Here is a 72,089-nt window from a genome sequence, read left to right as displayed (position 1 = left end):
CTCCAGGAATTGCACCGGAGCTCCTCCAGGAATTTCTCCGGAAGTTCCTCCAGGAATTCCCCCAGTAGATCCTTAAAGAATTCCTGAGGAAGTCCCTCCAGAAATTCCTGCGGCAGGTCCTCCAGTGATTCCTACGGAAGTTCCTATAGGAATTTCTATGAAAGTTCCAGTTAGAATTTTCAGCGAAAGTTCCTTCAGAAATTCGAATAATTCAAGGAATTCCTGCTAAAGTTCTTCCAGGAATTGCTCTGAAAATTCGTTCAGGAATTTTTCAGAAAGTTCCTCTTGGAATTCCTCCGTAAGTTTCTGCAGGAGTTTCTTCGGAACTCCAAAAGGGTATCCTGGGGAGAATTTAGAATGGATTCCTGGGGGAATTCAGAATGAATTCCGGGGGGAATTCAGAATGAATTCCGGGGGGAATTCAGAATGAATTCCGGGGGGAATTCAGAATGAATTCTGGGGGGAATTCAGAATGAATTCCGGGGGGAATTCAGAATGAATTCCTGGGGGAATTCAGAATGAATTCCTGGGGGAATTCAGAATGAATTCCTGGGGGAATTCAGAATGAATTCCTGGGGGAATTCAGAATGAATTCTTGGGGCAATTCAGAATGAATTCCTGGAGGAAATCAGAATGAATTCCTGGGGGAATTCAGAATGAATTCCTGGGGGATTCAGAATGATTTTCTGGGGGAATTCAGAACGAATTCCTGGGAGAATTCAGATTGATTTTCCTGATGAATTCAGAATGAATTCTCGGGTGAATTCAGAATTAATTTCTGTGGGAATTCAGAATGAATTCCTGGGGAATTCAGGATGAATTCGTGGGGGTATTCAAATTAATTCCTGTGGGAATTCAAAATGAATTCTCGGGGAAATTCAGAATGATTTCCTGGGGGAAGTCAGAACGAATTCGTGGGGGAATTCAAAATGAATTCGTGGGGAATTTACAATGAATTCCTGGGGGATTTCAGAATGAATTTCCGGGGAAATTCAGAATGATTTCGTGGGGGAATTCAAAATGAATTCGTGGGGGAATTGAGAATGAATTCGTAGAGGATTTCAGCATGCATTCGTGGAGGAATTCAGAATGAATTCCTGGGTAAATTAAGAATGAATTCCTGGGTGAATTCAGAATGAATTCCGGGGAGAATTCAGAATTAATTTTAGGAATTCTTTTTGGAGCTCCTCTAGGATTCCTTACTGGAATTTCTACATAAATTATTTTTGGAGCTCCTTCAGAAATTACTCTTGTAGATCCTCCTATAGTTCTTCCAAATATTTCTCTTTTGATTTTTCAGGAGATTTTCCAGGGTTTCGTTGAGAAGTTTTTTCAGGATTTTCACTTGGAGTTCTTTCAGGAATTCTACCAAGATTTCCTCCAGAAATTTTTGGAAAAACTCAAGTCGCTTACAACTTTAAGTGACAAATGTGAGAAAAAAATCATTCGGCAGCGATAATTTATATTTGGAAAATTCAGGTTGGATTTCGAGGAGAAATTTCTGATGGAACCAAAGCCTGCCTGAACTCCTAAAGTTCGTAGGAACTCCAGTAGGAATTTCATGACACAATTGTAGAAGAACATCAGAGTGGAATTGTGCAGGAACTGCAGGAGAAATTGCTATGGGATTCTCATGAATGGAATCCTAGAGGATCTCAACGATGGGTTTCTGGAAGAACTCTAGAAGGTATTCAACGAGGATTCCTGAATTTCCGAATTCCTAAACTCCTAAACTCACAAATTCCTAAATTCCTGAATTCATAAATTCCTGAATCCCTAATTTCATAAATTGTAAAATTCCCAAATTTTTTAAATTTCTTAAATCGTGAATTCCCAAATTTCTAAATTCATGAATCACTAAATTCTTAAATCTCAAAGTTTCTTAGTTCTTAAATTCGTCGCCGCCTACACCCAGGATGTTAGGCAAGAAGATTCATGCCTCGATTGCATTGTGTGCTATTCAATAGTTGGTATCAATGCCTCCCATTCATATTCTGTCGCTTCATACTTGTTCATACCCTAGCAAACGGCTTTCAATCTGTTGATTTTCAACTAATAACTTTTGTTTATCGATAATCCCTCATACTAAATAAATCAATATAAATCCCTGAAAAATCCTGAATATTGAATTCCTTAATTCCATAATTTCATATATCGTCATTACTCTACCAGTTCAGATTGCAGTTTTCAGCCTGGCCAGCGCACTTGCGCCGCGATCCAACTTCGTTTCCCCCAGTGACCATAATCTTATCAACTGCATAAATCATCCTAATTCTAATCCAGTTTTTTCGGTATAAAAAAATATTTTTTTGTCTTACTCATTTTTCACAAACTGGATTTTTAGAAACACAGATAAAACTAACTTTTGATGAAACATAATCCCACCTTGAGGGAAGTTAAGGATGCCATCCAACAGCTAAAGACCAATAAAGCAGCTGGTAAGGATGGTATTGGAGCTGAGCTCATCAAGATGGCCCCGGAAAAGCTGGCCACTTGCCTGCACAAATTGATAGTCAGAATCTGGGATACTGAACAGCTACCGGAGGAGTGGAAGAAAAGGGTTATATGCCCCATCTACAAGAAAGGCGACAAGCTGGAGTGTGAGAACTTTCGAGCGATCACCATCCTTAATGCCGCCTACAAAGTTATATCCCAGATCTCTTCCGTCGTCTGTCACCATTAGTGAACGAGTTCGTAGGAAGTTATCAAGCCGGCTTCGTTGACGACCGCTCGACAACGGACCAGATCTTTACTGTGCGGCAAATCCTTCAAAAATGCCGTGAATACCAGGTCCCAACGCATCATCTGTTCGTTGATTTCAAGGCAGCATACGACAGTATAGACCGCGTAGAGCTATGGAAAATTATGGACGAGAACAGCTTCCCTGGGAAGCTTACCAGACTGACCAAAGCAACGGTGGATGGTGTGCAAAAATGTGTGAAGATTTCGGGCGAACACTCCAGTTCGTTGGAATCGCGCCGGGGACTAAGACAAGGTGATGGACTTTCGTGCCTGTTGTTCAACATTGCGCTAGAAGGTGTCATGCGGAGAGCCGGGAGTAACAGCCGGGGTACGATTTTCAACAGATCCAGTCAATTTATTTGTTTCGCGGATGACATGGACATTGTCGGCCGAACATTTGCAAAGGTGGCAGAACTGTACACCCGCCTGAAACGTGAAGCAACAAAAGTTGGACTGGTGGTGAATGCGTCAAAGACAAAGTACATGCTTGTGGGCGCAACCGAGCGCGACAAGGCCCGCCTGGGAAGCAGTGTTACGATAGACGGGGATACCTTCGATGTGGTCGAGGAATTCGTCTACCTCGGATCCTTGCTAACGGCTGATAACAATGTCAGTCGTGAAATACGAAGGCGCATCATCTGTGGAAGTCGGGCCTACTACGGGCTCCAGAAGAAACTGCGGTCAAAAAAGATTCGCCACCGCACCAAATGTGTCATGTACAAGAAGCTAATAAGACCGGTTATCCTCTACGGACATGAAACATAGACAATTCTCGAAGAGGACTTGCAAGCACTCGGAGTATTCGAGAGACGGGTGCTTAGGACCATCTTTGGCGGTGTGCAAGAAGACGGTGTGTGGCGGCGAAGAATGAACCATGAGCTCGCCCAACTCTACGGCGAACCCAGTATCCAGAAGGTAGCTAAAGCCGGAAGGGTACGATGGGCAGGGCATGTTGCAAGAATGCCGGACAGCAACCCTGCAAAGATGGTGTTCGCTTCCGATCCGGCAGGTACGAGACGACGTGGAGCGCAGCGAGCGAGAATGGGCAGACCAGGTGCAGAACGACTTGGCGAGCGTGGGGCGTATTCGAGGATGGAGAGATGCGGCCTCGAACCGTGTATTGTGGTGTCAAATTGTTGATTCAGTGTTATCTGTTTAGATGTAGACTAAATAAATGAATGATGAAACATAATGTTAACTTTCATTTGGCATAAAATATTTGATTGTCACTTACGAAATCCTGATATCCTACAGATTGTAACCGGAAATAATTATTTCAATTGGACTAAAACACCTGAGATATATCGGGGCAAAGTTGCCGTTCCACGCTTTTTGCAGGGGTTGGTACTTGCAGTGTTAATAATCAGTTATAAACGTTTTGCTTTGTTGGATACACTTTTATTTTGCTCAGAGAAGTCTACCCGGGGCTTAGGTGAAACAGTCAAGGAAACAGTTGAAACTCGATGGTCAATTGAAAAGAAGAACAAGTGTCAAAACAAGGGAAAAGAAGCAGCGTCTTTGCAGGTCTCGTCTCAGGTTGCAACCTAAGCCCCGGATGAGCACAATAAAAGTGTATCCAATTCACGAATTAGTAAATTAATTTTCATACGGATTTTATACCGGGAACAAAAACACGTTTATAGCTGATTATTAATAAGCTAAACGGATGATTTGGAATGGGTACTCGTTAAAATGAAAAAGTCTTCGTAAAACAAAATCATGCGCAATATTTTATTTGGGATACCAACACTTTCACACAAAAAGCTACTGTTCGTGACAGCACTTGACTGGCAGCAGCTGAAGTTACATTTTTTCCTCTTTGCAAGTGCCGTCCCAGGTTGCAACGAACCATGGACTTTGTACTGCCGTGCAGTGTTGGGAAAAATTCAAAATACATGGACCGTTAAAATCAAGCGTTAGACGATCCCCACCAGTGCGTAAATAAAGCCAAAATAGCAACCTCTATCATGAACAATTGATACTCTTGCATGTGTAAACAAAAATGGTCCCCAAATTGGTTTTTAACGCATTTAGGAGCAACATATTTTTTGACAAATAAGTGAAACGATGCGGTTTGGCATGAAAAACTCAGCCGAGATGCATTCTTTCTAATTCGCAAACAAGTTTGCTCACGTTGGAGGACTCTATGGTTGAAGCAAATTTGTTCGGTGATTTTTCACCGATTTTCCTTTGTTAAACTGTCAAATCCTTTGAAAATCTGGAAAATTATTCACCGAGCAGTTCTGCTATTGAGATTTCGGTGAAATTTCACATAAATCTGCGAATTGTTTTAAGTGTATACAGCTGCGAAGTCCCACGTCACCACGTTTGCGTACAACCCTATTGGAAAACACCCTTGCGTTCATGTCTCAGAAGTGATATTGGCATGGCTTCATTGGTACGGAATGAAAAGTTGGCTAGTGCCTCTCGCCAGTATCAATAAAACCATCGCCACCAGCTTTACAAGAGGTGACAATACGGATGAACTGAGAAGTTCGGTTCTGGAGCTTTCCGCAACCAGCTTCCGGATCTATGAAATCTGTTACCCCGACGTGTCGGCTTTGGAGTTGGTCCAAACATGGCCAGCCTAGACAGCCTAGTCGGCAATTGCAGCGTTTTACGGCAAGAAGCTGCTACTGTTTTCATCGTTACTACACACTCGGCAGGTGAACCTATCACCGGGAGTGAGACCCCCAAACGTCCTTGGATCCCCTGGGAATACTCTCAGGTATGGCTACGAGCATCTCGTTCGCATGGAACCTTGGCCACGGTGGGATCAAAGGATTAAAGCCGACGCGCTAGCTGGTTGAAGGTCAACGCTATTTTAGTCCCGTCCCGCTGCCTGACGTGACAAAGTATACTAAAAATATAGTCGCTCAAGACTGGGTTCTGCTTTGGAACACCAGAAGATCAACCTTCTTGAGGAAAGTAAAGGACTTGAAAAGCCTTTCCTTTGGAGCGATCTCACAAAAGGAGTATGTAATTATGTCTAGGTTCCGGACCGTTCGCACAGGGGTCTACCATAACTTCGGCGGAGGCCTTTTCCGATCCTACTGTGATCTTTGTGGGATCGAGAATAGAGTTGAGCATTTTATCTGTCGCTGTCCCGGATACGATCATCCCAGAGAGCTTTATGGCTTTCCGGAACGCGCTAGCAGATGATGAGGCTGTGATGGCAGCACTGTTTTGCTATCTGACGAACTGGATGGATAGATTTTCTTCATTCCTTCATTCCATTCTTGCGTAATGTAACCGTAATATGTTTGATACCCTGATAGCCTATTCAGATTACGCCATTAATGACATAATAATTGGCGTTTCAGGGTATATACGCTTTATGATGTCATTATTTACGTAATATTCCATACATTTTGCGCTGTCAAAAGATACCCGCTAAAAAGAGTCATACAGAATTTATTACGAACAATTATTACGAGAGAGCTTTCGTTCTAACTGGAATGCAGGGAGAAATTCAACAAAACAAAACTGACAAGCGTCACGCTCTCTTTGCCAGAGAGAAAATTCTCTCTGTTTTCATTTCGTTTCGTAGTTGACAGTCATGCTCTTTCTGTCGCAGCAGGGTCGAATGCATGTTAGATGGAAATCTTCTGAGCGCTGAAGAATAACTCTGATTGTGATGGTTTTGTGGAAAGCATTTTATATGATGAAAAATAATGATGATAATTATTTATTCTCCACTTATTCAACATGAATTGTTTAAAAAACAGATGCTCTCTAGAATTAACATGAAGTATTTAACCTAAACCTAGATTTAATAGAACAAATCGAATAAATTTTCAAAGTTCAAGGGCCAATGCGGAAGACAATTTAAAACGTAGGAATAATTGTAAAACGAATATATTTGATGAATAAACATGATTTCATAAATTGTTTCAATTCTGCTCCTTGAATGGCTCAATATACTTTGGATTTCAACATTTTTCACGTGGGACAACTGTACGATTTGAATGGGATGTATATATAAAGTAGAATAACCTTAAATAAAACATGGATTGGTAATGCATTAATTTATCCAAAATCCAGTTTAAATTATATCACATTCACACGATTCGATTTTGTTAGAAGCTGTATCATTGATTGTCGAGTAGAACGCAATGGTTCAGTTTCCATTTTTGAAAAAAAAATTAAATTGCTGAGTTGCCCTTCATACATGGAGATACTGGTGGAAATACATTTTAGTTCGATAATATTTCTTGAAAATTGGTCCAATCGTCCTTTTTTTATTTATTTGTGAGAATTCCCAAAACTATCTAAATTTTTCTATCAAATCTCCGTTCGATCATAGTACAGAATCAAAATACTTTTTAAACTTAAAAATAAATTGAGGAATAGTCTGATTCCCCGAAGAACGGCGCACCTAACTAATGAATGTAGCTTCGCTCATTATCCTTAATGAGAGCTTCAAATATTCTTCGAAAATCCCTTTTCATTTTTTTATTTTTTTTTCGTAGAAACTTTGTTCAGAAAAAAGTTCGATTGTCGCCACACAAATGCTTGACTTCGCAAATTAAATTTTAAAACTCTCCTTGAATTCAACCCTGTATTAGCGTGCAAATGAGGAAATATGGAAACGTCAAGATATATTATCTTGCTGCAGTCTGAACACCTCGTAATAATTGGATACCCTCTCATTTAACAAAGTCATAAATAGCCCAATCTGAATAGGCTATGAGAAGCAATGATAAATATCTCTCCACAAAACGATGTGGGGGAAATGACGGCTTTGGCAGGTTTTGTTCTATTATTGTCAGGGGGGTTTTTGATGACCAAATTTCATGAAAATTGGCCACAATATTCTTTGATATGCAAAGAATTTTTAGGCCAAATCTGAGTATAATTAGTATTGACAATAATAGAACAAAACCTGCCAAAGCCGTCATTCCCCTATTATCGCTGAACTATTAATTAACCTGCGTGATAGGCCAACGTTACATCCTGGGCTAACATTACCTCCCGTTACTCTAGAGATGAAGACATTCATAAAAAAGTAAGAAAACATGTAAAAAAAATAGGTAACCTGATTCCATAACCAATTCATTGCTACTTTTCGATAGAAAAAACTCTAAAAAAAGAAAAAAAAAGTCAAGCTTCTTTTTCTTTCTTTTATTTTAACATGCTGAATACAGATCTATGAGAAAACGAATAGCAACAGTTACTCTAATATAGAAAAAACAGGGAAAATATGAAGCAGACATTTGGATATATATGCAAAGAAACTAATCAGAAAACTTTGATGTCCCAAAGTCAGGAAGGCAGAAAAAAAAACTCAAAATTAAACAAAATCAAATTTTTCCACACCAATTCCACAATCATCATTCCGCCGCACTGCTTTTGAATAAAAACTGCCGAATCTTTTGATCATCAATCTCCAAGCTCAATAAGCAAAAGTAAGCAAAAGTTCATCACCAGATAAAGAAAACCAAAGTCACACGCAGTTATTGATTGCCACAGCCGTGACGCCCCAGCTGTCAGAATCCAATAAATGCTCTCCCGTTGTCGGTTTGTCGCTTTGCCATCCGTCAGCGGAATTTGGGAGTGATTTTCGCTTTCGAATGTCGAATTTATGCAAATTCTTCAACTTCACCACCTTCTTCTATGAATGATGAAAAAAATATTTCCATCAGTCGGTCATTCGAAATGGAAAATTAATTCAGCACCAATAGAATTTCTGAAAAGTATAAAACTGCTCCAAATCCCGTTAATCGAATCCCGTTGGCAAAAAACTGGTCTTCACGGTTCTGCGCTCGGGGATTGTCATTGAATCAAACATCGACTGGCGTCTATTCACAGTTATGATCGGACTATAATCCAAACTTGTTTTCGAACGGCAAGAACACCAACGCAATCGTACCCAAATTCCGCGCAGACTGACTGGAGGGTAAACAAGTTCGACGGAACCGTTTGAATAGAAATGGGTCCATTAGGGGAGCTGAAAGGATCATTGACCGGTATGGAACCGCCACCCACCCGATCCGTTCTTAGCGCATCTTCGCCCGCCCGACAAGAAGGAGGGACAGCATGCGGTGGATTGCTTTCTCCACGATATCCCACAAAGGCAAAATAGGATTCAGTGGTGATTGATGGTAAATTTATTTACCAAAATGATTAATGACAAGTTGAAGAAGCATTTTGTTTATTTCGGCAGAGAAAATGTCAATTCCATAATCAAATAATCATCCTTTTGAGTGCATCGCGAAGACATCTGTCACCGATGGGAGTAACTGACTCATATTTATGGCGAAGGAAAAAAAACTCTTCAACTTTCTTGATCTTTTGTATTACTGACACTTACTGGCCCATTGAATTTCAGTTGGGTTCAGAGTTGGTGTCGAAAGGGTCATCGTTTGTATGCGTGAATTTTGGATTATCAAAGCAGAAAACCCTTTTTTTTCTTCAATGAAAGATTTGAGATTCTGACATAAATACAGAATACAGAATCCTTTCAGCCCAGAATTAATTTGGAAATCCCCAATGTGCATCGCCGTAATCTACTGTACCATCTTGAACCAGGATCAACACTGGGATCGCCTCATTTATCTTCCATGGAAAACACAGTAGCGCAAAGCGAGAAAAAAATCTCATTTCACGCCGCAAGGTTGAAGTTAATTGAAATTTATTTACGCCCCCACCGAAGCTGACACTGCTGCTGCTGCTGCTGCTCGTGAAGTGGAACGTGGCTTCTGTTTTGCCGAAGTGCCGACTGCAACAGCAGCGTGGTGGCACCACCAATAGAACATGTAGCAATGCCATAAGAAGATCACGTGTTACGGAGCCAACCAGTCAGCAGCTTCCCGAGAGCAAACAGTTGGAAACACACATATTAGAAAATAAATTAGGTAGACAGCTTTTTATTACAATTTTATTTATATGTTTGTTCATTACGAAATGGTAACACCTCGAGGGACGTTGAGGGGAGGGCGGGATATCTGTTGCCAACCGAATAGTGAACAATCTGTATGGAAGCACTCCTCTTCGAGAACACTCAGTAGGATAGTAGTTCCAATGTGGTGGGTTCGAGGATGCGCTTACCAACACGGAGTTTCAGCTCTGGCAGTAGTGAGAAAAGTGCATCAGCTGGTTATCGGTTGAGGAAGTCTTGAAACAGCGTGGTACAGCTTTGATAAACACACAAAAACACCAAAGGCACATGTACTGTGCACATCCCTACATAGCAACATTTACGATGAAACATTGAACACTCGTTTTCAAATTGGCTTTACGCTGATGATGGGTCGCCGGTATAATAAATCATCGTGAGGTATGGATTTTTTTAGTTCTGAATGGTATATTGAAAATTGATAAAACACTGTGCTGCAATTTCACAGTACATGTTAAATTGCAAGCTGTATCTGATAAAAGGGCGAATGTTTTCGTTCTCGGGGTTCATCTTCTTCACTTGTCATTCACAGCCTTGAGTTCTCTGGGTCTCCTAGAACGATTTTACCACACGGGACATGGTCGAATTTTCGATTCCCAATTGTTTGGCCTCCCGCCTGAACTGGATTTTCACGAACACGCCCTTAATTATTTTTCGAAGCATTTTTTGCTTAAAAGCCATCTCAGTAACCACTTGACAGATTGTAAGAAAATTTTGCACACGTAAACATTATACTCTAAATTATTCTACTCAAGAATTCATCAATTTTTACCAAATGCAATAAAAAGTTATGCACAAAAGAAAATGTAGCATTTGTTTATCTCTACATGCGAATATGAATAACGAGGTCGTCAAGCTCCATGTCACAATAGGTCAAGGGACTAGACTAGTAAAGTCTAGCTCATTGACAACAGGTGTCCATCATAAACAGGAAGCATACGATAGATAGAACACACTGCAAAAAATGACGAACAACAACACTGCAAAAATGTCGAATATCAATTGAAATCGCAGCAAGCAAAAGTTGTCCAGTGTTCTCTTTTGTTTAAATTAATATTTCAAATCGTCTCATAGTATTATTTTTATGACTACTCAAAGGATTACGAGTACACAAGTAAACATATTTTATAATAAGTATTCTCTATAGAATCGTTACGCTATAAACTAATACTGCATCTATTTCAATCAGTACATTCATCTGTATTTTATAACTTATATTTGCCCCATCTTGTTCATTTCTCTTTCCAGGTTAGCATTAGACAGCGGTTAAGGTGACAATAGCCAGGAAGCTTAAGTAAGCACAGTGTTGTAAAATGTCATTTGCATTCGTTTGTATAATTTTCCCAGAACTTTTTCCAGAAGGTAGCTATCAATTCATGTTGTATGACGAACTTATAGCGGTTAAATGGGCCTACAATTTTGTCGAACGAGACTTTGCTGTAAATATGTAATCTGGGGCGTGGGAGGCAAAATGTCATTCAAATGACATTATGTCAAATGACACGTGACATTTTGGAGAGTTTTCACTCTCCATGTTATACTTAGAGCAATGTACCCTTGGACAAAAATATAGCCCTACTCAAGCGTTATGAGTACATTCAAAATTATGGAAGAAATTTTGCTTCTAAAGAAAGTTATGAACAAATTAGTCAAATGACATGCAGATGACATTTTACAAGCCTGAGTAAGCATAACAAAGAATTACATTAAAATATTTAATATGGTGCAAACAAAGAAAAATCAATAATTGAAAAAAAAAATAAACAATAACTGGGGCACGTGACCCACCGAATAAAATCTCGCGCTTAGTTTCATAGGGGCGTAACTGCATTGATCGATTTCTCTTAATCGATTTTATATTTTGTTAATTGTCACGGAAGTAACAATATTGAACGATATCCGATTTTTTAACGATTTTATTGGAGAACAGGGGGGTTAAAAAATTCCTAGAATGATAAATGCACATTCGATCAATTATATAATTCGGTTAGTTACATTCTTACGTACGTTTCGTGGGCTCAATTCGATTCACTTATCCTTGACCCGAATTCGTTCATAGGATTTAAGTTCAACGCTGTACCTGCATTAGTTATTAAGCATTAGGTTTATCTTAGTTTTAGTAGATCTAATTCGTTTACCTCGATAATAAGTAAATTCTATGGATGGCACAACTGCATAGGTTACGTTACGTAAATATAGGTTTGATAAGAAATCAATGTTATTTAGTGCGGCTTCCTTGTTGAGGTCCAAGTTCTTGTCAGAGGAATCACTGCCGTTCAATGCCTGCATGACTGTCGAAGAATTAGAGATCCAACTCCTCATTTTGAACCCTCCTTGTTGATGGATAAATAAGACATCTTTCGCTAGCTGTAAGGCCTCCGCTTCAGAGTTAACGCTGACTAGCATATTGTCCACATAGTGATTTTTGCGAACCGCCTCGGCTGCTGCCGAAAAATCTTCCGCGAAAAGATCTACATTTTCATTGATTACGAAATGAGCACTGCACGGAGAGCAAGTGGCGCCAAATGTCATGACCGTTGTAGGCGCTCAATGAAAGAAGGGATTTCCGAGTTTTTAATCGTTTAATCGACCGATAAAAACTTCATTTAGTTCTTTCAGGTTTTATTTCCAGGAAATTCTTACGTTAAAGTATCGGTTACGAGTTCTACTTTCATGAATCGATTACTGCCTGGTTCGGTCCAAAGCGTTGTTTGGTTACAGGAGGGGATTAAGAATTAGATAGAAACAATCGTGTGAAGTTAACCTATGCTTATAGTTCACTGAAACAACTTAACTTAATAAACTCATGAGCATCAAATTAGCACAATTTAGGGTATTATATCGCAATTTAAGTAATAATGAACTTCTTAGTAATTATGCAATTCCGTTTTACATTTCATCGCACATCTGACAGCCTTCTTAACCTCGCATGTCCGTTGGCGTTTACATTGACGTCTATTGATGAATAGGCGTGTTGCAAGGCACATCCTATAGACTAACGCAAAATGAACTCCCCCAAGAAATTATGACGTTTGAGCGGGTCGCATAATGAACGCAAAATGAACTTTTGTTCGAGAAAACGACCCGCTCAAATGTCAAAATCCGTCGGGTGAGTGAATTCGATGAACTCCTGCATAAGTCTATTGTGCTAGTAAGTGAGGCGCGCCGACCAAGGGGTCGTCACAACCGTCATAACATATTCATCTGGTTCAACCGCTTCCTTATCATCCTGGAACAGAAATCGCTGGCTTTGTTGGTCTTCTTCATTCATCTTCACCTGATGGAACATTTCTTCAATGTAAGGCAATCCGACGTTCACGAAACTTGTAAAGCACGAATGGCAGCGGTTCTAGTTTATCTGGTCCTTTTAGGAGTACGGAGTTGAGTGATGTCCCAGCTATAGTGGCAGCCGCATCCCAAACAATTCGCACTTTGCCGGGTTTGTTTGCGTTGAAGACTGGGAATATCGGAAGATACCAAGTACGATTATTGCGTTGATTTATCTCCTTGGATGTGAGCTTACGGATGTATCCCTTCCGCAAATAATCGGATATTTTCCTTTTCAGTATTTCTCCTAGTTCCGGTTCTCGTTCCATTCTTTTTAAAAGGCAATGCACACAAAAAAAAAATCGTTGGTAAAAACCAAAGAAACGTTAGTAAAATTAAGAAAATTAGTTAGTGATTTTCAGTAGAAAGTATTAGATTGTTAAATCTACAATTGCAAAAATGTTACTTCGGGGAATACTTTGAAAAGAGGATACTTCTCAAAATAACATTTTCCTCTCAAAACTAAATGTGTATTTTGCATTCAAAATAACATTTTCCTCTCGAAACTAAATACACTTAAAGTATCTCAACAGCAGAACTGTTCGGTGAATAATTTTACAGATTTTCGGTGGTTTTGACTGTTGAACAAAGGAAAAATCGCCGAAATTTTGATGAAATAATTACCGAACAAATCTGCTGTTGAGATTTCGGTGAATTGAAGCAAAATTCACCGAAATCTGTGAAATGATTTAAGTGTGAATGTGTTTTTTAACATAGGAATTACTTGTGATGCTCTCAAAATAACAAGGTCGTTTTCAAAACAACAATCAAACGCCAAATTTAATATATTTTCGAATGTTTATTTAGTAATATTTTACTCCAGGACAGCGCACTACATAACCGATATCGTGGCTCAGCGTATTGCCGTTTAATACATACATAACAATTAACCTGACTTTCATCAGCTAACGTTTTCGGTGGCGTTCATCAACATAATTCCGAATTGTGACGGGTTTTTTGCACCCTCCATTTTTTCAACCATGATGTCCAGTATGTCTCCTTTCTCCTTGATTCCAAAAATTCTCTTGATAACGACAGCGTGAGCGGGCAGGTGACCGTGAGTGATAGTTGATACAAGCATCGTCTAAAAACAAATTATCCGCATTAGTAACTCAACAAATCACATGAGAAATAAAAACTTACTTGCACTCCGACTCCGACTAGCACCTTTGACTTTTGCCGGTGATTCCGTTTTAAGCGCCTTCCAGGGACGGAAGAAGTGCTTCCAGATGCGGACGAAGAGGGTGCCACTTGACATGACGGTGGTATGGTGAAGCGGAAGTTCTGCGCCAGTCTCATCCGAATGGCACACAACGTTCCTACTTCGATCTACCGTGCAAACTCAAACTACGTATTATATATGTGCAAAATAGTGCGAAGAATGTTTGCAGTTTATGAAAATGTACAGCTTCTGTTCGATTCAAACCTCGGACACCGGTGGGGTTGGATTCATATTTCGGACACAAAGATTCAAACTTCGGACACCTGATTACACAGAACTAGGAAGAATAATTGAAAATAATTCGCACTGTACAGCTCAGACTGTCTTTTAATCATTTCGTCGCATTGTTTTTACATGTCTTATTAGAATGTTACTATACTAAAACAAGCTAAAACTATTAGTCCTTCAGATGCAGCTTGACGAAACATTTCGATGAAATATTTCATAAATTTTTCCATACGAATTGAAGCGTCCGAAGTTTGAGTGTGTCCGAAATTTGGTTATCCACGGTATACAAAGATGATACAAATTCTCTTTTGCAATTACTCTATTTTGCATAGATTTGCGCTTATTAAGCTTTAATTATTCGATTTTAAAATAAATTACCTGTATCTATCGAATGGTCAAATGTGAAAAAAAAATCTTGGTTTTTCAAACTTCCACTGACAGCTAATCGATGGCTGCCAGTTGCATTATGCTACCAGTGAAATCAGCAGTGATTCAGTTTGGTTGCAAATTTTCGAATACTATTCTAGTTTGAATATGAGCCAAAATAGAACAAACTCACATGCTTCCCCAGCAGTGTTCTATTCATGTTTGATTGATTTTCCATTAAATGAAATGATTATGTTGCTGCTGAGGAAGGCGCGGTAAATGCAAAGTGGATTGATCCGTACATAAAATGACGCATTCATGCACCAAAACAATTGAAAAATATTTGAATCTCGTGATTCATTCGTGGTTCAAATCTGCAAAAAATAGAACTGAGCGGTATAACAGTTTTAAGCTTTTGAATCTCGACTGTTATAAAAAATGAATCTTGAGCCACTGCTGGGAAAGTGCATGATTCAGATTCATATTCAAACTGACAGCCCCGAACGATTTGAATCACTGCTGATTTTACTCTAAGTGCTGCCGAAAATGTGAAATGTTTAAGTTTGTTTGATTGTTTTATAATTTTTGTTCTGAGAGCAATCACTGTAAAAATCAGAATTTCGAACTGAGAAAAAACTTTCAAAACAATCAACTTTGCATTTGATTTGAATGTTTCAGCTTTTAAAAATATCAAATTTTCCATAATTTTAAAATAAGATTGAAAAATGTTGGAATCCCAACTTTTTTTTTCTCTGTTTGGTGACGTCTAAGTGCCATGGCTTTATTGTTCGGTAAACGTACGTTGGCATATTTCCACAAGAGACTCGTAGTGTAGCGACCATTTTCAAGGAACGTGTTCGAACGTAGGATCTTCGAAGCACGCTCATTTTCAACCGATAATAATTCCTTCCCGGGTACCGTTATTCCAAGACTATCAAGGGAGAAGTAATTTCTAACTGCAACGTGCAGCTCGTCTTCCCCATTTGTGTGTGAACAAATGTGGAAGCTGAAGGGTGTCGATGATGCTTTGGGGTGATCGTCTAAACAGTTTGTTTACGGCGAGTGACTGGGCTGGCAGTTTCAAGTTCTTTACGGTAAAAACCTCTGAGAGTGCATATTTATGGTTCTCATTTTCTGTTCCGGATACTTGGAGTGAGACACGTTCAGCGGAATTTTCAAAACGACAGTGATCGGCAGTCCAACGAAGGCACAGGGGATGTTTTTCGCCGCGAAGATTCAAGTCTGTGGCCAAATCTTCTTCAAGTAGTGTTATGTGGGATCCGCCGTCGACAAACGCATAAGTATGTACTGCGTTCCCGTTGTGGTGGAGAACGACGGGAGTATACTGAAACAGTACTGACTTATCATTTATTCTTGTTACAATTTTGCTAGAAAAGTTGACGTTTGATGCGGAATTTTCGGTTTGATTCATAGCAGAGCTGTTGAAACTATCGTTGCGTTCGTTATGCAATAGGCGATGGTGTTTAAAGGTGCATCCATTTTTGCCACAGATGTCGTTGCACCTACATGGCCCTCGATGGGTGCCAAGGCAGGTTCAGCAGAGCTTATGGTCGCGCAAAGTGTTCCAACGATCGGAGTGGTTCAAATTCAAGAAGTCCGGACAATTTTCAATAGCACTGCATGTTCTTGACATAGAACACAGCTACCTCTTATTTGATGTGGCAGTCGGTTTTCTGAATGAACGTTCAGGAATCCGTCTTCTCTGTGACCGCCTCGACGTGGTCTCCCTTCACTAGAAACGACTGATCAGGTATCAGGTATCAGAAATATCGGCTCAGGCGGCACGTTCCCCTACTAATGGGAGATTTGTGCCTCGCCATACAACAAGCCTTATCATCATTTACCTGGGCGGAGAAAGGAAAAGGATGGATGGGATAGAAAGTATTAGAAGAAGTATGGTAAAGTGTGTGTGTGTGAATGTGTAATTATCAGAACAGAGTTGTCCTTGAATAAACCGTCAAGCGGAAAGTTTGGCAATCACGATGGATTGAAATTAATGGAACCCGCAGTTCAATAAATGAGTTGCAGTTAGCAACATGTAAAGGCCTCAATTAGAGACATTTAATAATTACGTTTCATAGAGCTACTTTTCGTAGACAAAGCAGATTTTTTCTGCAGAAGTACATCAGCGTGTACTTTATTGAACCCATAGTTCAAGCGAAAGTTTTGCTTGCGCAGAAGATTTAAAGAAGCATCGTCAATGCTACAGAACAACAACTTGTTATTTGCTGTTGTCTTCGTCTTAAACACTTTCCAGCGATCTGCCATGATAGACGGGTTTTGGAACTTAAGTCTTTTCAAGACATTTGCGTCCCGTAGACCTTCCTTAGAGTCCCAGGGAATATTCACACAGATTTTGTTCTGATGTGCAGCATAGGGTTCAATAGTAAACCTATATTCTCCAGCTTTTTCGTTGATGGCATTGAGCTTTTCAAGAAGTCACTTATAGCAAGGTTTGTTTTCCGGAGAAAGCCAGATCCCCTAAAAATAGGGGTGAACGAAGAACTTGGTAAAGAATAGAGGAACACATTCAGATCCCTCAATAGGGCGTCTTTCAACGCAGGCGTAAATTGACCTCTCTCAAGCCGCACTTGAAAACGCCATTGGTCAATACTGAGTGTTCCATCCGGAACAATAGAGCACGATTCAGAAGAAGGTTCGGTATTCATCGCTCCAATATCCGTTCCATTCGCGTTTTCAACAACACTATCTGCGGAATTAATCACATCACCAGAATCCAGTGCCGGCAAGCCTGTTTCCACGACACTACAGTCACCCGTTTTTGAAAACTGGGACTCGATATCCACAACCTTACCAGACAATGTAGTTTCGGTGCACTGTAACTGAACTCCAGGAGCGTTGTTGGAAGCCATTTTGAATTGGAAGGGAAAAAAATAGAATAAAAATCACGAATTCGCAAGGTCAAGATGTTCTCTTGATGAAAGCCACCAAAGCAAAGAAAGAGCCTAGAGCGCAAGAGTTAGTTTTCCCCAAAATAGACGAACTGTGTTATTGATGTATTTGTGTAATCACTCAAGCAATAGCACAGATATCTTCAAGTGTATGAGAATTGATCCTAGAAAGTATTACAATACGCATATGATAATAGGTTAACTTGTATTAAAGAATAATGCATGATTCGAGAACATGTCAATCGGTCCAGATGTGTTGGATAGATTTTGTGAAACTACAACAAACAATCAACTTGTTACCACTTTGGTAGTAGTGCTCTTCGATACACTAAATATGCCCAAACTTTGTTGGAAAAGCCAAAAGACGACCTTGTTGGCTGAACATCATGCATGTATGGTGACCAGGAGAATAATCTTCTATGCACATAAATAAAACATTTTAAAACTACAGTCGATCACTTCGACAATGAACCCTAGGCCCACATACTTGTATTTGAAACTAATTATGACATTAGGCTTACCTGCATTTCCTTCCACTACTTCAATACACATGTTTACAATCATGCGACTTATTCGTGAGGCAAGGGTAAAAACAATATCAATTGCTTATACATATGTACATATCGGATTAATATTGAACGCATATATAGACGTAATGAACCCGAAGGCACACAGGAAACATTCCAACATAGTGGAACGTTCATTATACGAGTATTCTCGTTTCTCGCACAAATTCTCTCGTGAGATCTATTTCATTTTGAAGCTTAATTCTATCACTCAAGCACATGGTAAACTACGTACAAGGTTATTGCGATACTTTACACAAGCAATACACTTAGCCTTGTTTGTATTGGAAAGACCAATATAACCAACACCGAAAGCAAATTCTAGAACTTCTGCCATGGTGAATCACATTTATAATAACATTATTATTACATTTTGAGCAGAAACTACTATACAATTTTATAAGTATCACTTTTTTGGAGTGCCTTAATTTACGGATTTCACGGGAAACATATCACAAATCACGATGTTTGATTACTAAAATCATCCTCTTTTCGGAGGAGAGCTGACACTACGTCCACTACCCATGGAGACTGAGACTGAGACTGAGTACTGCGTTCCCGTTGTGGTGGAGAACGACGGGAGTATACTGAAACAGTACTGACTTATCATTTATTCTTGTTACAATTTTGCTAGAAAAGTTGACGTTTGATGCGGAATTTTCGGTTTGATTCCTAGCAGAGCTGTTGAAACTATCGTTGCGTTCGTTATGCAATAGGCGATGGTGTTTAAAGGTGCATCCATTTTTGCCACAGATGTCGTTGCACCTACATGGCCCTCGATGGGTGCCAAGGCAGGTTCAGCAGAGCTTATGGTCGCGCAAAGTGTTCCAACGATCGGAGTGGTTCAAATTCAAGAAGTCCGGACAATTTTCAATAGCACTGCATGTTCTTGACATAGAACACAGCTACCTCTTATTTGATGTGGCAGTCGGTTTTCTGAATGAACGTTCAGGAATCCGTCTTCTCTGTGACCGCCTCGACGTGGTCTCCCTTCACTAGAAACGACTGATGCAGATGATATTGTGACAGTACTCGCCGCTTCTGCTACGGTGTATAACCAATCACTAAAATCTTGCAGGGAAGCTGAGGCAAGTTGTACGCGGTGTGTAGCCCAGTTCAATTTTACCATAGTTGGTAGCCGTTCTACTAGATTTTGGAGAAGGGTAACATTGTAAAGATGATCCTCTAGGTGACATGCCGTTACTGTGGCAACCATGTTTCGAACGGCGATTGCAATCTAGATTGCAATATGAGAGTATTGAGTTTATCTGCTTTGGGTGCTGGGAGTTTGTTGATTTTTTCGATAAAGCTGTGCATTATAATCTCCGGGCGCCCGAAAAGCATTTTCAGTGTAGAGAGTGCATGTTCCAAATTAGCTGGATGTAACAGCTGGCACTTGACTGCTTCCAGTGCTTTACCACGAAGACATCGTTGTAGCCGTGCCATAGTTTCTTCCGGCGTAAATCCACAGAGCTTGGTCGTATTTTCATACGTAGCGATAGAAAGCGGCCATTCTTCCGGTTCACCACTGTAGACGGGAAGCTCTTTTGCCACTGCATGACGAGCAGCTATTTGGCTTGAATTTAGCAGCCCTGTATCGTTCCTTCAAAGTCGTGGAGCTCAGGCGCGGTGGGTGGAGCCGCCCGTAGCGGAGAAGAATGACAGGGTGGAACATGAAAACTGTCGTCGGAAGGTGCGTTTATGGGTTGATTTGCCGTCCTAGATGCCTCCATCATTAACTGGTACTTTCGATAGAGATAATTTCTTTCGATCGCCCGCTCTTCTTCGAGCATTTTAAGCTGCAAATCTATTGGCAACCGGAGGGGTTCTGATGTGAGAACTGGAGGAGCTGGGGTCCTTGTGGCATCCTTTTGCTCGGAACCTTGGAGATTCGACGATTTTGGCTTGGTTCCAGTCTGTGTGGGGGATGGGTCCACACATTTTGGACAGCTCCAAGAGGTATTGGCGACATCCTCCGTTACCCCGACGCAATCGAAATGGTACCATTCGTTGCATTTGTCGCAGCTAACCATACGGCTATCATCTTCGGACTGGCAAAGTGAGCAGCTACGCTCGGTTGGAGCAAGCGTAAGTGAAAACATGAGACAGAACGGGCGCGTTAGATTTAAACACCGTAGTTCTTTGTAGTGTTGAAAACAGGACAAGGGCACCGCTCTTTCAGCAGGGCAAATTGCAATAAACATTAATAACTCAATTGTTTCAAAAGCTACAACCGTAATTATTGATTCTGTGGTAAGATACAATCATCTTTTATCACACCAAACCATTAAATCATCGACAAACTAGCGCAATTCGCTACAATAATAAAAAGAAAATATCGAAGAGAAATCGATCAATACAGTTACGCCCCTATGAAACTAAGCGCGAGAAATATTTCTTTGAAATTCAATTTTATACGCAAAAATTGTACTGAGAAAAACAAATGATTATTTTAAGAATTTTGATTATTCCTGGAGAAACTTCCAAAGTAATTTGGAAGACGAGTTTAGTACTCTCCATTTAATAATTAGTGGAATTAAATGGAGAATACTAAACTCGTCTTAGACGGTAATTTTTATATTATTTTCGGAAGAATCTTAGAAAAAATCTAGGATTTTCATTGCAAATCCAATCGGTATTTCTTCGAAAATTCTATTGAAAATTCCATCGTAAATCCTTGTAAAAATTCCTTTGCCAGAACTATTCGAAAATCTTTCAGGTTTTCCGTTGGATTGTTTTGTTATGAGAGCTCATTCTGAAATTTCTCCAGGAATTATTATTAAATACCCTTTAGAATTGTTTTCCGTTCTAGGAATAATTTATAAAATTTCTCCATTGATTCCTTTTGAGTTTCTTCCAGGAACGCCTTCAGAAAGTCCTATGGAAAGACATTCGTTTATTTATCCAGAAATTTCTTTCAGATCTTCCTTTTGTTTTGGTAAAATTATACAAAATTCGAGCAGAGATTTTTCCGGAAATTTTGTTGTTAGATTTTTTTAGATTAATATCTGAAGGTGTTGAGGAATTTCTAATTAAATTGTCGGAGGAATGTTCAAAATGAAGTTCTGAATAAATTCCTAAGTTTAATTTCAAAGGAGTTCCACAATGTTTTTCCTAGAGTTATGGAAGGGATTTCTTGAGGAATTAGAAGAAGAATTTGTTCGACAAAAATCTGAAATATTTGCTAATGCAATTCCATAAAAAACTGAAAAGGTACGTAAATCATCTTCCGCAGGAATTCGGAACGCAATTTACAAAGGAATTCATAAAAAAATCATAAGAGGAATTCTCCTGAAAGAATTTTTTATTTGGAATTCCAAACAAATTTCCATTGAAATTTACAAAAGAATTTCCGAAGAAATTCCTAAAAGAATTTTTAAATGAATTCTCGAAGGAGTCCCTAGAAAAATTTCCGAAGGAATTTCTGATGGAATTTTCGATTTCGAAAGGTATTTCCGACGACAAATCGAAAAAATGGAATTCCGGAAATAAATTGAAGGGCTCCATTAGATATTTCTCATAATATTCCTTTGAAAATTCAAAAATTGGAATTATAAGAAAATTTCGTCATTCAGAGATTCATTTACGAATTCTTTTCAGAACATGTTTCAAGAATTCTACCAGTACTTTCTCAAGAAATCCCTTCGGAAGCTCTAGGAAGAATTTCTTGAAATTGCCTCGAAATTTCCCACATATAGGAATTTTTTCTCTCATTCATCCGGATTTGAGCAACTCTTTCAGGAATAACTTTAGACCTTCGGAGATTCCTTTTGTAATTTATTCGAAATTTCCTTTGTGCATTCTTTTGGGAATCCCTTCAGAAAATCCTTCAAAAAATTCTTTCAGGGATCCTTCGGAAAATTCATTTAGAAATCCTTTTGAGAATTCCTGAAAGAAATCTTTAGAAATTTCTTACGAAATTCCTTCAGGAAATTCTTTTAAATTTATTCTAACAACTTCTCGGGAAATTCCTTGAGGATTTCCTATTTCATTCTTCAATAGATTTTTCAGCAAATTTCCGGAATAATTCCTGCAGTAATTTTGAATGGAATAGTACATTGTTTTAACGGAGAAATTTTTCAAAGAAGAATTTCCAAAGTTCCTGAATTTCTCTGTACATTTCTCGAATAATTCCTTGGCAGTTTCCTGCAGGGATTCTTTCGGCAAAACATCAGAAAATTTACAATGATATGGAAATGCTAATATCATCTTCCAAACTTGGACGTAATGTTCATGATAGAATTAGAGGCGAAAGTATAGAATTGATAATTTCGTTAGGATACGGCAGGCATGAAGAATGTTTTGAAAGCGAGCTGAGGGCAATATTTGTGATGGCCCTTATCACACGACCTTCCTTCTGCCAAGCTCCCGTATGAAGGGGGAGGGAAGAATATCAGTGTGGAAGCTGAAGATATAGGGGAACAGACGGCTTTGGCAGGTTTTGTTCTATTATTGGCAGGGGGGTTTTTGTCGACCGAATTTTATGAAGGTTGGCCACAATATTCTTTGATACGCTAAGAATGTTTCGGCCAAATTTGAGCAAAATCAGTCATAAAAAAACCCCCTGACAATAATAGAACAAAACTTGCCAAAGCCGTCATTCCCCCTATCAGCTTTGCACTTATCATTTCTCACCTATCAGAACGGGAGCTTTGCAGAAGGAAGGTCGTGTGATATGTGCCATCACAATCATCCAGGAATTATTTCGATTTTTTTTTGGAATTCCATCGGACATTCCTCCGGAAATTGTATTAGTCCTAAACCTTCGGATAATCCTTTGAATTTTTTTTCGGAAATCACTTCAAAAATTCTTTTAAGAATAATTCGGAAATTACTATAAGAGGTGTTTCGGAAATTTCATCAGGAACCTTTGAAATTTCTGTTAGAAACTCTTCCGAAAATTGATTTAATATTTCCCATTCCCAGGGAATATCCAGAAGGAATTTCTGGACGAATATCAAAAGGAATTCTTGGCATAATTTTTCCAATTATTCTTAGAATTAATTCTTGGTGGAGTTCTAAAAAAAAAAACAAAAATCTGAAGGATTTCCTGAAACTTATCGCGAAGAAATTCCTAAACCAATTTCCAAGCAAATTCCAAAATGAATTTCCAAAGAAATTGCTAAAGAAATTTACGAAAGATTTCTTCTAAAGCAATTTTCGAAGATATTCCTAAAACAATTTCTATTGATATTCGAAGGATTTCCTTAGGCATTTCCGAAAAAAAAATCCGAAGGAGTTTTAAAGGAATGTCTGAAAAAATTGCTGAAAGAATTCCTTATAAATTTCGTTAAGTATTTTCAGAAGAAATTTTTGAATTTTTTTTTAAATTCCTTCTTTCTTGTAACGTTCCGTTCTGCTTCCTTAAGCTGACGGCATAAGCGCCACCTTCAACAAAAAGGACCGTTAGCTCTGCTTAAATTTACCCGGATGAGACTGCCCACGCAGGGCAAGTCAAAGTCACGCAAGACCGAAAGTCGCATTTCAACATACCAAACACCAAAATTATCGAAAACCAACCAGGCTCAAACTTACCGACATAATCTATGAACTAAATTTAAGATCACTCCACTATAATGAGGAAACAGACGCGAGTTAGATTGGCTTTAGCCTAGTCATGGTTACGTGTTTCCCTCTTATTTGTCGGTTACAAAGAGTTTAATTTACGACGTAAAACGAACTATTGTTGTAAATTATAATCATATCTGGCTGTCATATCTGGCATATCTGGGGCCCTCCTTAGCCGTGCGGTAAGACGCGCAGCTACAAAGCAAGACCATGCTGAGGGTGGCTGGGTTCGATTCCCGGTGCCGGTCTAGGCAATTTTCGGATTGGAAATTTTCTCGACTCCCCTGGGCATAAAAGTATCATCGTGTTAGCCTCATGATATACGAATGCAAAAATGGTTACCTGGCTTAGAAACCTTGCAGTTAATAACTGTGGAAGTGCTTAACGAACACTAAGCTGCGAGGCGGCTCTGTCCCAGTGTGGGGATGTAATGCCAATAAGAAGAAGAAGATCTGGCTGTTTTACAACGACGCATTAGATCATGAATGACGCAATAAATTCAAATTTCTATTGTTTCTGTGCTACTTCAGTTCTTGACACATAGGTGGCTAATATAGGTTTTTTTTCCTTGTCGGGTATATTTTATTACTGCGACCATTTTTTTGATCTATTATAATATATTCCCCCTTTTTTCTTGCTATGTCATTATGGCGTATCGCTATTGGAAGTGATCGTCATTGTTTGACTAACAGCTTCTCCCCAACACGGCTCAGCTTTTCGAATGAAATGCACCACCGAATTGGGATTTGTTCTACCAAGCTCAAGTGGTTCTATAAGCCCCTTGGTGAAGAACTTTTGTCTTGTTCGAAAAATTGCCGGACAACGGCATAACAGATGCTCTGAATCTTCTTTTTCTATGTCGCAGAAGCGACATAGATCATTCTGAAGTTTCCCTATAAGCTTCAAATGATATCGACTCGGACAATGACCTGTAATGAGACCCGTATAAGTGCTTAGGTCTCTTTTAGATAATTCTAAGATGTTGCGAGTCATGGAAACATTCGGAGTGATAAAACGTTTCGATTGCTTGGCATTAGTTGCGTTCCTAAAATTAATTTCTATTTTCATAGATTCCCATACCTTCAGCTCCATACGAAGAGAAGAAGTTGGTAAGCTGCAAAAAGGTTCCGGTCCTGTAAACCGACTTGATGATCCGAGTCTCGCCAGCATATCGGCTTTTTCGTTACCATCTATTCCACAGTGTCCTGGAACCCAATATAGATTAACTTGGTTCCGACAAGACAATTTTTGGAGGGACTGAATGCATTCCCAAACTTGTTTTGAAGTGCATGTTGCCGACTTCAGAGCATTCAAAGCTGCTTGGCTGTCGGACATTATGCATATATTTCAGTGTCTGTAGTTCCTACGCAAACATATTACAGAACACTCTAGAATTGCGTGAACTTCCGCTTGGAATACGGATGGCCAACTTCCCATGGGAATCGATATGTCTATCCCAGGGCCAGTAACTCCTGCTCCCACATGGTTGTTCAATTTTGAACCGTCAGTATAAAACGTAATTGATCCTGAACGAAGTGTTGGTCCTCCATTCAACCATGTGTTGCGCCCAGGATCAATTACTTTGAATAGTCTATTGAAATTGTATTTTTTCTCCATCCAGTCCTCATTGTTTATTACTAGGGAGTTTATACTGAAGTTTTTTAGAATGCTAAGATGACCCTTAAGGTCACCTCCTAAGAGGTTTTCGGATCTTCTGATCCTCAAGGCAATCTTTTCAGCTTCTAATTGTACAATTTGATGCAGAGGAAGCATGTACAGTAAAGCATTTAGTGCACTCGATGGTGTACTGCTCATTGCACCTGTGATTGAGATAGTCGCTAATCATTGAAGTTTTTCGAGCTTCATCTGAGCACTCTTCTCTTTCGTCTTTGGCCACCAGACCAACGAACCATAGGTAATTCTTGGTTTTACTATAGCTGAATATATCCAATGGATCATTTTCGGCTTAAGTCCCCATTTCCTACCAAAAGTTCGTTTAATATAGGTTACTGTCTTTGCTAGACATCCAAATCAACGCATCGTCAGGTCAGGGAAATAAGTAGAAGCATAAGTACTAGAACGCTAGTGGCACTGTAGTCACTAAAAGCATTTTGCCAAAATATGCTTCCACAAGCCTAACTTGGCCGTTTAGTATGCATCATGTTGTAGTACATGTTTGTTTCAAAGTGCCCTAGATGTTAGTCACGCGAACAGGAACGACATTAGCAATCTAATACTTATGCATCTACTGGGAAATACGTCAGACTGCAAAATACGCGAAACATAAACTAAACCTGTCATTTATTATTCGGCCCAATGTCCTATTTGGCCAAATGTCCTATTCGACTAAATGACTCTTTCGGCCAAACAACCCTTTCGGCCAAATGACCCTTTCGGTCAAACGACCCTTTCGGCCAAATGACCCTTCCGGCCAAATGTCCTTTCCGGTTAAATGACCCTTTTGGTCATACGACCTTCTCGGTTAAATGATCCTTTCGGCCAAATGACCCTTTCAGCCGAACGACCCTTTAAGCCAAATGACCCTTTCGGCCAAACGACCCTTTCGGTTAAATGTCCTATTCGACTAAATGACTCTTTCGGCCAAACGACTCTTTCGGACAAATGACCCTTCCGGTCAAACGACGCTTTCGGCCAAATTACCATTTCGGCCAAATGTCCTTTTCGGTTAAATGACCCTTTCAGTCATACGACCTTTTCGGTTAAATGAACCTTTCGGCCAAATGACCCTTTCGGCCAAATGACCCTTTCGGCCGAACGACCCTTTTGGCCAAATGACCCTTTCGGCCAAACGACGCTTTCGGTTGAATGACCTTTTCGGCCAAATTACCCTTTCGGCCAAATGACCCTTTTGGCCAAACGACTTTTTCGGTTAAATAGCCTTTTCGGCCAAATGACCCTTTCGGCCAAATGTCATTTTCGGTTAAATGACCCTTTCGGTCGTACGACCTTTTCGGTTAAATGACCCTTTCGGCCAAATGACCCTTTCGGCCGGACGACCCTTTTGGCCAAATGACCCTTTCGGCCAAACGACCCTTTCGGTTAAATGTCCTATTCGACTAAATGACTCTTTCGGCCAAACGACCCTTCCGGACAATTGACCCTTCCGGTCAAACGACCCTTTCGGCCAAATGACCCTTTCGGCCAAACGACTTTTTCGGTTAAATGGCCTTTTCGGCCAAATGACCCTTTCGACCAAATATCCTTTTCGGTTAAATGACCCTTTCGGTCGTACGACCTTTTCGGTTAAATGACCCTTTCGGCCAAATGACCCTTTCGGTCTAGACCAACATTTGAAAAGGGCGTAACAGCCAAAATTTATTCCTTCTGATTCTTCATCTACATATATAGCTATATAAGTAGACGAAGAATCACAAGGAATAAATTTTGGCTGTTACGCCCTTTTCAAATGTTGGTCTAGAAATGACCCTTTCGGTTGAATGACCTTTCCGGCCAAATGACCCTTTCGGCCAAACGACTTTTTCGGTTAAATTGCCTTTTAGGCCAAATGACCCTTTTGGCCAAATGACCCTTTCGGCCAAACGACCCTTTCGGCCAAATGACCCTTTCGACCAAAAGATCCTCTGGGCCAAATGACCCTGTAGGCCAAATGAATTTCGGCCAAATGGATTTCAGCCAAACGACCCTTCCCCCTTTTAAATTGTGTTTTAAAGCAATGGAAGAAGGTTCGGTATAAGGCGAAAAAAAAGAAATAATTGATTTAAAATTGACGATATCAAAGAAAGGATCATATCTTCGAATGCCTTAGACCGAATAAATGAATGATTTGGAAGAAGGAACCATATTTTTTCTTGCCTTCTGCCAGGAAACTGCATAATTTTTAAAACAGGGATCATATTGTTTTTATTTTTGACCCAGAGGAAAATAGTTAGTAATTGGTTAAAATAAGTAAGTTTTCTAACAAAACTTTTAAACATATCTAATGCTGTTATAATTTTGTTTGGAAAAAAATGCCAAAACAATTTTTCATAACTCAACTATATCAACGTTTGTTATGATTAAATGATGTTGTTACAATTGTGTTATAAACTTGTTATGATTTCCTAGTCTGGATACCATCGCGTACTGAAAGGGTTTCTATCGAGTACAGCGTCTAGTCGATTTGGATTTTAAAATTAACCCGTCGGGGATGATGATTAACAAAATCTAGTTGTTCATATTTGCATTCGCTTCCTTCCATGTAGGGCCACATTCAGATCATTAGCTTGTACCCAATTTATTATTATTGTCTTTTCGAGACTTTCGGCCCTTGGTCGGCTCATCTCGTTGTACCCAATTCAACCCGAGCAATGATTTCCTCTCATCGTCCGCCAGATGATACCAGATGCAAAACTTTACAACGTAACTAAAAAAATAATAGCAATAAATCATTCATGGGATGCTGACTCTGATCCGGCCCGGATCAACTGAATTCGAAAATAATAAACAATGAAAGAAAGATGGTGTGCGCGATCGATCGAAAACGAAAGTGGAACCGGAACGAACATTTTGCTCTTTGCATGTAATAAATTAGCACACAAAAGCTGCCTATGTAGGCTATTGACGTGGGGTGAACCAGACGTTGTTGGTCTTGAGCGAGATCATGGCTGGTGTGGCGACGGAACGAATGAAAACGAAAGTGCGATTTTCTAGGCGGCGACTTCTATAAAAGGGTGCTAATTTTTGACTCGACTCACAACTGATTGCGGAAAACAGATCGAATGTGACGATTAAATGGAACCTAAATCGATATCAATCATTCATCATCGGCCTGACACGGCTTTCCCTATATCGTAACGAATAATGCAGATGTCAAATGTTATCGACAACCAAGTCTCACCACCACCGACTGGGTAGATAAATGATAACCCCGCTGTTGTGGTGGTCGACGGTTGGAACTTTCTCTTTTTTGCGCGATCTACCATTTTGCATAAATTTCCGCTTGACCACAGCAGCAGCAGCGAAGACGCACAGGTCCGCTGCTCTGCAAGGAGATTCGCATGGTGGTTATATAAGATGATAGACTGAATGGCGGCATCCAGCAGACGCTTGCTTCCATGTGGGCGAATCAACCTGCGGTGGAGACTAGAAAAAGCAGAAAGACCACACCGGCCTTAAACTTGGTCACGGCTATTGCGCGAGTCGATCGGTCGAGTCGCGAGGCTCGCTGGTTTTGATCTTGCTCCAGTGGATGTGAGCTATAGAAGTGCATTTCATGTGTGGGGATTCTTCCCAATGGGTTTGAGTATTACGATTGAACTTTGTTTACTAAATTTTGAATGTATTTCCCGATTCCGGAATTCCAGCAGAATTCAGTGATTTCGAATTTTTAAGTTTAATCGTTAATATTGAAAACCATAGGGCTGAATCAAAAGCATTGAACTCTGAGAAACCAGTTAGGGACCGATAAAATGTAAATGGTTCTGAAAAATACACTACGACTGCATCAATTTCATGATTTATTTTGCGAATCAAGTTGACAGTTTTCTCCCTTTCTTGGTCACTTGCTTTTATCAGCCCGAAACCTGTTCTGTTGGATTTATGATCGCGCACTCGCCGCACTCGACCGGTCATTACGTAGTCGTTTCGACGACGCCGCGACTCCCATGTCTACCAGTCGAGTCAATGAACCTTGTTCTTCTCCTCCGGTATGCAGGAACTATGATGCACGATCGAGGCGATCATAGTGATATCACCTTCGTCGCTTTCGCACATATTCATCTGCAGAAAGGGTGTTCATAAAATCATTAACACAATAATCATCGTCATCGTAAACTCAAGTGATGATCATTACGGCGATCATCATCGATTAGATCTTCGCACTTGCTTACCGCCCGCTTCGTCTGGGCCTGGGATCGATTTCAGCATGAGTAAGTCGTTTAACGAATTTGTGTTTGTTTGTATAACAAACCGGTCCGGCTCGCGGCTTTCTTCGGACACGGCACTATCAGGAAGTGTTTTTCGGGGTGAACTTTTCGGAGTGATGGCTATCTCTTTATTTATGGAATTTTCAAAATAGTTGAGAGTGATCCGTACATATAGGATTGTTGATTAAGATTATTTAATTTGAGCATGTTAAGTGTTTGAAGAAACAAGTTCTTCTGTAAACTATCGCCTTTACTATGCATGCTTTGGGCTACCTTCGGGTGAAATGCTTACTTGTTCTACAGATATGGCATTATTCTATTCACCGTAAACAACTATGAATTCATGGAAATAGATATCATTTTACCTATTCAAGTATAATCCAATCATGCACAAAGGCTTTCAACTAGCAACAGGTTTTCGACTAAATCGTCCATAATGCTTCAAATTTTCCCATTTTTACCACAATCAGTGGCATAATACCGAATCATTTCACGGTGGTTACGTTGATATACTGCTTCCCGTGTTAAACTGAAACCAATCAGCTTTACAAATACATAAAAATCGAAATTATTCCACAAACCAATATTGCACACGGGAAAACGGTGTTCAGTCAATGTTTAATACTTCATACCTGTCCGATGAGCAATCAGTAAATTCGAGCCCTCTCACACCTTTCATCTTCAACCCTTGGCGCCACCCATCAACTTTATCAGTTGTTGCGTGCGATAGATGAATCAGATTGCCGGAAAATCAAAACCACACCGACATCAAACTGACCACCAGTGCACGACGGATGGACGGTGCCAACCTAATGGGCCGCGAAACGGCCCCAAAATCGATTACAAAACACACAATCAATCGCGCTGTGCCGCCGCCGGGGGTCCGGGTTAACCCGCACGAAAAGTGTGATAATTGAAGTTGAGTCAAATTAATATGTATGTGCATTATTTTCCACGTAAATTTAACTTTTCTTGTAAGAACAACAACTACTTAAAAAAATATAACAAAACAAAAAAATGTTTTACTCGGGTAGCAATAGCGAAGATGAAAAAAGTCCATTGGATGGAAAGGTTTGGGTTGTTTCGTTAACCACACTGCCACTATCGTTGATGTGGAAAATTCCATGGATGGCATATTTTAGTAGAAATATTTTTTTCCTTGGTTATACAAAATAAAAGTTTTGTAGAGAATGACAAAATTTTGTGATTCTTCCATTATTTCTTCTTCTTCCTCATTGGCATTACATCCCCCACTGGGACATCGACCTGTTCCACAGTTATTAACTGCGAAGTTTCTAAGTCAAGTTATCATTTTTTCTAGTATTTCATGCTTTGTAGCCGCCCATCTTACCGCACGGCTAAGGAGGGCCCCGTCTTTCATTACATAAACACGAAATATTGTTTTGCTTCAATCCAATATAATTCAGAACTAAAGTATTAGTTGACATAGATACCTAAATGGTTATGTGGACCAACAAATATGCACCATTACATGTTCTCCCTAAATAAGCCAAACATGCGTTTTCAAATCTATTTGTACTTCCTGTTCCAGAGCTTACCTTTCTAGAACCGTTGTAATTTCGACTTTGGCACGACAACAGAACCACGACTACCTTCCAAACTGGTTTCTTCCGTTGAAGTTCCCAGCTAATGAAGATAATTGGGTGATTAGGCTTCTGATTACTGGTCTGTTAACTTATTCGAAGGGAATTAACATGTGTTCAAATACATGTTGTCAGATTCTTATCGCAAGAAGATAAAACATAAGAAATTTAGTGACTATATTACCTTGAAAGAAGCTGTTTGTTTCTTGTTCTTCAATGCAATGTATGTGAGGTTTTACTTGGGGCCAAAATAAATAAATCTACTGGATGTTTAGGAATTTTCCAGAAAATAAGAAATTATCAATGATTATTCAGGATAAAGCAATTACCTTAGGTATTAAGTAATGCAACAATATAATTTAAAAAAAAAATTAAACATTCTCATAATAGGATAAAACCGAAATCATACATTGAAGGAAAAAAGGCAAATTTCATCAATCAAAAATAGCAATGAACAATTTCGAAATTTGCCGAATTTTCTCCTTCTTACAAACTAGAGTAGGAAGGAATATCAAATGTATTGCATAATATGATACTGCTATACTATAGTTTTCTTAACACAAGAAGTAACAATCTTGGAATTGGCTGTTGTTGAAGTAAATAAAATTTCGTCTAATTTGGAAGAATTTCCCATAAAAATGTGGAGGAATTCCCTGACAATTGGTGCTCACTTAATATAAGAGATATTATCATAAATTTACTAGTCAATAGTGTGTCACTCCCTTCAACCATTTTCAGTGTACTCACGAAATTTTTCGTCGCTGAATTTGAAAAAAGTTCAGTTTTGCTGGATAGCGTTTGTAATTTCAATGTCACATTTCTTTTATTAACATAGCAATTTCTATTGCTCGCAATGAAAATGCTTTCTTTGGCAACCGAGCATTAAAATTGAATTTAGTTAATCTATTGATGCCATTTTCTGTTTATGTTTAATTATCACTCAAGAATTTCACAACTTGATTAGTTCTAGCAGGTAACTGTTAGAATTCGTAATGAGCGAAAAAGTTCGTTTCGGCATCCAATTAGAATAGGGGGAAAGACGGCTTTGGCAGGTTTTGTTCTATTATTGGCAGGGGGTTGTCGACCAAACTTTATGAAAATTGGCCACAATATACTTTGATATACAAAGAATGTTTAGGCCAAATTTGAGCATAATCAGTCATGAAAAGCCCCCTGAAAATAATAGAACAAAACCTGCCAAAGCCGTCATTCCCACCCTACTACACCACCCTTTCATAACTATCACATTGGCAACCCGTTAACCAAGACGAACCTCTGCCATAAAACCTTAACCCCAAGATTCCAATAAAATTCCGCAGGAACTCGTGGCGAGTGCAGATGTGTTCTCGGCTTGCAGTGGGCGAGTGACTGCATCATCAATTCCTTCCCTTCCCCGTGAGGACGTGGCCAGCGCCGTTATCGACTATCCAAAAATACTAGAGCTCTCGGACTGCGCACATTGAGGTTGGAGTGCAAATCCCATGCTTCCATCTATTGGTTCCCTGTGCAATTGCGATTGTTCTGGTCGATCACGGAGTAGCAACTACGAAATGCACGGTCATCATGCTCATGCTCATAAATTAACTAACAGCACCCTCATCTGTGTCAACTCAAATTTGGATCAGTTTTCTGAATCAGAAAATCAGGCTAAAGCAGGTAGAATGATGCTCAAATCTAACTCATCGAAGCCTCATGTACGAGCTGACTTGCTTGCGATTCTTCATGGAGTACATCACGCATGAGTTTTTTACGCAGAATCGCATCGTTTCGCTCATTCGCTGAAAAATTATTTCGCTCCAAAAAATGTCAATACCCAATCGAAGTGTATTTTATGTTTACGTATGGATTTGTTATTCATTGTTTTAAGCAAAGAAAGTTATTCCGATGAATGTTACGAAGAAGAACACGCAAAAATCACGCAATGATGCAAATTGCGAGTCGAATCATGGACGATTCTCTGGGCCATGAGTCGGGTGAGGTTTGCTTTCCGCTTGATTTGAATCGTGGATGAGATTTGAGAATTTGAGTTTTTATCAACACTGGGCTAAGGCTTATCATTTAATTTGTGGGCTTCTTTTAAACTTTGGGTCATGCCCGCAGAGCAGATAGACAAAAAAAAACACTTTTGCAGAGCAATACAACATCATTTCTAATCCAATTACTAAGCGGCGTAAGAGCCGGATAAAAATTGTAGTGTTTCAAGTAATTTTACAAAACTTGAAGTAAATGCCAACGCCAGGAATCTTATTCGTAGTTTGCCCTAAGATAAAATTGCGAATCTTCCGAAGTGTGCTGCAGCCTATAAAATCTATATTTATTTTCATTTCACATTTTCCAAAATAGAAACTAAAGGAAATTTAGATATGATGTAACGTGAATATTTCACAAAACTTACTGGGAAAATGTAAGTTATAGGCCTTTCGGCCATGCTCGTGCGTCCTTTCTGTTCGAAAATCCAAGGTGAGTGGACATGTAATACGGGCATGGAGAGCAGACAGAACGATGGGGTCGGTAGCTCCTGCATCTGTAGCTATTAAACAAACTATCGAGTGGCTGGCGTCAGTGTCAGCAGCACTGTAGTAAAATGTTCTATCACGATTTTGACCCTGGTTTTGATGATGATGATGATGATGGTCCCGCCACATACCCCTACAAAGGTTTGAGCTAGACGATTTATCTTTAAGATAATTAATTGAATTTAATTTTTCAACAATTTAATCAGATTTGCAAAACAAAACAAAAACGATCTGATTACCATCACAGATATAAATTTCATAACTTTCCATTACTATCCAGCAAAAATAATAAATGTAAAAAACTGTTTATTTCATCTACCGATTCTCATAAGTATCAGTAGTGATGCTTCGAGTTCATAAAAATGCAAAACTTGTGATACCTCTCGCACCGATTTCAAAAGTTCCACCAAGAATCGCGTTTCATGTTATTACAAGTAACGTTAGCCACTCGAAAGCATCAATAATAATCTAATAAGCTATGTCGTTGTCAACAAAATCAAAACTTGTGTTACCGCTCCGTCGATATCAAAAGTTTCGGTATCAACCGCGGAAACCAAACTCTACTAGATAGCCTATTACTAATCCGCAGAATCATTGAAACAGCAGAAAAAGCGCAAGTCTGTACATAAATTTAAAAATCATTCATGTCTGCTCAAACGCGAGACTCAAACTTTTGTAGACTACACAAGAAAAAGGTCAAATTACAATTACGTCAATAAATATAAAATATATCATCATCATCGAGGCGAACAAAATAGTTTATTAGTGCCTCAATAATTGAAAAACACATTTGTTCAAACAAAATATCCGTAGGTCAAACTTCGTCAAGATACAATAATTAATGATTTTTAAAAAGTCAACTAAGTAGCTGCTTAAAATACAGCTTTTACGTGTGAAACACAAAGTCTCTTGAATTGTGATAATGTCGTTGCACGTTTGATATGTGTAGGCGTCGAATTGAAATCATTGATACCTTTAAAAAACAAAGAATTTTGTGAAGCTCCATGCAAAAAGTTGGGTGTTCTTACATCTTCCGCGTTTCTAGTGTTATATCTATATGAATGTCACTTCCTCTTTCAATTCGATCACACAAATATCGAGGCAGCAAGCCATTTACTACTTTGAAAATGAACACCATTGTTAAATACACAATTCTTTGCTTCACCGAGAGCCACTGCAATGCATCCAACAAAAAAGTTGAGGAAGTGAATCTGTTACATCTTAAAATCAAACGCATAATCTTATTCTGCAAGCGCTGCAATCTCGTTATTTGTGTCTGATTTGCTAAAAACAAAATGGAAGGACAAAAGTCCAAGTGAGGAGAGATGATTGATTTGTACAATTGTATTTTACTAGCTGTATTTAATTCGTTTTTCAGTCGACATAGGATTCCATACTTCTTGCCTATTTTCTTGATGACATTGATATGGAAATGCTAATATCATCTTCCAAACTTGGACGTACATGTTCATGATAGCATTAGAGGCGAAAGTATAGAATTGATAGTTCCGTTAGGATACGGCAGGCATGAAGGATGTTTTTATAGAAGTCGATTTGAAAGCGAGCGGAGGGCAATATTTGTGATGGCACATATCACACGACCTTCCTTCTGCCAAGCTCCCGTATGAAGGGGGAGGGAAGAATATCAGTGTGGAAGCTGATATATCTCCACTGGCAAAAGGAAGGTGGTTTGACTTGCTCATATGCAATCGCGTGCGAAAGGATTTGCTATCGACGAGTACTGTCTCCAAATTTCTAATATGACATCAGCATTTAGTCGAATAGGATTTTTTTTGCACAGTTCTGTTTTCTCATTGCGTCTCATTGCGTGATGACATTGTCAATATGTTTGTCAAATTTCAATTTATCATCAATAATCACGCCAAGATATTTAATTTCCCGTACGCGATCAAGTGTCTCGTCATCAATTTTCACAGAGACAATATCAATTGAACGATTTTGCGAAATAACCATATACTTTGTTTTACTTATATTCAATATTAACTGTTTGTACTTCAACCATCTACTTAAAGAATGCAAATCTTCATTCAAGTGTTCAATCGCTTCCTCCAGATTTTGAGCTGCAATGAATATTACAGTATCATCAGCAAACAAATTAATATCACAATAACGTAAGACCCGTCGCATGTCATTAATGTACATAATGAATAAAAAGGGGCCCTAATAAACTTCCCTGTGGTACACCAAGGTCATTCTCCACGGGACACGACACATAATCATTGAAAGCAGTCCGTTGGGATCTGTCAGACAAATAGCTTTCAAACCATTTGTATGCAGAACCCGAAATTCCAAAACGCTTCACAGTTTTCAACAATAAGGGCCGAGAAATTGTCTCAAAAGCGCGTTTGAGATCCAAAAACACAGCTAGAATAGTATCTTTACGCTCCATATTTTCTTTCCATTTAGATAATACCAAGTTCAATGCAGTTTCACATGAATGACTTTCCCTGTAACCAGATTGTTCCGGTATTAACAAGTTATTACTATTTAAATATGTAATTAGCTGGCCTTTAACTACAAGTTCTAAAATTTTCTCTAATGTGTGCAACATGTTGATGGGACGAAACTCTTCGGCTTTTGATGCAGTTAGTGATTGGAAATACGCATTATAGAAAATAAATCAATTCTCTCAGGACCATCATACAAAGGAAGAATGAACCGGGACGAATTTTGTTCAAAGTGCAATAACAATCGCTGGGCGACTGTTGCTTTTGGCAGCAATAAAGGCTCCCCCAGACCTAAGCGATTTCATCGCCGCGACGGCGACAACTAGTCGCCGCGATTCTATCGTTTGGTCGCTGCAAGCAATTTGGTATTTACGCTTCCATATTACCGACGACAGAATCGCTGTCGCCAAGCGATAGAATCGCGTCGCGACTGTCGCATCGCGTGTGTTTGGGGGAACCTTAACAAGTGCGCTTCGGAAGGAGACGCAGCAAAAATATATTCGCATGTAGGTATGGCGTCAGTAGCAGCCTAGTAAAATTTTCTCTCAAAATTCTAATTTTTGATGATGATATGGAAATGCTAATATCATCTTCCAAACTTGGACGTACATGTTCATGATAGAATTAGAGGCGAAAGTATAGAATTGATAGTTCCGTTAGGATACGGCAGGCATGAAGATTGTTTTTATAGTAGTCGATTTGAAAGGGAGCGGAGGGCAATATTTGTGATGGCACATATCACACGACCTTCCTTCTGCCAAGCTCCCGTATGAAGGAGCAGGGAAGAATATCATTGTGGAAGCTGATATATCTCCACTGGCAAAAGGAAGGTGGTTTGATTTGCTCATATGCCATCGCGTGCGGAAGGATTTTCTATCGACGAGTACTGTCTCCAACCTAAATTGCCGTCGGTACACGCTAAACATATACTACTTAAAATTGAGTCAAATCCAAAAAATTTTTTATAGGGACTGCTAAAATTTTCATAAGAGATACTACTTCAATAAATGTGATCGCGCTCAAACTAGGGACCTGTTTGCTGTTAAATTCACTCAGATAAATAAGCACATTTGTTTATCACAAATCGTTCCAATAAATGAATTACCATTCTATTGAAGTGATATCTTTTACTCGAATTTCGAGTAGTCGTAGTTTATTGTAAGCGTGGAACAGAGCTACGAGCACGCGACAGAGGGATACGCTGCAAACAATGGTTCGCATGCATGACAACAGTTAAGTTGAGTGAAATTTTGTTTCAAGATTCCTATTTTGGTTTTGTTGCTGTTTGTTGTAGAAAATAATCGGTTGTAAAGACCATATTTCAATAAAAAAACTCAAAGGGCCAGCCCAATTGGGTGGTACGCAAAGGAGGCGTAGGACTACGTAGCTATACGAAATGGATGGTATTTGTGATAATAATTTGAGTCTCTTTATTAACATTGAGCAAACTGCTCGAAGGTCAACTGAATCAAGAAGGCGAATAGTTGCTCCCAGTTAAATGGACTTTGAGTCTCTAACCATGGAATTAACATGACTCATCGGTCGTATCGCCGCTGAAGCCACTCGACTGACTTTCAGTGGAGGATATCACAATCCTAGAAGAAATCATCCTCAAAAATGTCCGAAAATAAAGGAGCAATAAGCAGAATCAAAAGTGGCATGAAACCAAACGCAAATATATTGGTTTTCTCCCGCGTTGGGAACGTACGTGGCAAAGTGAGGAGAACTTCAAGAATTAATTACACATAGTTCTTTTCAGGACTTAAACTATTTATCCAAGACAAGGTATTGGCGTCTTCATCGATTTGGCCGTCATCGGCGGAAAGTGAAATTTATTGGCAAGATTATTTGATTTTGTTTCTGTTAGTCGTTGGAATTGAAATCATTTTTTTCCGAGCCAATATTTTATACAAAAGAAGGTCAATTCGAGATAAATTTTCTTCACAGTGCAAAATTTAATCGTTTTGCGACGGCAGAAAGCTACTCTTCGGTAGCAGAATTACAAGCGCTCGATGGAAGGGATGATGCAATAAATTTGTTTGAATGGATGGAATCACTCACAGAACCAGAACCAATTTTCTTTTCCCAATGCGCCTCTCCAATAACTAAGTGCATCCAAATGCTTTTCGGAATCTTGCGTTGAAGTTGTCCGACAGCCACTCGATGATTTTTCGCTAAGCCTCCACCATGTGAAATAAATTTTCAATATTGCCACTGGTGCTACCCACGCCTTCGTGCTGCTGTGTCCGCTCCGCTGCATCAAATTTGGTAGAACCGCTCTTTACGGAATCCCGATAAAAATGGCTCGCGCGCGCCGGAAAGCAACAGGGATTCCGCAGACAACAGACCGTTTGGAGAATGACAAATTCAAAGAATCTTATGAAATTTTCTCGCAAGATTCTGAATTTGGTTATGTGCTGTTAGTTATCTAAGATGTGTATTGTTGCGAATAATAACAACAAAAATTTGACTCAAGACGAAGTTTCTTCATAATACAAAACTTGGCATCTGTCTGTCCGAGCGACGTTCGCCGATGGCTGGTTGCTGTCGATAGTTTCCACTAAGACGGCATCTTCATCGATTTTATATAAAAGCCACCACTTCATACAAAATAAAGTTGATCCGACTATCGTTGCGTTGCGTTGCGTTGCGTTGTAACGGAGTATTTCGTAGATTGCATACTGATAATTGTCATGTATATTCTTTACCTTTCTTACCCCAATTGCTTATGGATTTCCATTTGGGATTCAATGGAAATCCAATTGGGGTCCAAAATGATAAAACATGAAAGCTATCATTGCCGGCCACGCCCATCTTCTCCGTTACTAGGAAAGGGAAGGAAATGATGATATGACATCTACTTAACGAGAGGCCAGCGACTCACCGACGCCCTCATAGATGTCAAGGAATTGGATGGTGGGTAGGGTATGTGGTTTAGGAGTATCATTATAAGCAAATGATAGAAAATTTGTGGAAATACGTTGGGAGTGACTTTGCTAAGAAATTTATGTCACTCCATTATCCTTGCCGATGATTTTCCTCGGATGGGGCGAAGGTATTAGCCTTGCCCTGGCTAATAGCCTAGGTTTAAGCGCCTTTGCTCGCTCTCTGAAACGAAAAAAGAGCAAAAAGAAATTAAATTAAATTCCCCTTCCCCCCTGATATGATGCGTACGAACTATCTGCTTACTGAGCAGAAACACGACAAAACAGGCACTGATTTTTTTTCATTTCGACCGCACAAATCAACAAAATCGGCCCGCGCGAACTATTTGCTTACTCAAAACGAATATGCCAACATAACTGAAGATTTACTCGTATTACTATTTTACGTAATTGAGCCTCCTTACATTGGATTTAATTAATATTCAAATATTTATTGAGAAATTGGCTCTTGTAGGGGTTAATCTGATATTAAACCGATTCAAACTGATTTTTTGGCACTACATTTTTCAATTCCATTTCTCTGGAATACCAATATATTTCATTTAGTCGACATCTCCTGTTGGATTACAAGAAACAAGAAACATCTTCTGTTGGAAAACAAGAAAAAATACTGTTTGGATAACACATAAAATATGTGAATTTCTTAGGTAAATCTTTTATATGGTACAATGTGTGTATAATTATGCATATGAATGTTCACATTCAAAATAAACTGGTTTCGAAAAAGGCTCCCGAAACAGGTATTTTGTTCCAATACGTAGTGTAATCACGCTTGAAAAGATTATTTTGCAAATCTGTAAATTATTGAAGATGACTACTAGCTACTTAGCTTGAATTCTGTGTTGATGTACCGTTCCTTCTAGTCTGATAGATTCCGCTTTCAGTCTGTTAGATTTCTTCAGCAATATCCATGCAGTCAAATAGTAAGAATTTTAAGGATCGAAATCATCCAAACTATTTGGCACTATCGATCTTTTCACCGCCACTTTTAAGAATCGGCACTTAATGTAAAGTCACTATATATTCCGGTCAAATTCAGGTTATCAAGTTCAGACACGCATTGAAAAAAATATAGTTTAAAGAAAACGTCACGCGTAGAAAAAGTGATCCAAACTCCACCGCTGCTTGCTGCGATCGTCACTTTATAATTCAAAATAAAGTTGATCCGACTATCCCAAATAAACTTTCTTTCTGCAAAACTCAATCGTAACTAGCGAATTTGAGATCGCGTTGGAGGTAGATGATGCAATAAATTTGAATAGATGGAATCACTAACAGAAACCAGGCTTCCACGCCAAACGCCGATGCCACCGAAATAGTCCATTTTCGCAATCCAACATTTCTTTTCAGAAAATGCTGGTCCTGAGAAGAACCAATTTTCTTTCCCCATGCGCCGTTCCTACAACTAACTAACACCACAATGTGTAATAAATTTTCAGTTTCAGATCGCAACAGTGCTATTTTCACTTGTCATAAGACGAGTTTGTACAATCCCATTTAATTCCACCACTTAATTGTACCTTGACAGATACGTATTTCAACCTCAACAGTAAGGTCGTCTTCAGTGTCTCGTACATGACTCGACTCGAGAAGTCGAGTCAAGTACGAGACACTGAAGACGACCTTACAGTTGAGGTCGAAATACGTATTTGCAAAGGTACAATTAAGTAATGGAATTAAATGGGATTGTACAAACTCGTTTTATGACAAATGAAGACATTCCACTAGAAAGCTCAAAATAATTTTCTTAACAAAAAGTGCTATTTTTATAGTCAACGCTTTCTTCATATGAAATGCTGGTTCGTTGAGGTTGAGTGATTTGCAGCAACACACCGAGGACCACTACCAATGCAATGGATTTCTGTTGAAAATAGTACCAGCGCCTCCATGATGCTGTGTCCGCTCCGTTGCGATCGCTTCGATGCGTCCGCTCTGCGTGAAATCTTGTTCAAACTGAGGACTAGATCCAAACTGGCAAATGATTGATTTTTGATGTCTGTGCTAGTGATGCATGTACGTGATTGGTTGTTTCACCTTTTTCTAAACTTTTTATCAATCATCGATCCTAAAAAGTTACAAATCAGTATTTTCATATGAATACAAAGAAGCGTTGACTCATCCTTGATCGAATGGTCCAAATAAAATGAAAATCCATCGAGAAACGGCTGAGATATTAAAGTTACAAGTCTATCATATTTTCGTGACGGTACCCGAATTTCAAAATCGTAAAGTGTACCCCAATATAGAAACGACAGACGTAGTCCTACATCAAAAATGCGGCTCCTTTCAAGAGGCTCGGAAGCCTCCTTTCAAGAGGCTCGGAAGCCTCCTTTCAAGAGGCTCGGAAGCCTCCTTTCAAGAGGCTCGGAAGCCTCCTTTCAAGAGGCTCGGAAGCCTCCTTTCAAGAGGCTCGGAAGGCTCCTTTCAAGAGGCTCGGAAGGCTCCTTTCAAGAGGCTCGGAAGCCTCCTTTCAAGAGGCTCGGAAGCCTCCTTTCAAGAGGCTCGGAAGCCTCCTTTCAAGAGGCTCGGAAGCCTCCTTTCAAGAGGCTCGGAAGCCTCCTTTCAAGAGGCTCGGAAGCCTCCTTTCAAGAGGCTCGGAAGCCTCCTTTCAAGAGGCTCGGAAGCCTCCAAAAGTCCTCTAAGTAGGAAGCATGATGTTTGCTTTTAATTTGATTTGGAAAGTTTGATGGAATAATGAAATTTTTAGATAACTTTCTGGAGAGCCTTATATCCCTTTAGCTTTCAGGCCCATTATTCATATCATCGGGGCTCTATCAAATCGCACCGAGTGAACTTAATTCTTTGATTAAAAAGACACCATAATAACGATTATGAAAAAACATAACAAGCGACCTTTCGACTGATATTTTATTCATACAAGGAAAACGGAGATCATTTTCTAGTAGTTCAAACTTACATTTGTTTACAATGTTGTGATAACTCATACGTGAATATGTACATTATGTGGAGATATTGATTTGAAAAATGTATTGCGGGTAACCACTTTCCCTTCGATGGGACTCGAACCCACGACCCTCAGTACGCTAGACTGGTGCTTTAACCAACTAAGCTACGAAGGACCTCCTACGGAAGCCTCCTTTCAAGAGGCGCGGAAGCCTCCGCAACCTAGTGGCTACTGAATGAGCTCGGGATTCCCAAATTGGACGCATAGTCAAATCACTCGCAATCCATTTGTCAAGCCAACACTTTCACATGTGTATAGTACACGTTCACATTAGAGGAGCGTGAGCATTTGGAATGTCTGGCGCCCACACATTCTTCATCAGCAACTGTACTGATCAAGTGAGGTAGTGTGAGCTATTTGCCAGTCGGTCGTCAAGCTCAGACCCGATAACATTGCGTAGGCAAGAGCACGAAACTCAGGTTCAGTTCAATCAAAGTTAATTGCCAATATTCCGGGGATTACCTCCAATACATTTTTTAAATCAATATCTTCCACGTAATGTACATATGTAATACATACATTCACATATCAGTTTCCAAAACATTGTAAATTTATATCCAAGTCGGGTGTTTTAACTTACGCCCTTGTCAGAAGTTATGCTAGAGTCGAAACGGCAAACCAATGATGCAAATTATGTTTTTTGATCAAAAAATTAAATTAAACATGAAGATACATTAAACTTATCTGCAATTTAATTTAAACAAACAATTAAATTTTGAAAGACGCATTGAAGTTACATGGTAAAAAATATGCAACTTAATGATTTTGTTTCGTGTTTGCAACATGAAGTGCAGTGTTTTTTGTTTGTTTGTTTCGAAATGTCAAACACGTACTGCATTGCAATTTTAATGAAACATTGATCACAATTCGAACGTTTTTGACATATCGATGCAATTTTTTCGTGCTTTGATGTTTTTCCAATGCCTTTAATGAAACTGAATAGAAACAAGGTGCTTTTAGGAAGGTGTTGCTTGTGCTACTTGGGTTCAGTCGCTCTAGGTCGTACTGCGGCGGTCGTCGGTACCGAACATTGTTGATGACGGATAGTTTTGGGCGCAGTTTAACCATCACCAGATAGTGGTCAGAGTCGATGTTAGCGCCACGATATGTCCTGACGTCGATAACGTCGGAGAAGTGCCGTCCATCAATCAGAACCTGATCGATTTGTGATTCTGTCTGCAGTGGTGGCCTCCAGGTGTACCGATACGGAAGGCTGTGTTGGAAGTAGGTGCTGCGAATGGCCATATTCTTGGAGGCGGCGAAATCAATTAGCCGTAGGCTGTTTTCGTTCGTCAGCCGGTGAGCGCTGAACTTTCCAATAGTCGGTCTCAACTCCTCCTCTTGGCCAACCTGAGCGTTCAAATCTCCTATGATGATTTTGACGTCGTGGCTTGGGCAGCTGTCGTACTCACGTTCCATCTGCGCGTGGAATGCGTCCTTATCATCATCAGTGCTTCCGGAGTGTGGGCTATGGACGTTGATTATACTGAAGTTGAAGAACCGGCCCTTGATCCTCAACCTGCACATTCTCTCATTGATCGGCCACCACCCGATCACGTGCCTTTGCATATCGCCCATCACTATGAAAGCTGTTCCCAGCTCGTGTGTGTTGCCGCAGCTCTGGTAGATGGTATGATTACCTCTAAACGTTCGCACCATTGATGGCTTCCAACAAACCTCCTGCAGCGCTACGATGCCGAGTCCACGGTCCTTGAGCTCATCGGCGAGTATGCGTGTGCTCCCGATGAAGTTGAGAGATTTGCAGTAACAACATCATGGAAGCCTTGATTGATTCGGTAGATCATTTGATTCAAACTTCAGGAAGATTTGGAGACCTTACTACATCTCATATGTCTGGATTTGAGACGCAAGTGAAAGACAAATACTTGGAGGACATAATTGGGTGGTTAACGTGGCTAGTAGAGTGGGGCGCAGTTGTATGGAAAAAACGCAAACTTCGTCCGATTAAGTGAGATCAAGGTTTTTCTGAATCGTTTTGACACCCCAATCAACTGTGCAAAATATGGGCTCGATTGGTTGCAACCTTGCATGCCGCATCGCGTTTTAAATTTACATGGAGATTAGTATGGGAAAACGTACTTTTTTACATTTTTGCTCTTAGCGACTTCAATTTATTATCAATCACGTGACTTAATACGTTAGCATATAGTCTGGAAGATGCCGAAAGACTTTGCCGGAGAAGGTACGTAGCTGGAAGGTCTACAAAAAATGTTATTACGTTTCGAAAATTGATTGTTCAAACCATATGCAAGAAATCAATGTTTCTGCCAGCACTACCGGACAACCTATGGTTATCGAAGGGCAAAACCCATCTTCCTTCTTATCTTTTTTTTTTCTTTGTGAAATAATTCCGGATAGCTCCCATTAGCTCTAAAGCCATATAAGATCAATTATTTTGAAAAAAAAACTCTCAGTTAAATTATTGGTCTACGTAGTACGGCAGTGCTGGCAGAATAAACGATTTTTTGCACATGGTTTGAACACCCAATGTTCAAAGCGTTATAACTTTTTTCGTGGACGTTCCAGCAACGTGCCTTCTTCAGCAAAGTTTTTCGGCATCCTTTGGGTTCTACTTTAACGCAATGTGCCACTTGGTTTACGATAAACTGAAACCTCTAGCGGTAAAAATGCAAAAATATACGTTCTCCCATACTAATTTCCATACAAACTACAAACGCGATGCGGAAAGCGAGGAAGCAACCAATCGGTCCCAAGTTCTGCACAGTTGTTCAGGACCCAGAATGGCTTCGAAAAACCATTGATTTGAAAACATGACCATGACGACCCACTCTAGTGGCTAGAGACATCAAGGAAGACTTGGTTGATTTGGTAGTTCATTTGATTCAAACTCCAGAACAATTTGGATATCTTAGAACAACTCATGTGCCTACATTTGAGACGCAAGTGAATGACAAATAATCATAGGACATATTTGGGTAGAAACCGCGGCTGAGGAGACTTGGGAGTTGGGTGACCTGGAAAGAAACGGCTGCTTAAGGAATATTGAGTTTGGAAACGTGTTCGAAATGTTGAATGCATTTAAATCAACACACGTATGGTATACCAGCCTAAATATCTGTTATCTGTGGTTTAATAGATCATATAGGGCATGAGTCATTTTTGAAAAGAGATAAAAGCTCTTCGGTTACGCGCGTTGACCTAAAGACTGCAGGGAATTCTTGGATGACCTGGAACGGAATTTGGTTTAATATATCAAATAGGGCATGAACCATTTTTAAAAAGACAGCTCGTTCGTTACGCTTGTAGACCTTAGGTCTTTGGTTGCGCGTGTAGAAATTTGAGGACCTGGAATGGAACAATTATTGAAGGCAAATGATGAATATACATCTACTTTGTTCTTTGGGTTCATAAGACTGCCTTCTCATAGGCTTACTTTTGGATGTCAATAATGTTTCAAATTCTGTTTTACGTTACGTGCCGTAAAAAGGGGGCCGTAAAACGAAGTGACGCATAAAAAACTGCCGGGAAAAGTGGGTTGAGTGTATTATGAACTCGCATTGAAGATTGTTCTTAAAACTGCAGGCTGGCATACCTCAACCTCACGCAAATCCAAATTCTCAAAACTCATGTATGATTCAATTCAAAAGTGAGTTAAAACCCCCACCAGACTAATCGAACAAGCATCCGTTCTGAGTCAACGCCTAATGACTACGCTTGAATCGAAATTAAAAATCCCATGAATGTTTGAATGCAACTCTAACCTTGCATCGTCGTCATCAACTACCATCGATTAATTTGCTTCCAAATGCCTTCTGCAGCGACACTGCATTGGCATCATCATCGCGTATCCATGGAGTTATTAATTTTTCAGCCACATCACCGCACATTATTGATAGGAAATTCTACACTCGTGGACTTCTTCTGAATAACCGATGAAAAATCACTGCTGGGAACTCACTGTTTATCGATATAAGATGGATGTAATTAATGACGATGATGAGTTTCTTTTATGATCACCAACGGATGCCAGCCCTCCTGAAATTTGTTGAAACTCTATAAACGAACTTTGGCTGGCACCGTTTGTACAAACACCCCCTCTGGCATAGCGTTCAATTATGTCGTCGCAATTTCAAGCTTCTCCACCAATTATAATGAGCGGATAGATCTAGTAATAAATTTAACGAGTGTTATTTGATAGGGACCTGATAAGTTGTTAAATCTTCATGTTTGGAACGCCCCTGCGGAAGGTATAATTAAAAGCCGAAAAATAACCGACAAATTATGATCGAATTATTGGCGCAAAGTCATCCAACCGAATCATCGTAAAACTTATCACCCCAAATAGCCTCCCACGTCAGACGGGTACTAAATCTCACGCATTTGCATACCTATTACCTGGCCAGGGCAGCGTGCTTCGAACTTATCAGGGTCGTATTTTTCTGCGAGGGGAAAAGTGTCGCGATTTGCACCCTCGTAAAATTTTACGACCCTCGACCTTCCGGGCTTCATTATCATCATAATTCTGACCGGGTGCGCAATTTGCGGAACGAACGATGCTTCTCCACTCTCGGTTACTGGATGACAATGACCCTGAGATCGGATTTGCTTACGGTGAATTACCGACTGACTTCGAGCGAGATTGCCAGCTTTGTGCAGTGCAACCTTGCACCACTTATCAGCAGCCATTGCGTATGCATTTCAATGGGTAATTTAGCAATTAATTTGGATTAGTGCTCACGGTGAGTGAATGTGAAATCAATTGACAAAGCAGTTGCATATCTGGAGCGTTCGACTTTGAAATCGACCTCCTCAAGACTGAACTGTTCGCAACTTATTCACAGGCGTAACAAATGGGAGATTATCCTTTTCATTGAAACCGATCCGAACGAATAATCTCCACAATAACCGCCGATGATTGATTTATTTTGACAGATCGTATAAGCGAAACCACTTATTCAATTTCGCGCGGTTCGGTCAATTTTCTGCTATCGATCAATTTCTTGCCGTGAGGCGATTGCATTCGTTTTTGCACCCTGTTTTTTTTTCGCGATGTCTAGTTGCGTTAGTAGACTTTGACTAAGGTTCGGCAACGATCGAAAACAAGAATAAGGCGAAAACATTTGACCATTATATTGGAAGTGCTGCTCGTACGTTGCTTTCTTCAATGATTAGGAGCGCTTTCGTTAGGAACCGGCGGCGGTGCGCCAGTGATGATAGAAAACCAGATCGCCACAGATGTCGGGATCGGTTTCAGTGGCAACGTCGGGTTCATAGCTTTCAATTATTAATAATTTTTCATTGTGAAGCTTTTGAAAAGAGCAATTGAGATATGATCAAATTCTTATCATCTCTTCCCTGTTTCGTAAAGTAAAATCTTCTTCATCTTTGTTAGCAATATATCCTTCACTGGGACATTGCCAACTCACAGCTTAATGTTCATAAGCACGTGCACAGTTATTAACTACGAGGTTTCTAAGCCAAGTCACCATTGTTGCATATTTGTATCATCAGGCTAGCCCGATGATACTTTCATATTTGTCCAGGGGAGTCGAGACCATTTCCAACCAGAAAATTTCCAAGAGCGGGCCAATAAAACAAACCCAGTCACCTTCAACATGGTTTTGCCTTGTAGCCGTGCATCCAACCGCTAACCAGAATGAGGTGGTATCCCTCAATCAGAAAGAACTGCACCGTTCTTAATATATCTCCACATATCCTAACGGTCTCTACTTAACCATCCGCAACCATAATTATCACAACTTGCCAAACTCACGTGCATGTCACAATCTTGACCTGTCAGACGCGCGCGCGTACCTACCAACCATGCACCGAAACGCAACAACGCTGCCTCTAATCAACTGCGGCGCGCAAACGCAACGAGCTGTCGATAATTATCTTCCAATGCACGAACTGTATTTTGAGCAACCAACGTGAGCCTTAGAACAGAGGAACTAGACACTGCCCTTTTGCCGCCTTCGGTTGCGACATTTTCGCCGTTCGCGGGCCCACCTTCGTGTGTGGTCTTTGTAGCAATGCCAGAGCTATGCAACCGTCGCCGCGACAGTGAACGGTAGCACACCCAAAAGGCACAAAAAAAATCTATTTTCCGTGCAATTGCACCTGGGCGGTGGTCAATTGGCGCGGCATGTGCCGCACCATGGCAGCTCGTTATTTGATCAAATTAAATTGTCGTTATCATGCTGGGCGGGAAAGCGACGACTTCGCGACGGGTCTAGATCGGACCCGTCGTCGTCAATGGCCATTTTTGGCCGATACGAGATGACGTAGCGATGACTTTAATTGAGCCTGACTTTTTCCGAGCGTTGTTGCTTAGTAGGAAATCATACCGCGGTGACTGTGAATCATTTCCCAGTATTAAATCGCCCCCAACCAGAGGGGCTGTCAACCTGACGAAAGGCAACCATTTGTTTCGGAGCAATAATTCCGCTCACCCTCAACAACGGCAACAACAGCCGTGCAATTAGTGCTTATTTATTACCAAGTGTCTCGCAGAAGGAGGACGGGAACCGCTCGGAAGAATGAATTAGTGGGCACTTTACTACAACCAGCGCAGAAACAGGGTGCTTTATTGGCGTTACAAGAGTCGTTCGTTCTCTGAGTGGAATGAAGTGACAGGATTCTAAGTGGAAATGACTTACATGGAATAGTCGACAGGCCTTAAGTGGGTTGGAGGATGAGTCGAGCTGACAATTGAATGCCAAAATGGACACGAGTTGGTGCTCTATTGCATGTAGGCAAGTGGGGGATGTATGATTGGTGTGGGATCGTATTTTGACTTGAAATATGAGAGACGCCTCAACTTCTATTGATAGCAATCTGTTCACAAAGCGAGTTCCTTATTTCGTGCGATACTTCCTCCACTGTAACATTGCCACCTCCATCGCAGCTTAGTGTTTCTTTTATTATTATTTTTATCATAGAGACTATCATCCCGAGACTGGATCATCTATTAATAGCTTAGTGTTCATTAACCACTTCCACAACTTTGAATTATGTCGACTGTTAGCAATGTACTTTTCGGTGGTTATTTTCCTTATTGGATCTTTTTCAAGGATTCTGTAATTTAATTTTAGCATTACAAATATTTACAACTAGTAGAACATTAACACATTACCGAAATTTTGATTGTTTTTTCGTCAAGTTCAGTTTTGTAATTTTTAACCGTCATTTCTTGTTTTTTTTTTCGTCCCTTTTTTTCAAAAAACTTTGAAATCAAATTTTAAATTTGTCAGAGTTCGGACTAGAGGTGTGCGCCGGTCCGAAAATCGGCGGCGTTTGCCAGAATTTTGGTCGACGGCGGCGGCGGTGGCGTGAATCGGCGTGGAGTATTTTTACGCCCGTTTCTTGAAGATTTTTTAACATTTTTTCAGGATGTTTTCAAAACTTCAACGCAAGAATTTCGAATCTGATGGACTTCTCCCGGAAATTATTTGAGCTTCTCCAAAATATTCATTTGAAAATTATTTTCCATAGGTACTACTTTAAAGTTTTGAGAATTCTTTGGAATTTCCAAGGAAGCACTTTGGAATTTCTAAAGAAAATTGTTTCAAGTTTCCACAGGGAAATGTTCGGAAAATCCACGGAAAGCTTCTGTCAAGTGTTCTTCGAAATTGGTCAAAATGTGGACATTAACATAAAAGTTGGATTTCAACTGCCGTTGAAATTGGTCGAAATTTTCATAGGAAATTCATTGGAATTTACATGGGATTTTTTAAATTTTCTATCAAAAAATCTTCAGAAACGGTTATACAACGGTTGTTTGGCCGAATAAGTTATAAGGCCGTATGTCCATTTCAGCTGAATAAAATTGTCGGCCAAATCAGATTTGGCCTAATGGTTTGGCCAAATTACATATTCGGCCAAACGCCTTTCGGCCTTGTTTCTATCGGCTAAATGGCCCTACACAGAAAGAAAAATCATTAATAAAATTAAGAAAACCGTTGGTTAAAATAAAAAGTGTCGTTGGTTATTTTCGTAGAGAGTTGGGTATGTTTAAAATAAAAGTATGCCAACTTTTACAATAACCATCGTTTGAAAGCTACGTATTGCTCTGAAATTAAAAGTTTGAATATTCAAGCTAAAACTGTAGAACTGTCAAATCCAAATAATCACACTGTTGAAAATGAGAGTGCTATATTTTTATTCCCAAACTCGTTGCAAAATGAAAAATATTTAACCAAAAAAGAACCTCCCAAAACTTTTCTTCAATTCACCCTTTCCTTTGAAATTAAATTCTTTTTATTTCATTGTTATATTCAATAATTTTAAATAATTTGTATTTTTGTTGTGGCAGAACGTTGTTTCGAAGACTTTTTCAACGCTGCTGCGGGAAATCCGGTAGGGATCGAGAGTTACTATCAGCAGCAAAACATCACCCGTGCGCTTTTCCGTTTGTTACGCCCAACAGCAGCTCGTGACGATTGTATGCATTTTCTTCACAGGCGTTCCGACGATGTCTTGATTTGTGTTTCCAGGTTGAACCGTATGCCCGCAGCTATCGAAATGGATGGTAAATAAACAAATCATTAATATTCGATTATTCAGATCTTCTCGACGAAGGTACTTACCATGTGCAGGCAAAAACACGAAATGGGAACCATTTCTGGTTTTTAAATAGATTCTTATGTCGTCCGTAAAACGTAAAACGCGTAAAACTGAAGAGAATCAAGTATTTCTTTTCGGAACTTTGAAAAGTAAACTTGCGCGGTAACTATCGTAGCTGGCAAAAATTGAAGACAACAGAAGACAGAAGAGATAAAAAGAATCAGTTGACAGTCCAAGTGATTTTTTAAAGCTCGTGTTGTCAAATTCTATGACAGCAGTTAACCAGTCAAATTGAAAAGAAAACTTTTAAAATTACACTCAGAAAAGATGGGAAATACTACGCATAACTTTCGTTCAAAGTTATTAATCTTTTATTTTAACGAAAATTAGCTACTTTTCCGATTAAAAGTGCATAATTTTTGTTAGCACATTTTTTTCTGTGTACCTGTCGTTTGGCCAAAAGTCAAGAATAGCAGGTTAGGCCAAATTCCATTAGGCCGAATTAAACGTTTGTCCGATACGGTATTAGGTCGAAATAGTTTGACCGAAAATAACAATTGGCGGAGAGCGGCAAACAGACGAAATGCTCATTCGGCCGAATTGGTAATTTGACCGAAAAAGTTGTTTGCCCTTACAGTGTATTTGACTGAAATTGTAATTTGGCCGAAAATGCCGTTTGGTAGAAATTTTCGTTTGGCAAAAAGAGTCATTTGGCTCTGCAAAACAAACATTGCAGCCAAACAGCTTTTTCTGCCAAATAACCTATTCGGCTAAATGGATTTTTTGGCAAAGTAACTAATTCAGCCGAGCGACACTTGCCAAATGACCAAATTTTCAAAGGGAGGGCGGGGGTGTGCTTACCCCGTTCTTGAAAAAAAAATTAGCCCCCCTAGGATTTGAAAAGTAATATAGTAATAAGTAATAATATAATAATTTAATAATAACTAAAAAGTAATATAAACTTTCAACATATAGCATAATGAATAACTGAAAAAGTTTGAAGACATATTCAGCCTATCATAATGAAATGAGTGGCAAGCCATCGGAATTCCTAAAAGATTAATTACGGACTCCCTTAATGATTTACTACGAAATCCCTCGTAGATTTGCTTCGGAATCCCCCGAATTTGCTTCGGAAACCTTCAACGATTTGCTTAAACATACATGGAGGATTCCCTTCGGAATCGCTGGAGAATTCTTTACGGAATCTATTGAGGATTGATTCGGAGTTTCTCCACGATTTTCTTCGGGATCCCTCTACAGATTGCTTCGGAATCATCCGACGATTTGCTTCTACATCCCTGGAACATTGCCTACGAAATCCCTGAATATTCTCGTCGGAATTCCTGGAGGATTCTATTCGGAATCTTATAAGTTAGCATTTAGGTACTAATAGGCGGTAGAGCAAGGACTCCCGAGGGGCACCCAGCCTGATGATAGTTAAGGGGAGCTACGATGGCCCACACCATAATTAGCAGATGGGTTCTTCTCAAGGGTATCGGCTCAGACTACGCGCACACAATAATTTGCCCGCTTGGCGTGGAGGGAAGTTAACCCTGGGAGGTGGTTCGGACCTAGTTCTGTACTTCGATTTCAGCGATCAAGTTCTTTACACTCGCGGGGTTCGATCTGTTAAACTTACACTCCTCGTCGGGAGCATGAGCACGATTCTTCTTTTCAGAAGCACTACAGCAGATTCACTCCAGCATTCGCACGATTCACGACCGGTTTCTTGCCTTATCCAAACTTTGTGCGTTTGAGAACATTCCCACTCACTGCAGTGTTTATTTTTCATAGACTACGGCGAAGTGTTAGTGCCGTCGGCATTCGCTCGATTGGAGGCAACAAACATTTGACAGCTTAGCACCCGCCTGATAAATGTAGCAACTTTCCAATATTGGGAGATTCGATGGTTTGTGCGTCCTATCTAACATTCTCACATTGTCAAGTCTAAATACTTGGTCATTTTCTGCTGCATTTGCGGTCCAAATTCTGACAAATTTAAAATTTGATTTCAAAGTTTTTCGAAAAAAAAGAACGAAAAACGAAACAAGGAATGACGGTTAAAAGTTACAAAACTATACTTGACGAAAAAACAACCAAAATTTCGGTAATGTGTTAATGTTCTACTATGTTGTAAATGTTTGTAATGTTAAAATTAAATTACAGAATCCTTGAAAAAGATCCAATAAGGATCGAAACGTTGGAGAAAAAAACATATAGTTGTTTTTCATTCACAATATAGACTGAAACGCCAAATAACCACCGAAAAGCACTTCCACAACTATTAACCCTCTAACACCTAAAAAAAACAACTTTTTTATTTCGGAGACGAGCCAGCCTAGGGCTGAAAGTCTCCTTAATAGGGATGAATCGATACAAGTAAATACGAGTAAATACTCGATACTTTTGATTCGATACCAAGTACTTTTGGAATCGATACTTTGATACCGATACCAAGTAAGTATCGAATTGAAGTAGTTAAATCAATTGAGTATTCAATTCAAAATCTATTAAGTCTTATAAACTTAAATAGAAAAATTTGGAATTGGAACAAATATTTAATTGACTTTTTGCCCTACTGGTCTCCGAAAGGTCAAGGGGGGGGGGGGATAATAAAAAATAAATATTAGAATGAAAAAAATAAAAAATAAACTCCTCGGATTTGTTAAAGAATGTTTTTGTAAATCCTCAGAATTATCAGAATTTTATTTTGTTACCCGAGGGGGGAGACAAAATAGATTTTAAATATTTGTATCGGCCTAAATATTTTCAAGTATTTATTTTTTGCCATTCAACGATCCTTCAGAATTGAATAATATTCGATCTTAGATTTGTAGTTATTTTTTTTTTGTTTGGTTTTTGTTAAGTTCCTCCGGGAATTCCTCCGGAAGTTCCTCCGGGAATTCCTCCGGAAGTTCCTCCGGGAATTTCTCCGGAAGTTCCTCCGGGAATTCCTCCGGAAGTTCCTCCGGAAGTTCCTCCGGGAATTCCTCCGGACGAATTCCTCCGGAAGTTCCTCCGGGAATTCCTCCGGCAGTTCCTCCGAATTCCTCGGAAGTTCCTCCGGAATTCCGGAAGTTCCTGGAGGAATTCCCGGAGGAACTTCCGGGGAATTCAGGAGGAACTTCCGGGAATTCGGAGGAACTTCCGGAGGAATTCGGAGGAACTTCCGGAGGAATTCGGAGGAACTTCCGGAGGAATTCGGAGGAACTTCCGGAGGAATTCCCGGAGGAACTTCCGGAGGAATTCCCGGAGGAACTTCCGGAGGAATTCCGGAGGAACTTCCGGAGGAACTTCGGAGGAATTCCGGAGGAACTTCCGGAGGAATTCCCGGAGGAACTTCCGGAGGAATTCCCGGAGGAACTTCCGGAGGAATTCCCGGAGGAACTTCCGGAGGAATTCGGAGGAACTTCCGGAGGAATTCCCGGAGGAACTTCCGGAGGAATTCGGAGGAACTTCCGGAGGAATTCCCGGAGGAACTTCCGGAGGAATTCGGAGGAACTTCCGGAGGAATTCGGAGGAACTTCCGGAGGAATTCCCGGAGGAACTTCCGGAGGAATTCCCGGAGGAACTTCCGGAGGAATTCCGGAGGAACTTCCGGAGGAATTTGGAGGAACTTCCGGAGGAATTCCCGGAGGAACTTCCGGAGGAATTCGGAGGAACTTCCGGAGGAATTCCCGGAGGAACTTCCGGAGGAATTCCCGGAGGAACTTCCGGAGGAATTCCCGGAGGAACTTCCGGAGGAATTCGGAGGAACTTCCGGAGGAATTCCGGAGGAACTTCCGGAGGAATTCCCGGAGGAACTTCCGGAGGAATTCCCGGAGGAACTTCCGGAGGAATTCGGAGGAACTTCCGGAGGAATTCCCGGAGGAACTTCCGGAGGAATTCCCGGAGGAACTTCCGGAGGAATTCGGAGGAACTTCCGGAGGAATTCCGGAGGAATTCGGAGGAACTTCCGGAGGAATTCCCGGAGGAACTTCCGGAGGAATTCCCGGAGGAACTTCCGGAGGAATTCGGAGGAACTTCCGGAGGAATTCCCGGAGGAACTTCCGGAGGAATTCGGAGGAACTTCCGGAGGATTTCCCGGAGGAACTTCCGGATGAATTTCCGGAGGAAATTTTGGAGGAATTCCCGGAGGAACTTCCGGAGGAATTATTGGAGAAACTTCCGGAGGAATTCCCGGAGGAACTTCCGGAGGAATTCCCGGAGGAACTTCCGGAGGAATTCCCGGAGGAACTTCCGGAGGAATTCCCGGAGGAACTTCCGGAGGAACTTTCGGAGGAACTTCCGGAGGAACTTTCGGAGGAACTTCCGGAGGAATTCCCGGAGGAACTTCCGGAGGAATTCCCGGAGGAACTTCCGGAGGAATTCCCGGAGGAACTTCCGGAGGAATTCCCGGAGGAACTTCCGGAGGAATTCCCGGAGGAACTTCCGGAGGAACTTCCGGAGGAATTCCCGGAGGAACTTCCGGAGGAATTCCCGGAGGAACTTCCGGAGGAATTCCCGGAGGAACTTCCGGAGGAATTCCCGGAGGAACTTCCGGAGGAATTCCCGGAGGAATTCTCGGAGGAACTTCCGGAGGAATTCCCGGAGGAACTTCCGGAGGAATTCCCGGAGGAACTTCCGGAGGAATTCCCGGAGGAACTTCCGGAGGAATTCCCGGAGGAACTTCCGGAGGAATTCCCGGAGGAACTTCCGGAGGAATTCCCGGAGGAACTTCCGGAGGAATTCCCGGAGGAACTTCCGGAGGAATTTCCGTAGGAATTGCTGGAGGAATTCGGAGGAACTTCCGGAGGAATTCGGAGGAACTTCCGGAGGAATTCCCGGAGGAACTTCCGGAGGAATTCCCGGAGGAACTTCCGGAGGAATTCCCGGAGGAACTTCCGGAGGAATTCCCGGAGGAACTTCCGGAGGAATTCCCGGAGGAACTTCCGGAGGAATTCCCGGAGGAACTTCCGGAGGAATTCCCAGAGGAACTTCCGGAGGAATTCCCAGAGGAACTTCCGGAGGAATTCCCGGAGGAACTTCCGGAGGAATTCCTGGAAGAACTTGTTTTCGATGGAATTTCTTGAAGAACTCGTTGAGGAATTTCCGAGGAAATTTTTGACTTTTGAAATTAGTTCACGCTGACTCACGCCGCTATCATATTCGTAGTTTAATATTTTTCCACAATAAAATTTATTCAAAAGGTGGTTATATACAAACTTAAATACAATCTTAAATATTTCTTTAACTTCCTATACAGAAAAATATTAAAACCTGAGCAAAATAGAGATTTTGAGAAATAAAATTTTTTTTTGTCTTTATTAAGGAGTAGGGATGAAACGATACCACTAAGGTATCGATACTTTTACTTTAAAGTAGTATCGAATAAAAGTATCGATACCACTAAAGTATCGAATTAGAAGTATCGATACCTACTTGTATCATATGAGTACTCATCAATTTGAAGTAAAATTATGTTGTCACTCACAAGCAGTCATTCATAATTTATGTTGTGTTCAGTGTTTCATGAATAGTGGAAGGATTGAGCACTTTCCTTTACTACATATTTGTCCATCGATATCATAATTAACTTATCTCGATAATGTGTAAAAGCAATGTGAACCAATTGTTACTTTGAATCATTATATTTATAGTTACCGTATCTTTTAGTTCATGTTCCTATAGACGTTAATCTCTAATGCTTCTTGAAGAAAGAAAACAGCTGCAAATATGAGTGCAAATTATCACAATAGATCTAATAAATGGTCGCAGTGATTAAGATACCAAACAAAAAAAAAAAATAAGTACAAATCTAAGATCGAATATTATTCAATTCTGAAGGATCGTTGAATGGCAAAAAATAAATACTTGAAAATATTTAGGCCGATACAAATATTTAAAATCTATTTTGTCTCCCCCCTCGGGCAACAAAATAAAATTCTGATAATTCTGAGGATTTACAAAAACATTCTTTAACAAATCCGAGGAGTTTATTTTTTATTTTTTTCATTCTAATATTTATTTTTTATTATCCCCCCCCCCCCCTTGACCTTTCGGAGACCAGTAGGGCAAAAAGTCAATTAAATATTTGTAACGGCCTTATTCGATTTAATAATAAAATACTAAAATTTAAAAATTCATTTAAAAAAATTAGAATTTTTCTATTTAAGTTTATAAGACTTAATAGATTTTGAATTGAATACTCAATTCATTTAACTACTTCAATTCGATACTTACTTGGTATCGGTATCAAAGAATCGATTCCAGAAGCACTTGGTATCGAATCAAAAGTATCGAGTATTTACTCGTATTTACTTGTATCGATTCATCCCTATTAAGGAGACTTTCAGCCCTAGGCCGGTTCGTCTCCGAAATAAAAAAGTTGTTTTTTTTTATGTTAGATGGTTAATAGTTGTGGAAGTGCTTTTCGGTGGTTATTTGGCGTTTCAGTCTATATTGTGAAGGAAAAACAACTATATGTTTTTTCTCCAACGTTTCGATCCTGATTGGATCTTTTCAAGGATTCTGTAATTTAATTTTAACATTAAAACATTTACAACATAGTAGAACATTAACACATTACCGAAATTTTGGTTGTTTCTTCGTCAAGTATAGTTTTATAACTTTGAACCGTCATTCCTTGTTTCGTTTTTCGTTCTTTTTTTTCAAAAACTTTGAAATCAAATTTTAAATTTGTCAGAATTTGGACCGCAAATGCAGCAGAAAATGACCAAGTATTTAGACTTGACAATGTGAGAATACAAGATAGGACGCACAAACCATCGAATCTCCCAATATTGGAAAGTTGCTACATTTATCAGGCGGGTGCTAAGCTGTCAAATGTTTGTTGCCTCCAATCAAGCGAATGCCGACGGCACTAACACTTCGCCGTAGTCTATGAAAAATAAACACTGCAGTGAGTGAGAATGTTCTGAAACGCACAAAGTTTGGATAAGGCAAGAATCCGGTCGTGAATCGTGCGAATGCTGGAGTGAATCTGCTGTAGTGCTTCTGAAAACAAGAATCGTGCTCCCGACGAGGAGTGTAAGTTTAACAGATCGAACCCCGCGAGTGTAAAGAACTTGATCGCTGAAATCGAAGTGCAGAACTAGGTCCGAACCACCTCCCAGGGTTAACTGCCTCCACGCCAAGCGGGCAAATTATTGTGTGCGCGTAGTGTCTGAGTCGATACCCTCGAGAAGAACCCAGCGGCTAATTACGGTGTGGGCCATCGTAGCTCCCCTTAACTCTCATCAGGCTGGGTGCCCCTGGGATGAGACAAAGGTAAGTCCATGATCTACGGCCTATTAGTACCTAAATGCTAACTTACAAGATTCCGAATAGAATCCTCCAGGAATTCCGACGAGAATATTCAGGGATTTCGTAGGCAATGTTCCAGGGATGTAGAAGCAAATCGTCGGATGATTCCGAAGCAATCTGTAGAGGGATCCCGAAGAAAATCGTGAACGGACTCCGAATCAATCCTCCAGAGATTCCGTAAAGAATTCTCCAGCGATTCCGAAGGGAATCCTCCATGTATGTTTAAGCAAATCGTTGAAGGATTCCGAAGCAAATATTCGGGGGATTCCGAAGCAAATCTTCAAGGGATTCCGAAGTAAATCGTCGAGGGAGTCCGAAATTATTCTTCTAGGAATTCCGATGTCTTGCCACTCATTTCATTATGATAGGGTGAATATGATGTCGTCAATTTTTTCAGTTATTCATTATGCTATATGTTGAAAGTTAATATTACTTTTTACTTATTATTATATTGTTATATTATTACTTATTACTATATTACTTTTCAAGTCCTAGGGAGGCTATTTTTTTTCAAGGAGAGGGTAAGCAAACCCCCCCCCCCTCCTTCGAAAATTTGGTCATTTGGCAAGTTTCGCTCGACTGATTTGGTTACTTTGCCAAAAAAAATCCGTTTAGCCGAATAGGTTATTGGGCAGAAAAAGCCGTTAGGCTGCAATGTTTGTTTTGCAGAGCCAAATAACTCTTTTTGCCAAACGACCATTTCTAGTTCCTCCGGGAATTCCTCCGGAAGTTCCTCCGGGAATTCCTCCGGAAGTTCCTCCGGGAATTCCTCCGGAAGTTCCTCCGGAAGTTCCTCCGGGAATTCCTCCGGAAGTTCCTCCGAGAATTCCTCCGGGAATTCCTCCGGAAGTTCCTCCGGGAATTCCCCGGAAGTTCCTCCGGAATTCCTCCGGAAGTTCCTCCGAAGTTCCTCCGAATTCCTCCGGAAGTTCCTCCGGGAATTCCTCCGAATTCCTCCGGAAGTTCCTCCGGGAATTCCTCCGGAAGTTACTCACGGAATTCCCCCGGAAGTTCCTCACGGAATTACTCCCGAAGTTGCTCCGGAAGTTCCTCCGGGAATTACTCCGCAGGTGCCTCCGGGAATTCGTCCGGAAGTTCCCCCGCGAAGTCCGCCGGGAGTTCCTCCGAATTCCTCCGGAAGTTCCTCCGAATTCCTCCGGAAGTTCCTCCAGGAATTCCTCCGGAAGTTCCTCCGGGAATTCCTCCGGAAGTTCCTCCGGGAATTCCTCCGGAAGTTCCTCCGGGAATTCCTCCGGAAGTTCCTCCGGGAATTCCTCCGGAAGTTCCTCCGGGAATTCCTCCGGAAGTTCCTCCGCGAATTCCTCCGGAAGTTCCTCCGCGAATTCCTCCGGAAGTTCCTCCGCGAATTCCTCCGGAAGTTCCTCCGGGAATTCCTCCGGAAGTTCCTCCGGGAATTCCTCCGGAAGTTCCTCCGGGAATTCCTCCGGAAGTTCCTCCGGAAGTTACTCCAGGAATTCCTCCGGAAGTTCCTCCGGGAATTCCTCCGGAAGTTCCTCCGGGAATTCCTCCGGAAGTTCCTCCGGGAATTCCTGCGGAAGTTCCTCCGGGAATTCCTGCGGAAGTTCCTCCGGGAATTCCTCCGGAAGTTCCTCCGGGAATTCCTCCGGAAGTTCCTCCGGGAATTCCTCCGGAAGTTCCTCCGGGAATTCCTCCGGAAGTTCCTCCTTGTTTATCGTCGTAAGTTCAGTCTCACTTGTTTGTCCGTACATGACTTCGGAAGCACTGTTATCAATGTTATTTATTTTTTCTAGCTTTCAAACTCGTTGTAAGAATTCTAAGACTGAGTGGCCGTTCCATAAACAATTTCTTCGGAAGTTTCAACAGGAATCCCTCTGGAAGTTTTTCCCAGAATTCTTTTGGAAGTTCCCTTAGGAATTTCTCCAGGAATTCTTCCAAGAATTCCTTTCAATGTTCCTCCAGGGATTTCAAAAGAACTTCCTGCAAGAATTCCTCCGTAAGTTCGTCTAATAATCCGTCCGGAAATTCCACCATTTCCTTTAGAAGGTGCTGCATCCCGAGCAGCACAAGCCAGACAAAATTTGTTGGAGCAACTTGATTGTGACTAAATTTGGAACATGTGTGCTGCTAGGGATGAGTACCATCGGAAGTTCTTCCACAAAGTATTCCGAAGGTTCAACCAGAAATTTGTTGGGATGGTTGGAATTCTTCAAGAAGCTTCTCCAGGAATTCTTCTGAAAGGTCGTTGAATAATTCTTTCCGGAATTTCTTCAAAAGTTCTATCATATTTCTTCCAGGAAACCATCAGGAAATTTCTTCAATATTTTTTTCGGACGTTACTTCAGACATTTCTTTGAAATTTTTTGAAGGCGCAAGCATTTCACTAGTAAAATATAAAGGAATGCGATAAGCGCGCCTCTAAGTGCAAAACTCGCAAACGGTTGACTTTGTATTGACCGTTGAGTTGATGGACGATGGGAATCTCATTGAGATTACGTCTGTTTGGCTGTGCTTGGAAGTAGATAAATGTGATATGGACTTGACTGAAAATAAGTAAGTATTTCCGATAGGATGTTAACAAAATGTACGAAACTGGCTAAATAGTCATCCAATAGCCATAGGCGACCCCTCTCTTACTAACTGTATAATAAAATGATATTGATTGTATATATCACAAAGAACCATGGCTCCGCAAAGTGTTATACACGCCTTAGCCTACCTGAGCCTAATGAACTTGGAAAAAAATAGCCATCGGCAAAAAATATTCGGCAGCGGGGATTTGTTTTTGTGATGTGTTTTTAATTTACATATTTTTGAATCTATCCGTTTTTTGCTCAAAATTATTTAATTTGGATTTTGTCAAATTCAATGATATCGAACGACATTGAACGGAACTTGAAAGCATCAAAAAATTACTTACAGTAGAAACTTTCCTCTCGTGTCATCTGTGATGAAAAATCTCCTCATTCTATTTTTTAGATTATTGTTCCACCACCAACTTAGGCATCGAAGCTTTTAATTTCCTTAAGCCTTAGAATCGAAGCACAGACGATGTTACATTCTTTAACATCTAGTAATTTCGTTTAAGCCCAATTCAAGTTTTGATGAATTGCTATTCAGAATTGTAACAAATTCCAACATCCGCTGGTGGAGTGCACGAGGCGCTGAAAAGTACTTTACTGTTGAGGTCGAAATACGTACATATATGTAAAAATGCATTTTCGACTTGTTGATATAAGTAATTAATTGTTGATCAATTTTGATATGTTTTATTGAACTGATCATTTTTGTGGTAATTACGGATTACATAATATGAGAAATTATCTCCGGGTACAACTTTCCCACTTCCAAAACCAGCTTTTTTTTAAGTTTCAGGTACAATTTAACTGCAAAAGTGTAAATATCTTTGCAAAATATCATAGCATTTAAATTCAACAATTCTAATCCTGTTTGTATTGATTCCATATCCACTATCACACATTAAAAATGCATGGCTTGCCATCCAATCCGATGGACAAACTAGAAATAACCAACTTTGTTACTCTTCATGAATAAAACGTGACGTGATGTTGTTGGTCGAACAAGAAATCCAGTTCGATTTTTGCGGAGTGACCTTTCCAAGCTTTGCATTTCATTCCAACGGTAAACAGAACCCCACTATTTGCGCATCCCGATTCGGAGCACTTAAAAATGCATGACCATGACGGAATGCTCCGAATCACCATTTTTGGACTGACTGAATTTGGGTTTTGTGCTGAAGTCACACCCACCGCAGCAGCACATGCACCGGCTTACCGGCGTCCGAAATAAATGACTTGTTTAAACAGCGTCTAGTGTCAAACCAATGATTAGCATAATTTAATTACGCTGGACAAACGAGAAATTACGCGGAAAATTAAATGGGCAGATAACCTGTTGTTCCAGTGGCAGTGTAGCATTGCAGCAGTCACACGCTAAACAACAACAACAACAACAAACGAGTGTCTATGTAGAGCGTGGGTCGTTTAATGTAAGGGACCTAACGTTCGACCATGCTGCGCTGCGCCGGTTGATTGAGGTGCCCTACCCCCGTTGTAGGGTCGAATAGTAAAACTGGTGGACCTTCCCAAAGTGACGAGTTAGTCACGATTCTAGTTGTAATTAGGAGGTGGAAGTCATGGTGGTTCGAGTTGGTCTAACTATTTGAACGCTTCTTGCGATGAATTTGAGGTGAATTTGCAAAATATTAGGATTTCAAAACTATTTTCATTCTGCCGAGAAGCATTTTTATGATGTAGTGAGAAAAATTTTGAGACAAATGTGTAACAAATTGTAAACAAACTTGGGATATATTAAAGGTAGTTGGTCCCATCTTAAGAGCAGTTGAAGAAAATTTTGAATAAAATATTTATGCTTTAGTAATAGACATGTTTTAAACAAAATTGAAAAAAAGAACTTGCGACTAGTTTGGAAGAAGTATCAAAAAATTACTGATCACATTTTTTTGAATGGATTGATCCACTTTTCGCCACTCCACCGCCTTTTAAGCGTTACATAAGTTATGGACGTTCCATCATACAAGTTTCTGATATATTCCAAACAAACAAATTGGATATTTACCATAATTGAAATCAAGCTGAAGGGAATTTTACAACAGTTCGGGTAAACATACGAGATATTTTTTTGAAATTGGTTTGTAGATAAAATTAAGAGAAAATTCAGGTAAATTATTTGAAGAAAAATTGTAAGCAAGGTCAAGAAAAAAAAACTTTGTTGAAACAAATATTATATACATAATTTTGATGGTTCCAATATGTTTTTTTTCCGTTTTCCTCTAATGATCGTGCATTTGACCCACTCGGCCGCGATCGATCATAAATTCTTGCCCCAGAGCAGGGTGTTGACTGACCCGACGCTGGAACGAGGAAATGCAAATTATCACATTACTGTCACAAACGAGCGAGCATACGACGACGAGACACACGGCGGGACGTTTTTTCAGGCGATCGGCCACCAACTTGAGTGATAAATATTGCACTCCATCTAATATCGCCGGTTCCCACCCCGTCCGTCCGGCTGTGCGGCCTCTTGTTTTAATCAACGCTTGGAGAAAAAGATTAGAACCCTTTACCGACCGTAAGGCGAGGAAAAATATGCTAATTTGCGCACTAAGTAAGGTTATTAACTGAAACTAATCACCAAGCGTCTCCTCCGTACCCGTACCGTAGGCATGCAGCGCAGCAGCAGCACGCTTGATTCTGATTGACGCGACGCGAAACTGCCGGAAAGGGGAGCGGCAGGCGCGGCCCAGCCTGCCTGGCAGGCTGCAAATGCAAATGAATCTCAACAACGTCGTGCTTAATTAACTTTCTGCATTAAATCATTTTATCGATTGCCTCGGGGTTGGTTTTCTTATTCTCCATCCGTGAACTCCGGCTGCCTGGCGCTGTGCAGGGATGGTCCGAGGGATGGTAATTATCCCATTAAAGGGACGATGGCGACCGGTGGCGGAGGATCGAGGGGCAGCCGCCGTTCAAATATGAGGAAGAAAGTGTGGCCGTTGCAATTCGTTTTCGTTGGAGCCCAGAGGCTGCTGAGGGGCAACATGGATTTTCGCTTAGAGTCCGGGTAGCCAGGTGGAGGTGGTTGACGGCGGAAAGTGTTACAGAATGAGTGCACCATCATCATTGATGTAGAGGCAGATAGAGGTGAGGGCGCTCCTTGAGATTTATGGTTGCGATCGTTGAACACGGTTCCTGTGGGCAATTAATGGGGAAATTTATATGCAATCTGGGTAATGAATATTGTGGGAAGTCAACGCAGGACCTTGCGTACCCATGTCGGATACGGCGTTGTTTTGTTTTGATGGCTTAGGGTAGCTACCCTGTGATTTGTGTGGAGACGCAGTTCTTTGTTCCATATATGAGCAGCAGGAGCACATGTGATGGTAATCGTTAATGGTACTGCTTCTATCAACTTAAAGGTGAAGGACTCTTCCTGATTGAAATTCTATTGAACCATATAATGATGGGATCGGTTTTATGGTTTATAAACTGTTTGAACAAGTTTCCTTTGTAGGGAAATATTTGAGGAACGTATGGAGTCATAATTTCAATCGAGAAGAAAATTTTCATTGAGTTAGCAAGATATGCCATTTTTGTTTAAATTAACGGAGAATTAACTGATAATAATTAGACACTTGAGCAAATATGGAAGATATGCTCCTGAATGAGCAAAATAAATTCAGTCAATAAGAACATGCATATTCGTTTATTTAAATCTAATTCTCGTATTCAGCTTGATTGATGGACTTACAGAAAAGCTAATCTATTTTCTTTTTTATTTTTCAGGTAAGCAAACGAAAACATTTCCATTGATTCATCCATCCTTTCCAGACAGGTAAGTCACACAATCGAATGTGACAACAACCAACATGCTTTGAATAATAAATCCATTTCAAATTAGATCCTGTTCATCTCTAGTAAATTTTTATTATGCACGTGTGTTAAAGAACGAACCTGAAGCTTTAAAAGTGCAATCTTAAAAAGACATTCTAGTTTTTGGAAATGAAACACGTTTGTTAGGTATCCAAAACTGGCATATTGCTTAGCTGTTTTGTATCAATTAAAAAATGACTTTTTTAAGCAGCCAATTCCAATCAATCGCTTCATAATTTTACTAAGAAATAAATTAGAAAGGTTTCAGCTACTTCTCCTTCGAAAGATGTACAGGGGTTAGATAAAAAGGTTGAGATATGTAAAATTATGGCGAAGTTCAAATCAGCATAACTTTGCGTGGAATAATCAGATTTTGATAAAACCAGAACAGTCATAAGCGGACACTCTTCTAGTATACTGCCCCCTGCAAAACCTGAGATTGGTCCATGGCTACCGGAGACGATCCGGGGTTTCCGAGGTTATGTTCAGGATGCAGTTTTTCCCCTGCTTCCCAGACAACCAGAATGCATGCATAATAGAATTGATTTTCTCTTATGCGATGCCTATGCGCACAAATTTCATCGCTTACCAGTCGCGAAAACGCTTTTTACGTACAAAAGTGGAGGCGATATATGTGTATTTCTTATCCGACGTTGCACGGCAGTGTATGCGATATGCACGATTTTTATGCGATTTTGTTCGTTATACATTGCGATGTAGTTTGTGATAACAAACTCTGTTTGACAGATAATCCGATTTCATTTGAGTTTGTTTGCAGTCATATGCGATGTCAACAGTAAACTCGTGAAATAGCCTACTGTGCGGGTAAATTTTTTAATTTTTAAGCTTCGCACAACAATGCGATTTTGATGAAATTTGGATCGGTAAACGATTTTGATCGTGCATTCTTATGCGATGTGTGGTTGTCATTGTCATTTCATGTAACGTTTACTTTCATCATGGTTTTTGCTTTCTCCTAAAACTAGAACTAATATGCCGACCAATGATGGCTGATGATCGAGAATCAATCCAAACTACACAGAGATATAGCCATTTCCGTGAAAACGGTTCCGGGAACATGATGAAATGATAACAGATCGGAATAATGCAAAAAAGAGTATCTAACTTCATGGCTTGGCGAGACGATGATTCCAGAAACATATCCGGAATGATAGTGTCCACTGCCACCTTTAAAACAGGTTCCAAGGGCCTTCCAGGAGAAGCCGGTTTTGGCACCATCTGGAACCATGCATATTGCATATATGGGTGCCAAAATTCATGTTTTCTAAAGGCGATGAATATAGGATCTTTATTAAAGATACATTTTGGTGACTGTAATATTCTCTAGCCAATTTGTAACAGGCTCTGGGTGTTCTGCGAAAGTGACATTTGTTCAAGGTGTATGGCCAATCCCGTGCCGTTTTCACGAAAATGCCCATATCACTGCGTATACTTAACGGATTTTCGATCTGCAGCCATCATTGGTCAGCATATTAGTTCTAGTTTTTGGGTAAAGCATAAAACATGATATCAGTGAACGTCGCATAAAATGACAAGCAGAAGAAAAAAAATGCATTTTAAAAATTTGTATACAAGAAGAGTTTCCGCGTCCAATGACTCCAGTTTTATCAAAATCGGATCATTCTACGCAAAGTTATGCTGATTTGAACCTCGACAAAATTTTGCCTATCTAAACCTTTTTGCCTAACCCATGTACATTGCAACAAGTCTGTTTTCCAACTTAGTGTTCCATTGGAATTCGCACGGCAGCCCTTAGTTTGTACCGTTAAATGTGCAAAAACGATCCATAAAAACCCTGATTAATCCATCTAGCGGTGATGGTACCTTTCTCGTGCATTACCGCCAACGGGGGTGTCATTGGGCCAAAATGTGGTATGCTCCAAATAAATGTTGAAAAGCTCTAGTAGTTAACATTGTAATCAAGTTTTAATTAGTTTGGTACAAGATTGAACAATGAATTTACCACTGTGTGGGGAAAAAACAATAAATGAGGGAAATTCTTCAAAGTTATATGTTGTTTATAATTGGGTCATTCTCACCCCTCACAGGGGGTGACATTGGGCCAAGTAAAATAAAGTTCAGCGGTGACGATGCAACGATTCAATCGTTCAATAAAAATAATTGCCTACATTACGGCTCTTACCAACTATGTATGGCAAATCAACCAAAGGCTTGGCCCAATCTCACCCCTTTTCAGCGTGCATTGCTCGTTGCTACGAAAAACTAAAACCGCTATATAAATATTCATAAAATTCGATAAAACAACAACAGATTATCGTAACATGATAACCAGGTATCCATCGATCTAAAAACTAGTTATGTAATAGATTTGTGGGGCATTACTGACACTATTTTAATACGGGTTCATTCGATCAATAGTTTTACATTAAAATTCCAAGCATTATGGTACGAGCACAATTAGTTCTTGGAATTTGTTTTGTGATTTCCTAGACGTGAATTTTACTATAATTTCGAACCGTTTGAAGTTTTGATCAATATTCTTAACAGTTTCTGAGATATTAGGAGTTGAAACATTTTTCGTTTTTGGCCCAATCTTACCCCCTAGGCCCAATGTCACCCCGAACGACGGTATTAAAAATAGTATTGGGCCGTTACTTTTGAGCCCATAGTCCGATCTGACCAATTTTCAATAGGAAACAATGGGACAGGATTCTGCGTTGAATGCAACTTGTTGCAAGTAAATTAAGGATAACGATAAGTGCCTGAAAAAAATAGCAATTAATAGGAAAATATGTTCCTTTAGACAAAGTAAAAGAAAAACAATAACATTCCTGATGTTTGGCCATGAACGTATGACAAACGATCCATACATCTTTGAAAAAATTATCCATTTATTTTGATCCAAAAAGAAGTCAAATTTTCTGAATATTTATCGTGAAGATGATCAAAACGCTGGCCGGGATACGAGCAACCTTAGGGAAGATCGGGTAACCAACCCCGGTGGGAACTATGGTCGTATGCTGACAGGGAAGGGGGGGTTTGCTCCTCTCCGGAGGTGCAAATCTTATTGAGCGTCTGTTCTCCATGTCAGGATCGGCTCACAACAGCGTCTGTTCCCCATGTTAGGGCGGCTGATCATCGTCCGAGTGCCCGCGAGGGACTCTAAAGTGAAACTGTGCACCATGGTCCACCGGAAATAAGGAGGAATGGTCCTCCGGAAATTTAGGGGTTTGGTGTCAGGCCCTGCAAGCCAGCCTTTAAAAATCATAAGCAACGAACAATCAACAAGAGAGTACGGACCGGAACCATCGGCGAAGACCACTGCGACGAAAAGGGACTAGCGATTGGAAACTCGGTTCGTGGAACTGCAAATCTCTCAACTTCATCGGGAGCACACGCATACTCGCCGATGTGCTCAAGGACCGTGGATTCGGCATCGTAGCGCTGCAGGAGGTTTGTTGGAAGGGATCAATGGTGCGAACGTTTAGAGGTAATCATACCATCTACCAGAGCTGCGGCAGCACACACGAGCTGGGAACAGCTTTCATAGTGATGGGCGACATGCAAAGGCGCGTGATCGGGTGGTGGCCGATCAACGAGAGAATGTGCAGGTTGAGGATCAAAGGCCGGTTCTTCAACTTCAGCATAATCAACGTCCATAGCCCACACTCCGGAAGCACTGATGATGATAAGGACGCATTCTACGCGCAGCTGGAACGTGAGTACGACGTCAAAATCATCATAGGAAATTTGAACGCTCAGGTTGGCCAAGAGGAGGAGTTTAGACCGACTATTGGAAAGTTCAGCGCTCACCGGCTGACGAACGAAAACGGCCTACGACTAATTGATTTCGCCGCCTCCAAGAATATGGCCATTCGCAGCACCTACTTCCAACACAGCCTCCCGTATCGGTACACCTGGAGATCGCCACTGCAGACAGAATCACAAATCGACCACGTTCTGATTGATGGACGGCACTTCTCCGACATTATCGACGTCAGGACATATCGTGGCGCTAACATCGACTCTGACCACTATCTGGTGATGGTTAAACTGCGCCCAAAACTATCCGTCATCAACAATGTTCGGTACCGACGACCGCCGCGGTACGACCTAGAGCGACTGAAGCAACCTGATGTCGCCACTGCATACGCGCAGCATCTCGAGGCAGCGTTGCCGGAAGAGGGTGAGCTCGATGGGGCCCCTCTTGAGGACTGCTGGAATACAGTCAAAGCAGCCATTAACGACGCAGCGGAGAACAACGTCGGGTATATGGGTCGAAGTCGACGGAACGATTGGTTCGACGAAGAGTGCAGACAGATTCTGGAGGAGAAGGACGCAGCGCGGGCGGTCGCGCTGCAGCAAGGTACCCGGCAGAACGTGGAACGTTATAGACGGAAGCGGAGACAGCAGACCCGCCTTTTTCAGGAGAAGAAACGCCGCCTGGAAGAAGCGGAGTGCGAGGAGATGGAACAGCTGTGCCGTTCTCAAGATACACGCAAGTTCTATCAGAAGCTCAACGCATCCCGCAAAGGCTTCGTGCCGCGAGCCGAAATGTGCCGGGATAAGGATGGGAGCATCTTGACGGACGAACGTGTGGTGATCGAAAGGTGGAAGCAGCACTACGAGGAACATCTGAATGGCGCTGAGAGTACAGGCAATGAAAGTCAAGGCAGCGGAGGAGATGACTACGTCAGTTCAGCGGACGATGGAAGCCAACCAGCCCCACCTTGAGGGAAGTTAAGGATGCCATTCAACAGCTAAAGACCAATAAAGCAGCTGGTAAGGATGGTATCGGAGCTGAGCTCATCAAGATGGGCCCGGAAAAGCTGGCCACTTGCCTGCACAAACTGATAGTCAGAATCTGGGAAAACGAACAGCTACCGGAGGAGTGGAAGGAAGGGTTATATGCCCCATCTACAAGAAAGGTGACAAACTGGAGTGTGAGAACTTTCGAGCGATCACCATCCTTAATGCCGCCTACAAAGTGATATCCCAGATCATCTTCCGTCGTCTGTCACCATTAGTGAACGAGTTCGTGGGAAGTTATCAAGCCGGCTTCGTTGACGGCCGCTCGACAACGGACCAGATCTTTACTGTACGGCAAATCCTTCAAAAATGCCGTGAATACCAGGTCCCAACGCACCATCTGTTCGTTGATTTCAAGGCGGCATACGACAGTATAGACCGCGTAGAGCTATGGAAAATTATGGACGAGAACAGCTTCCTGGAAAGCTTACCAGACTGATCAAAGCAACGGTGGATGGTGTGCAAAACTGTGTGAAGATCTCGGGCGAACACTCCAGTTCGTTCGAATCGCGCCGGGGACTAAGACAAGGTGATGGACTTTCGTGCCTGTTGTTCAACATTGCGCTAGAAGGTGTCATGCGGAGAGCCGGGTGTAACAGCCGGGGAACGATTTTCAACAGATCCAGTCAATTTATTTGCTTCGCGGATGACATGGACATTGTCGGCCGAACATTTGCAAAGGTGGCAGAACTGTACACCCGCCTGAAACGTGAAGCAACAAAAGTTGGACTGGTGGTGAATGCGTCAAAGACAAAGTACATGCTTGTGGGTGGAACCGAGCGCGACAGGGTCCGCCTGGGAAGCAGTGTTACGATAGACGGGGATACCTTCGAGGTGGTCGAGGAATTCGTCTACCTCGGATCCTTGCTAACGGCTGACAACAACGTTAGTCGTGAAATACGAAGGCGCATCATCTGTGGAAGTCGGGCCTACTACGGGCTCCAGAAGAAACTGCGGTCGAAAAAGATTCGCCACCGCACCAAATGTGTCATGTACAAGACGTTAATAAGACCGGTAGTCCTCTACGGACATGAAACATGGACAATGCTCGAGGAGGACTTGCAAGCACTCGGGTATTCGAGAGACGGGTGCTTAGGACCATCTTTGGCGGTGTACAAGAAGACGGTGTGTGGCGGCGAAGAATGAACCATGAGCTCGCCCAGCTCTACGGCGAACCCAGTATCCAGAAGGTAGCTAAAGCCGGAAGGGTACGATGGGCAGGGCATGTTGCAAGAATGCCGGACAGCAACCCTGCAAAGATGGTGTTCGCTTCCGATCCGGCAGGTACGAGACGACGTGGAGCGCAGCGAGCGAGATGGGCAGACCAGGTGCAGAACGACTTGGCGAGCGTGGGGCGTATTCGAGGATGGAGAGATGCGGCCTCGAACCGTGTATTGTGGCGTCAAATTGTTGATTCAGTGTTATCTGTATAGATGTAGACTAAATAAATGAAAATGAATGTGAAAAGGTTAGTAAAGTGATAAATAATAAAACAGAATTGCTAAGTTAGAAATAAGCAAAGAGGAATGAAAATTAAGAAGCGAGAAGCCAGACGTCTCACTTCCCACTTCTTACTTCTCACTCCTCATTTCTGTGAAAAAGTGAAGTGGGAATCAAGAAGTAAGAAATGAGGAGTGAATGGTGAGAAGTTAGTCGTCTCACTTCTCATTTAGTATTTCTCACGGGGAAAAGTGAGAAGTGAGAAATGAGAAGTGATTCTTTATAAATAACGGTGTATAGAAAATGAAAAATGATAAAAGAGATGTCTCATCTCTTTCTCAGTTCTCATTTGTCACTACTCATTTTCCACTTCGCACTTCTCACTTTGCATAGTGAGAAGTAAAATGCCTTACTTCAACTCTCACATCTCATTTCTTATTGCTCACTTCTCAACTATTATTAATCACTTCACATTTCGCATTCACTGTTGTTCAAAACTGCCAAGCGAAATTTTCGACCAAACGATTTGTTCAGCTTTATCACTTTTAGGGGGTCGTACATATATTACGTAAACAATTTTTCTGGGTTTTTCGACACCCCCTCCCCTCATATAAGGTTTTTTTTCATACAAATGATTTTTTTATGTAGCGTAAGATATTGACCGACCCCCCCTTCCCCCATAAGTACTTACGTAATATGTGTACGGCTCCTTGGCAAAAAGACCATTATGGCTAAACGGTATGTTCAGCAGAATGTACCGGTCAAACAGCATTTTCGGTCGAATAACATTTTCGGCTTTATGTCCCTTTCGGCCAAACTATTTGTGGCCTTATAACCGTTTCGGCCAAACATACAATTCTATCAAATTGAAGTCGACCAGATGACGTTCAGTATAACGCGTTGCTCGACCAAGTGACTTGTTGTTAGGGAAAATGAATACTGGCCGTATTCCTTTACGTTTTGAAATTGGGAATTCGGAAACTTTTTTTAGGAATTCCTTTGAAAATCTTCTTGTTCTACTTAAATGGCTCTACATTCCAACTGGAACTGGGACCTGCTTTTCAACACCATGGAAAATCTTTTAAGAATTTCTATAGGAATACCTAGGGACACTGTTTCAGGAATACATTCGGAAATCCCCTTAGGAGAAAACCTTTGGAATTTGATTTAGGATTTTTTTAGACATTACTTCAGTAATTTCTTTTAGTAATTTGTATTAAGAATTCTTCCAGTAATTCCTCAAAGAATTTCTTCGGAAACTTTATAAATTTTCCTGCAGGAATTTTGTATGGTTCACTGAAGGACTTCCCGGAGGAATTTCTGAAAAAATAAAAGGCCTTTCCGGAGGGTTTTCTGAAGGAATCTTTGGATGAAA

General features: G+C 40.6%; 1 protein-coding gene across 1 annotated transcript; it reads right to left on the bottom strand.

The window, feature by feature from the left end:
- Nucleotides 1-13,790: 13,790 nt before the first annotated feature.
- LOC134223010 (uncharacterized) lies at nt 13,791-46,901 on the bottom strand. The gene is made up of 4 exons (XM_062702148.1): nt 46,836-46,901; nt 29,500-29,589; nt 14,111-14,296; nt 13,791-14,051 (listed from the first exon to the last, which is right to left on the bottom strand). The coding sequence occupies exons 1-4, from the start codon at nt 46,899-46,901 to the stop codon at nt 13,869-13,871; spliced, it is 525 nt and encodes a 174-aa protein (XP_062558132.1). The 3' UTR covers nt 13,791-13,868.
- Nucleotides 46,902-72,089: the final 25,188 nt, after the last annotated feature.

The sequence above is a fragment of the Armigeres subalbatus genome, chromosome 3 (genome assembly GCF_024139115.2).
Source record: "Armigeres subalbatus isolate Guangzhou_Male chromosome 3, GZ_Asu_2, whole genome shotgun sequence".
Taxonomy (NCBI): domain Eukaryota; kingdom Metazoa; phylum Arthropoda; class Insecta; order Diptera; family Culicidae; genus Armigeres; species Armigeres subalbatus.
Note: the sequence above shows the minus strand (reverse complement) of the source record. Positions and strands in the feature narration are given on the sequence as shown.

Coding starts and splice junctions, on each gene's coding strand:
- LOC134223010 (XM_062702148.1), bottom strand. CDS start 46,901: ATGGCTGCTGATAAGTGGTGCAAGGTTGCACTGCACAAAGCTGGCAAT. Junction 29,590..46,835: donor ATCTCGCTCGAAGTCAGTCG/GTAATTCACCGT, acceptor CCCTTTCTGCAG/ATGAATATGTGCGAAAGCGA. Junction 14,052..14,110: donor TAGTCGGAGTCGGAGTGCAA/GTAAGTTTTTAT, acceptor ATTTGTTTTTAG/ACGATGCTTGTATCAACTAT.